At 47.9% G+C, this 67221-nt stretch overlaps 1 protein-coding gene across 1 annotated transcript; it reads left to right on the forward strand.

Moving 5' to 3' along the window:
* Positions 1-41117: 41117 nt before the first annotated feature.
* On the forward strand, positions 41118-42236 carry Foxl2 (forkhead box L2). The gene has a single exon (XM_059267079.1). The coding sequence runs from the start codon at positions 41118-41120 to the stop codon at positions 42234-42236; it is 1119 nt and encodes a 372-aa protein (XP_059123062.1).
* Positions 42237-67221: the final 24985 nt, after the last annotated feature.

Consider the following 67221-nt stretch of genomic DNA (forward strand, 5'->3'; position numbering starts at 1 on the left):
GTCCAGTCAATATATGAATGCTGTGGAAAAAAAAAAGTATGGATAGATATAAAAGGTGACATTTATGGTGTTTTGTGAACAAGGAAATTTCATAACTGATACCATATTCTTTGCTTGGCTTTTTTACTAAACTGTATTTTTAAAACATGACATAAATGTGTATTGTTTATTTCTAATAAAGATTTGAATTCTATATGAATATACTATAGTCTATTGATTAGTTCATTTATTTTACTTATTTACTTATTTACTTATTTACTTATTTACTTACTTATTTATTTATTTATTTATTTTTGAGACACAGTCTTCCTGTGTAAGCCAAGCTGGCCTCAAAGTCAGAGATCCTCCTGCCTCTTCCTTAAACGTGCTGGGATTCCTGGGAGGCCTGCTCTTTTCTGAAGGGAAAGAGAAGAGGGGGTGTGAATCTGGGGGAGAGGAGGAGTGGAGGGGGGTGGGGAAAGACAAAAGGACTGGGAGCAGTAGAGGGAGGAGAAACTTCAGTCAGAATCTATTATATGAAAAAATTTTTTTAAAAAGAAAGAAACAAATTAATGACTGCTGGGAGCAAGAGAGTCTACTTCAAAGACGATCCCCCAAACCAGTGCTTCTCAAGGGTCAAATATCAGATATCCTGCGTATCAGAGTTAGAATGGGTGTGGCCTTGTTGGGAGAAGTATGTCCCTGTGGGTGGGCTTTGAGGTTTCCAAAGCTCAAGCCAGGCCCATTGTCTCTCTCTTCTTGTTGCCTTCATATCCAGATGTAGAATTCTCAGCTGCTTCAGAACTGTTTGTCTGCATGCCACCATGCTCCCCACCATAATGACAATGGAGTACACTTCTGAAACTATAAGCCAGACCCAATTAAATGTTCTCCTTTATAAGAGTTGCCAAGCTCATGGTGTCTCTTCATAGAGATAGAACATCGACTAAGACAGATCTTAACAGTTTACTTCCTTTCTGCCATAATCTGAACATTTATAATCCCTATAAATTCATATGCTGAACACCTGGTAATTGATATGCTAGTAGCAAGAGGCAGGAGCTTCCAGGGGTAATTAGATCATGGAGATAGATCCCTCATGAATGAGATCAGTGACCAAAAGCTGTCTTGCCCCTCCACCATGTAACAATGCCTACAGAAGATACCCTGTGTTCTGACTATTCTGGATTGTCAAATTGACTACATCTAGAATTAACTGAAACCCAAGCTGCTGGGTGCACCTGTGAGGGGTTTTTCTTGATGGAGTCATTCGGAGTGGGAAGAACTACTCAACGTCTGGATCTTTGAAGATGAGGAGATTCATCGTGAATCTGGCCCACACCTTCTGGTGGCAGCCTACGTAAAGAACACCAAAGAAGGAAATGATTGCTTTCGGCCTGCTTGCCCTCAGTCTCACTGGCAAGTTCATTCCTTCACTGGCACTAGAGCCTACTTCTTCGGGATTTTAGCATACACAGAAGACCGGCTGAGACACTCAGCCTCTTGGGACTGAACAGCCATTTGATTCTTAGACCTCCCATCGGGAGACAGCCATTGTTGGAATAGTAGAAAACCCTGACTAACACCACTGTGGGGCGTTTACCCAACCACCACCACAGTTCCCCCAGAGTTTTCTTGAGTGCGAGCAGCAGGAAATATTAGATAGAAGGATTTATTGCGGAGAATATCGCGGAGATAAACAGATAGAAAATAAAGGATAGCCTCGAGAGGGCCTGGAACCTATTCCAACGGGCCCTGACTGTCTCTGCCCCAGGGTTTTTATAGAGACGCCAAGGGGTGGAGCAAAAGACCTCCTCCCCCAGCACAGCCAAGTGCAGACCATCTCAGACACCTGCACTCAGGCCCGTGGTCTAATCATCCTCTATGTGGACCTGCTGGGTAAAGCCACGAGGAACCCGAGAACGGGCTCCCACACACCACGTATGAAGCATGAAACTGGCCCTCATCAGATGTAGACTCTCATGGTGCCTTGATAGATTTCCCAGACTCCAGAACAGTAATAAATTCCTGTTGTTTATAAGCCAACCTGTCTCAGGAATTCTGTTGTAGCACCATGAGTGGACTAGCAGACACTGTCTCTAATGAGACCCAAAGGACAGCAGCACAGAGAGGTCCTTCTGAAGAGTTTCCTGAGGGTCCTCATATACAGTACATCCCAGCCAGGGAGGTGGAAAGACACTGAGGCTCCTTGCAAAGCTCTCTCTGGAGACCATCAGACAATGCTAAACGAATAGGCAGGAAAAGTGGAGTAGACCAGGGTATTGGCAGAGGCACAGGGCCTCACTCAGAGATATGTTAATGTTTGTCATAAGAAAGCATTTGCTTCTTCAGAAGGAGTCAGCCCTACGCACACAGATCTGAACAATGGAAGAAACTAACCATTATGTTTTCTTGAGTGCTGAGACTCTGTGAAAAAAAATCCCACCTCTACTCAGGACCTCTGTTACGTGGGCAGGTATCAGACTAGATCTCAAAGACCCTCCCATCTCTAGTTTTTGAAGCTGAATGTCAGAAACACCAATGGCAGACCAGAACAGAGGATAGCAAATGAATGGGAGTTGAGGGTGGAAATGGACAGAGAGGAATGAGCTTCCCCCAGAGTCACTGCTTCCTGAAAGACTTCCCTGGCTCCACCCCCATGGCTCTCTTTTAGCCTCCCTTTATCACTTACCCAGTGCCCAGAGCAAGCCCTAACCCCTGGGTAGGGGATCATGGATAAAGTGAAGGAGCAAACTTCTGAGGCTGACTGTTCATGGAGGATGTGAGCAGATTCTGGGTAAGCCCTATAGGACTGGGCTGCCATGGATGTGGATTAGTCTTGTGTGGACCTAGGAGAGGGCACTGATGAAAGAGGAATCAAGACTGGGAAACTACCTTCTCAAAGCTTGGGGAGAGCTGCCTGGTTCTGGAGGTGACGGCAAGGGCGAGGCCCAGAGGCAAGTTATTGAAGTGGAATCCTGAGTGTATGCCAAGTGTCCCTGAGGCCCAAGTCACAACTAAGGTTTAGAAGGAAGCATGGAGAATCTGGAAAGGATAGTGGAGGGGTCTGTGGTGACTCACTATCCCCACAGTTCTGCCCCATGCTCATTCACCCTCCCACAGTCAGTTGACTGTGCTCTGACTGCCAGCAGGAGCTTCTCTGACCTGTTAGGAGCTACCAGAGTCTTTTGGGGCCTCCCCTTCTGTGGTGGTTTGAATAAGAATGGTCCCCGTAGGCTCATATATTTGAATGTTTGGTCATTAAAGGGTGGCGCTGCTTGACAAGGATTGGGAAGTGTGGCCTTGTTGGAGGAAGTGTGTGACTGGAGGTAGGCTTTAGGGTTTCAAATGTTCAAGCCAGGCCCAGCCTCAGTCTCTCTCTTCCTGCAGATTTTAATGGCGAGCTCTCAGCTACTTCTCCAGCACCATGTCTGCCTGTGTGCCACCATGCTTCCTACCATGCCAATAATGAACTGAACCTCTGAAAGTAAGCAAGTCCCAGTTAAATGCCTTCTTTTATAAGAATTGCTGTGGTCATGGCATCTCTCCACAGCAATAGAGCAGTGACTAAAACACCTCCTTCCATCACAATTCTAGTTAAATGATTTTATTACTCCATATGACCTATGAGGGTCAGCTCTGGACCTGGCACATACACTTGGGAAATATTCATCAGTGCAGGCATGAGTGAATGATATTCTAGAAGTCAACCAGAGATCAAGTGTTCCTTTCAGGGCCCCTTGGGGTCAACTGGCTGAGACTGGGTGGGTAGGGAGAAAGGGCAGGCCTTCTCCTTCCCTGGCGCATGATAGGAAGAATCCTATCTTCCATGTGGATTCTGTAATTTAGATCCTGATCCACCAGAGAGTGAAACTTATACTCCAAGCAGCCATGACTTCCAGTGATCCTCTCTCTGGCTTTAGGGCCAAGCTGCCACTGAGAAAAGTCCATGAGATATTTCAGCCAGTCTGCCTTGGTTTGTGTCATACCAGGCCCATCCTCTGTGGCTAAGTGATCAGGGAGCTTGCCTATGGCTCATTACCCATCCCAGGCACCCAAATGAGCTGCATTCTTCCTCCAGCTCGCACAAGGAGACAAAACATCCCCAGCCTGGTTTTACTTTCTCTCCTAAGCCCTTACCCTTTCCCAACTGGGGGTCCTTCTGAAATCCTAGAGGTCTGCTCCCAAGTGGAATGTTCCATACAGCACCTGAACTGAGATTACAGTAGAGATAAATAAAAGATTAGCTTCTGAGTTTCAGGACTAAATAAAGGATCAGATTCTTGGTGATGGGAAGATAAAAGAAATGTGGGGGTTTGTTCGTGGATGAACCTGTTCAGAAGCAGTTTGGGGCAGTGGGTGGGATCAGAAGCTCAACTTTCCCTAGGTCCCTCTAAGCTACCCTCACTGCCTACCGCATCCATCTGGTTTCCCTTGTGAGAAAGAAAGCACCGGCTAGGACAGCAAGGAGTCCTAAAGGAGTCTGGGTCTAGTGTGCAGATGGCTGGGTACTGAGGGTGGGAGGCACTTCCATGTGTGACATCCAGGGAATACTTCTCTTCAGCAAGAGCGTTCTCCAGAACACTCCTAGCCACCTAAGACCAAGCAAAAGCAGGCATGTGGCTCAGGCTAGGCTTCCTTTAACCCAAGTTTGATGGTGTCTTGCTTATCCTAGGTCCTGGTGAACTTGTCATGAGTTAGCAAGGTTTGAAGACTCTCTGAGGCAGACACAGTGGGGTACCTGAATGGGGGGAGGGGGACCATAGAAGAACTCAGGGAGAGAAAGAAACCAAGATACTATCACAGGGATGGGGGCTGTATAGCAACCCGAGAACCACCAGCCAGTGTTCTGAATTCAGTGCTAAGAGACCAGAGGAATAGCAGGCTGTGCCCACCGAGCCCTGTTTCTGAAAGCAGAGAGTCGGTGTGGGTTCCTGTGATGGGAGTCATCTCCACACAGGCTACATTAGCACACACTGAAGCACCAGGTTAAGAGACTTTCATTTCTACCTAACACATGGGACTTTGCAAAGATCTCTGTTTGTTGAATGCAGAGAAGAAGAAAAAAAGCCCGGACATTACATTGCTTTTTACTTTCTACTTCTTGTTTTAGGAGCCATGTAGACAGCCAAATCAGCATGCGCGCGCGCGCGCGCGCGCGCGCACACACACACACACACACACACACACACACACACACACACACACCACACACCAGCCAGTCTATTCTTGATTGTTTCTTCACAAGGAACATGATTTGGACTTGTGGGTCAAGTTGGGGAGAGTTATGCAGGACCCTCACAAGACAGCTGAGAATGAGCCTAGATCCTGGCGCTCTCATTAGACTTGTGACCTTTCTGAAGAGTGTGCCTCTCGGGCCTGAGTATAAGAGCTAAGGGCCTCTGTCAGCTGAGGACCAGTGTTTCAGGTAGCCAGCAGAGTGGGAGAAGCAGGCATAACCATCCTTCCCTGTGTCTCCCTCCCTCCCTGGTGCAGAGGTACTCAGAACTCCAAATCACTGTCTGATCCAATTCCTAGAAAGCAATGGGCACAAAGAGAGGCTCCCTCAATAGTGTTAGCTTCCACTCTGAGCCCATGCTTCCAAAAGACTGCCTGCAGCAGGATTCCCAGGATGGCCTGTTAAAAATAGGATACCCAGGCCCCACCTCAGCCATACAGATGATCTCCTTGGAGGATTGGAATGCACATGCTGCAAGGGCTCCAGTCACTAGCCTGATATTCTAGAAAGACTGAGTACCACTTCATTAGATATTCTGCATGGGTCTGTAGTTCCGTCTCTTTCTGCAGATTTAAAATTCTGCTCTGTTCTAAACGCAGAGGGCGTAGCTGTCACGTGGAGGCCCCACCTACAAAAAGCTACAGTGATTTTGGTCTCACAGCAATGCTGAGGAGGAGAGCATGTGTGAAAACTCCCATTTTACAAACTAGAAAATAGAGCTCAGGGAATGTAAGCCACTTGCCCAAGATGACAAAGCTGTTATATACCCTTGTAGCTAGGGTCAGCCAGACTTACATCCCCTGCTCTTCTCTCAGAGCACCACCAGGTCCGGTCATAGAGCCACAGTGGCAGAGCTAAAAGGGTCCTTAGACAGCAAACAGCTCCAGAAATATCCAAGAGGATCTAACTGTCATTTCAACGCTAAGTGGTTGACAGTGATTGCCTCCATGTGTGAGGGAGGACTCTGTGCCACATTCAGGATCACGAACGAAGATGCTGCAATTGATTAATCATGGTCTACAGTGGATGTAGAATCAGGAAGCGGCTGCATGTGCACCACATATGCACACTAGCCCAGTGTGTGGACAACTCTCCTGTCTCACTGATGAGGAAACTGAGTCTCAGAGAGACTGGACTGGGGGCAAGACTTTTGAAATTCTAGTTCAAAGCTCTTTACATTAAACAGCACTACCTTTTCTGTGCAGCTCAGCTGATTAGATGAGGAAATGAACCATGGAGTCAAGGAGCTCCCGGAGTTAATACCAAAAGTTTTTTGGAATTGAAAGGAGGAAGAAGAGGCTTAAGAGGTAGAGGGGCCAACCAGGAAGGTGAGCCCTCCCGCTTCTGACCTCCCAAACCAAAGGGAAGACCCACCTTCCCAGCCCTCACCTGTCTCGGGCACTGTACTAAATATACGGACATGCTCATTTGATCCTTTCTACTCCCCTGTGAGGAAGCTCCACTTTGAGGTGAGGTGACTTGAGTGTAGCTAAGCCAGGACAGACTCCCAGGTCTGTAGCTTCAGGACCTATCCTCCAGGGCTGTGCAGGGGGCCAGGAGGGGGTGGTAGAACATGGGTTTTCAAGTTAGAAAAACCGTATTTTTGAATTCCAACTCTACCACAAATTTGCTTCAAAGTTTTGAGCTTTAATGTCTCCATGCCTTGGTTTCTTCATCTATAAATGGGGGAAACAGGCCAGGTAGTGGCACACACCTTTAATCCAAGCATTTGGGGGAGGGAGCAGAAGCAGGCGACCTCTGTGAGTTCAAGGCCAGCCTGACCTACATATCAAGTTCTAAGCTAAATAGGGCTACATGGTAAGAGCCTGTCAGGGGTGGGGGTGAAAAGCAGGGTGTAGCTGAGTAGGTTGTTGTTAGGAGTAAATAGACTCATATATGGGAAGTGCTCAGCCACATAAGTGGTAGCTCCCACTCCTGCGGGCACCCTGCTGCCCCGGACACATCACCTGGTCACCCTGCAACTACTGCTGGCCTGAATGACCTGCGTGGAGGAGCCCCATACTGGAGTCGTCTGGTCATTCTGCTTTTTCTCCAGAGGAGGTTAAGACTCGGAGCCCCCGGTGTCAAAACATGCTAGAGCTGTGTAAGTCACCAAGGAGGGGCGTCTTTGAAGACATTAGAACTGGCCGGCAGAACTGGATTAAGAGTAGCTGCCACAAGATGGCAGCCTAAGGAGTAGGCTGGGGCTCCTGAGCCAGCCCGTCCCTCTAGTCATGCTCACACCAGGCAGAGCGGGACACTGCCTCTGCTCTATTGACCTCGTTAGCGGTCATCTGGATGCGGTGGTTGGAGTTTTAGCCCAAGAATAAGGGGGTCTTCCTGCTCTGTACTCTCTAGGGGCCGTGAACAACCGATGAGCCTCTGTTACATGCCTCTGTCAGAAGAAGAGTCCCAAAGAAAGTAGGTATGGTGACACACAAAATCTCAGATACTCAGGAGACTGAGACGGAAAGAGCAGGAGTTCCAAGCTATCTTAATCAATTTAACAATTCCTTGCCTCGGGAGAAACAAAAATGGAGAGTTGGGATGTGGCACACACCTAGCATGTTTAAGGTTCTGGTTTTGACTGCTAGTTTAATAAAATATCTGCTTAAATAAACTTAAATAAAGAGTAAAGGAGACGAGAAATACATTAGGTGCTGCGATCTATAATATATACACAAATAAGGGGCTGCTGCCGGCTAGGGACGTTATGCTCTAGTTCACGTCTCCTGATGACATTTAGTCTGCCAAATATGTGAGTTCTAAACTGAGGCTTTGTTTCATAAGACAGCAGGAAAGGGAAGCAGTCTCTACTTTTCTTTCTTTTTTTTTCTTTTCTTTTTTTTTTTTTTTTTTTTTTTTTTTTTTTTTTTTTTTTTTTTTTTTTTTTTTTTTTCTCGAGACAGGGTTTCTCTGTGTAGTTTTGGTGCCTGTCCTGGATCTCGCTCTGTAGACCAGGCTGGCCTCAGACTCACAGAGATCTACCTGGCTCTGCCTCCCGAGTGCTGAGATTAAAGGCATGCACCACTGCTGCCTGGCCATTTTTCTTTTTTCTTTTTTCTTTTCTTTTTTTTTTTTTCTTTAATCCAAATGAGCAGTGAACTTGGAAGGCCTGAGAACTTACTTCTAGTGGATTCTACGCACAGGGATTCCTGGTACATCTCCTGTTGCTAGGTGCTGAGCCAGTGGCTCCAACTCACAAAACCTTATATAATAACATGACTACGATCATCACCCCGTCTCACAGGTGAGAAAACAGGCTGAATCTTATTAAGGATATTGCCCCCAAATTCTCACCCAGGAAGTAGCAGATCCAGGAAGTAAACTTAGTTTCTCTAATTCCCGACTTAATTCCTAACAACTCCTCTGCCCTCACTGTAACATGAATCTCAAAAGGTCTTATTAATAAAACACGCCTTATATACCTTTCTGCTTTCTGCCGTCACTTCCTGGGATTAAAGGCGTGTGTCACCATGCTTGGCTGTTTCCAGTGTGGCTTTGAACTCGCAGAGATCCAGATGGATCGCTGCCTCCTGAATGCTAGGATTAAAGGTGTGTGCTACCACTGCCTAAACCTATGTTTAATAAGTGGCTGCTCTGTTCTCTGACCCCCAGATAAGTTTATTAGGGTGCACAATAAATCAACCACACTTCACCAAGCAAGTCCTGAGCACCCTGGCAGGCCAGGCAGATAAGTGGAGTGGAACTCCTGTGATTTCTGCCTTAGGGAAACTTGGCTTCCCCTTGACAGCAAGAAAAGCAATCGGTTGCCATCCTAAAGTTGGAGAGTTTCCTTGGGGATGCACCTCAGGATAGGAAGATCTGAAAGAGGACCTGGCATCAACAGCCTTCCCCTTCAAGTCTTCTCCATCTCCCACTCTGCTAGAATTCCAAAGACTCCTTTTCATGACCTTTCTCTGGAAGAAGGGATATGCTAAGACTGGGCTGTTCTGGTGACAGAGGCAGCATGATGTAGTAATCTTGACTTGACCCATGAAGCCATGGTACAGAGTTAGCACAATCTGTCACCCTCAGCAGGAGCCAATATGGAGTAGGTTTGGAATCATCATGTTTCTCCCTATGAACTGCTCTGACCAAGAGAAGCACTTTCAAAGGGCAGTTGATGAAAACGCCAGAAAGCCAGGTGTCATCAAATTAGTTTTCCCTTTTTGTTAGCTCCATTATTGCAGAAATAATGCGAAACTGGTTTTATAATTCATTCCCCAAATAAAGATGCCTACCAAGTAAATAAACAAGAGCTTGCCAGGGACACACACAAGTGTGTGTGCACATGTGCATGCCCTGCTGTGTGGCTGGCTCTCATCTCAGAGCATTTGGTTCCCTCACATCCCCTCATTCAACCTTTATGGACAACTGCCTGCACCCCTAGTGTGGAACACACAGTCATCTGAGCACATTGCCACCAATTTCAGATTGAAAAGCAGCATATCGATAACCCTCAAATCAACTGAAAGTGGAAAATCAAGTTATTGATTCAGGCATTCAGCACATATTTACTGAATGTGAGGTAAGATACTGAGAATATGTAGCTTCTAGTCCCTGCCCTTACACAAGATATAAACTAATGGGGTGACAGACATAAGCCATCATGTAAGCATGAAGGAACTGCCAAATATATAAATCAATAAACAAAGATGGTGGCGGCTTAGCTAGAGGCGTGGCAATTCAGACGGGAGCGAAGAGGACAAGGATGGGCATGGTGGTTTGGTTTTGTTTTTTGGGGGGGTTTTTTTGGTTTTGTTGTTGTTGTTTTGTTTTGTTTTGCTTTGTTTTTTGTTTTTTTTCCCGAGATGGGGTTTCTCTGTGTAGTTTTGGTGCCTGTCCTGGATCTTGCTCTGTAGACCAGGCTGGTCTCAAATTCACAGAGATCCACCTGCCTCTGCCTCCTGGGTGCTGGGATTAAAGACGTGTGCTATCACCGCCCAGCCGGATGAACATGTGTTTGATGGGAGCCAAGAGAACAGGTACTGAGAGCCACTGGTGACAGACAGGACAGTGAGGAAGAAGGAAGGGTCCAGCATGAGTCCTGATGGTATTCACCAGGCCCTGGTTGGGCTGGAGATAGTCTGCAAAGACACTGGGTGCTTGGGTGCCATCCAAATAAAGATGTCAGATGAGTCACAGTATGAATAGATTGAGGTTCCAAGGAATTACATGAGCTAGAAATGGGAACCTGGAAGTCAGGTGATGATAGAAGTCCTTGCCGTGGGTGAGTCCAGTTGGTGAGAAGATGGAATAAGCCAGTGGTCCTCAACCTATGGGTTGTGACCCCTTTGGGGAGACCAAATGACCCTTTCACAGGGGTTGCACATCAGATATCTTGCATATCAGATATCTACATTATGATTCAAAACAGTAGCAAAATTACAGTTATGAAGTAGCAAAGAAATTATTTTATGGTTGGGGGGGTCACCACAGCATGAGCAACTATATTAAAGGGATACAGCATGAGAAAGGTTGGGAACTGTGGTTGATATATTCTGTACCCTAATAAACTTATCTGGGGGTCAGAGAACAGAACAGCCACTAGATTAGACATAGAGGTCAGACAGTGGTGGCACACACGCCTTTAAATCTATCACTCGGGAGGCAGAGATCCATTTGGATCTCTGTGAGTTCAAGGCCACACTGTGAACAGAGCCAGACGTGGTGGCACACACCTTTAATCCCAGCACTTGAGATCTCATGTCTTTGTTTGGGAAGGACACACACCTTTAATCCCAGGAAGTGATGGCAGGAAGCAAAAAAGTATATAAGGCGTGAGGACCAGGAACTAGGGCTTTTAGGCAGTCCAGCTGAGATCCCTTCACATGAGGACTCAGCGGCTTTTAGTCTGAGGATTTGTGGAAACAGGATCAGCTGAGGCGATAGCAAGGTGAGGTTGGCTGTGGCTTGTTCTGTTTCTCCGATCTTTCAGCTTTTACCCCAATATCTGGCCCCAGGTTTTTCAGTTTGTTTGTTTGTTTTTTTTTAAATAATAAGACCATTTAAGATTCATTGTAGCAGGAATCTTAGAGAGTCTTATTAATAAAATCAAACCCGAGGCCAGTTATTGGGGTGAAATGCTGGATGGTCAGAGAGACAGAACAAGCCACAGCTAACCTCACCTGGCCAACTTCTCAGCTGGTCTTGTTTCCTCAGACTGGAAGCTTCTGTGTCCTCATATCCCAATGGCTCTCAGCTGAACTGTGCTACTCAACACCTAAAAGCTTAACCAGCCAAATGCTTCTAGTTTCTGGTCCTCATGCCTTATGTACCTTTCTGCTTTCTACCACCACTCCCTGGGATTAAAGGCTCGCTTTCTGGGATTAAAGGCGTGTGTCACCATGCCTGGCCATTTCCAATGTGGCCTTGAACTCACAGAGATCCAAAGGGATTTCTGTCTCTGGAATGCTAGGATTAAAGGTGTGAGTGCCGCCATTTTCTGGCCTCTATGTCTATCTAGTGGCTGTTCTGTCTCTGACCCCAGATAAGTTTATTAGGGTGCACAATATTTGGGGGAACACATTACCACCATAATTCATGTTACAGGGAACTACTGGGTTAATCAAAGCATCGGGTACAGAATTGAGCCTTTGAACACTTCACCACTGAGATGCTAATGGCATCTCCCAGCAACCCCAGTCACTTGCCATCAGTCGTTGCTATGATTCCCAGCTCTGCTATTGCCTTGTGTGCATCATGACCTGGACACCTAGGCTGTCTGTGCCTTGGTCTCATACATCCCTCTGCAGTATTTGATCTCTCCCCTTTACCACCCTCCTACCCATGCATAATCCTTGCCTCAACATATCTCCACTTCCAACCTGCTCTGTGAATGGGAACAGAACAGAGTTTCAGTACCAGCTGGTTGTCTTATGAGGGGTTCTCAGGCCTGGGTGCTCTTTGAACCAGCCAAAGTGTTTAACAAGGTGCTGGTTCCCTGGCCTCACCTGGAGATGCTGATGGAATGAAACTGGGCGGCCTACACGGCAGGGGATTTCTCAAAGCTCTCCTGTAGCGTGCACAGGGCAACAGGGTACACAATCACAAGTTTACTGCCAGGAAAGCTGGAGTCACCAAAACTGGCCACAAGTTTCCCTGAGTTTGTCCACAGCTCTGTGACAGGAGGAACCTCTCCAACAGTGTCATCAGCAGCTCCCCCTGGACTCTTCCCAGAAAGAGATGCCTGTTCCAAAACCTTAGTGGAAGGGCATCCCTTGCCTCAGAACTAGAGATCTGAGAGGCTGAGAGCCAGGCTGTGGCATCAAGCAACCTGTCTCAATTCCTCCTTTCCACGCCTTGGGTTTGGACCACCACTGAAACTCATTTCCTTTCTTTGTGATGTGTAGTGTGGAACTGTCACAAAAGGTACTTTCTGCAGTCTCTACCTGCAATACCTATTCATAGGAAACTATCAATAAGTTGTTACAAGTAGAAGTCTTTTTAAGGTATATTTATTTTTATTTTATGTGTATGGATGTTTCGCCACATGCATGCAGTGCGCCACATGCATGCAGTGCCCACAGCAGCCAGAAGAGGGCATCAGATTACCTGGAATGGGAATTACAGATGATTGTTAGCCACTGCGTGAGTGCTGGGAACTGAACCCTGATCCTCTGCAAGAGCAACAAGTGTTCTTAACTGCTGAGCCATCTCCCTGGGCCTATAAATTGAATTTGTATCGGCGTCAAGGTTTCCCCTACATGCTATGGGCTCCTTCTTTCTTCTTCTAATCTTCCTTTCTTCTCTGGACACTCCTTGCCTCCCTAAAATGTTGAATAAACAAATGTAATAGACATGTTCAACAGTAAAAGTAGCAATAGGGTAAGCAGCAAGGCTTAGCAGGAAAAGGTGCTTGTCGCCAAACCTAACAAATTGAACTGCCTGGAGTTTGATCCCTCATTGGAGAGAGAGAATCAGTTCCTTCAAACTGCCTGTCCTCTGACCTCCACATATACACTGTGACATAGACCACCTTCACACACACACACACACACACACACACACACACACACACACACACACAAATATTTTAAGCAGGAGGGCATAATAATAACTATACTCAAGAGTTAGATCCACAGGGGAAAAAAAAACAATAACTATACTCATGTATCACAGTCTTTGCTAGCTGTTTAGATCCTGGTACAGATGCTCACACCAAAGGCCGGAGGCAGTGATTATGTCATCCTGTTCTTGGAGTGATGGTTTAGAAATAAAGATGCCCACAATAACACAAGAGGCAATGACAACCAAAGATCTTTGAGACAGAATCTTTTCTTCCCTTTCTTAACTTACCAGTCCTCTTGTGTACTCAGAAAAACAGAATCTTGCTTCACTTCACAGGAGAAAATTGTATAATGCCACAATTCCCACAGGATCCACAGGGGTACCTGTCTTAATTTGCATATGAAGTGTCTCTAGTTCCCATGATGACACCATTTTGGAAGGTTCTGGAAACTTTGGGAGTGGGACCCTGATGAAGAAAGCAAATTACTGGGGGAAGGCCCTTGGGGTTCCTGGCCACTTCTTGTCTTCCTTCCTGCTTCCTGGTTAGCCCAGTAGTAAAGAGCTCTCTTCAGGCACACCTTCCTGCCACCATGATGTTCTTCTCAAGTGCACATAGACAGGCAACCAAGGACTAAATTCTCTGAAACCATTAACTAAAATAAATTGTTCCTCCCCTAAGTTGAGAGAAATAAATAACACAATACCCAAAACATGCTTTGGGCCAACCTCTAAGAATCCCAAGTCCAACTCCAGCCAAAGAACTCTCGCTCCTACCTACTGAAAAAAAAAAAATCGCCAGTTTCACAGATGAAAAATTTCCAATTAGTTGGAGGTAAAACCCTCCCCTACTCTCAGAAACCACAAAGACCCATGGCCTTTCCAATTCAGGGCTTACTCCACTACAGCAAACCACCATTTCTACAGCCCCAGGGGTGCTTCCTCTGCCTGGTGGGCCACTGTTAGGGTACAAAGAGGAGGTTCAAACCCCACAGACTAAGAGGTCTCAATGCCCTGTGTGTCCTCCATTCCTGGGTCATTCTTATCGACCCGACTAGCCGCAGTGTCACAGAGTGCATGCTCGCACTGAGCGCCAGGTCACCTCAGGCTGTGTGTTTATTTTCCTTCCTAGACACATGGGTGATTTGGTGTTTGAAAAGCTCCAACGTGGCTGGAATGAGAGTACATAAGAGAATGGACAGTCACCTCGAGGAGGCCTGCTGGTGATTTGGAATGTCCTTTTAGGAGGCTTTTTAATAAACTTTGTTTGTATCTGCCTTGATGAGGAACACATTTGCCTGGGACCGTGCAGGGATGTTTGGCTTCGAGGCTTCCCTTTCTTGGCCTTAGAAGTTCTTGGTGGCAGTGGCTGCCTGCAGGCCCTTGGGACTCCCCTGTGGAGCACTGACCTGCCTACAGCTTTGTCCCAGTAACTTTAGTCCTGCTATATTCCTGGCCCTGGTGTCTCTGATAAACTCCAGAGTTAAAAAAAAAAAAAAAAAAAAAAAAAAAAAGCCCAGGGTGAGATGGTTTGAGAGGTCAACAGGAAAAAAGGTCCCGTTACCTTTTTTAGAAGCTTCCAGACCCAACACTGCGACTTGTTTTCTCAGTGTACCCAGCAATGCATTTGGCTCCTGTTCTTCCAGTATCCCTTGTCCAGACTCTTAGCAATTCTGGGAATTAATTTTAGTATCTTACACACATATACACAGCAGTTCCTGGCCAGGGACCCTCGTTATAAAGGAGAAGACAAGAATCAGATAAGTATGCATGTAATTTTAGCACACAGTAGACTGGGATGGAAGGACTCTGAGTGTGAGTCTAAGGCCAGCAAGATGGGGGGGGGGGGGGGAGAGAGAGAGAGAGAACAATAACTGACAGTCTTTTTCAGACTCTCCACTTGAGATAGTTGCCCCTCAATGTCTGCTGCTGTTCATAATATTCTGTTCAGAACAAAAGAAAAAAAAAAATAAGGATGAACACTCTGTCCCCAGCGCTCACAGTCTAGGGAATGAAAATAGCGACTGACTGTACTCTGGGGAAAGGGTGGCTACCCTCCTGTGCTGACTCATTCCCATCTGGCTCTGGGGTGCCCAAGGCAGAACGTAGTGTAAGTAAAACAGTTCAGCTGGCTGGGATTGTAGTCAGAGAAGGGCAGAAGCAGCCAGGCACAGCTCCAGCTCCTTTATTCACGGTGACATCCATTTGGTCCAAATGTACTGAGTGTCCATCTCGACTGACCCATTTGATATAAATATTTGCACCTGGAGAAGAGTGACTAGTGGGGACAGTTAGAAGCACACGACCTTGGTCTTGTTCACTAAGACCAAAGTCTGAACCTGGCTGGGGTCAGGAAAGTGCCAGGAAGACAGAGTCTGCCCCCTTCTGCCTGTCATACAGTCATACAGGCTTGTGTTTTACACTCAGCTCTGCTTCTTCCAGGATGTGTGACGGGGTTGGGGGGGGGGGTTGGGGGGGTGTTACCGAACCTCTCCTTCACCTCAGCTTCCTCATCTGGAAAATAGGAGTGCTTTCCTTGTTAATGCTTTTCCTTGGTTTTATGGTTAAAATAATATGTGATGGATGCATCAATGTCATGAAGAGAATCTGGGTAATTTGGTAAATGCTAAAGTTGGTGGGGTGAAGAGGAAAGGTTGTGAAGTAGGAGAGGCATGTTCACTGTCCCCAAGTATGGAAGGGTAACAGGCTAGGAAAAGACAGAGATAGAGAGGAGATAGAAAAGAATATAACTCACCGCATTGTAAGCAGTGAGCTGTTAGTAAATAGTGAATATCAATTCTTTCTAGAGACAGGGTCTTACTATGTAGCTCTGGCTGGTTTTAAAGTCATGATCCTCTTGCCTCAGTGCACACACACACACACACACACACACACACACAATGCTGGAATTACAGATGTGTGCCGCCACATCTGACTACCTTTTCCCTCTAATCACCTTTACTATCCATGGATGTATTAGATTGTCTCCTTAAATTCTGAGGAAGAAAGAGAGTAAAGAATTTTGGTCAGATGTCCATAATCCTTTCTTTCGATTCAAAAGCGCCAAGAGGAGAGAAAGCTGGGTATGTGAACCCTCTGTGGTCATTTTCATGTTATGAAATCCGAGAGCGTACTGCCATGCTGGTAGACATGGAGCCTTGCTTCCGGCTCTGCAGGAGCCCCCTCCCGGGCTATAGCCTACAGCACCTCCCTCCTGATGCCATCCTGGAGGGGCGGCCAGATATGTGGTATAAAAACACAGCAGTTGCCCATTTCATAACATCACGTGTCCAAATAAATGAAGCTGTTGACTCAGGCTGATTAGATGAGGAGCCTTTCCTAAAAAGCAATCCACGTGAGGCTAAGAAAAACAGGATTCTTGGAGGAATTAGGCCACTAATCCCCTGCTTCCCCAGCCGTGGTCCGGTGGAGCTGGGGTGGGGGAGCCTCCAGAGATGGTGTCAGGAGCTGGCTAAAGACTGCATTTCTCTCCCACTGCCTGCCTCCAGGCTGGTGAATCTTGCCTGAGCAGGAGGACTCTGATCTCTAAGAGGCTTCAATGAGGCCAGGAACCCTGAGCTGCAGCCAGGGTTAGTGAAGGAACCCCCAAAGCCTCTCATCACCCCAGTGAGCTTTTTATTAGATCTCAGAAGTTGCAAGCTGTAGCTGCTCGGCTTTATGCTCCTAGTGAAAACTAACAGACTGAGCTGGATTTACAGGATACATGTCTTCACTCACGGCTACACACACCCCACAGAGCATGCAAAAGAAAGAACAGAAAAAGCAGAAATGGGCATACAGTAAGGCGCCTTCAGAGTGGCTAGCCATATCACCAAGGCACAATGTCCTGCACTCACAGCTCCCATTGCAGGTACAATGTCCTGCACACACGGCTCTTACTCAGGGACCTGGCTCTGACCATGTGTATACCAGGGATAGTGTTGCTCTAATGCTTGCCCAAGCTTCACAGATGCTAAAGCCAAGGCAAGTGAGCAAAAAGCGTGATGGGCTCTGGAGGGAGACCTATTCGAAAGTGGAATCCTCTGGGCATGCTGCCCAGCCTCTCTGAGTCTCAAGATGCCTCTTCTTTACATGGGAAGAGTTATCTTGTTGTTGCTTCATCTAAGTTGCTTTGAAGACTGAATCAGGAACCACATGAACAGGACTTGACCCCTCGCTGTGTCCATTGCCCATGATGCTTGTAGGGCTAGCCAAGAGTAGGGAGGGCTGGGGCCCCACTTGAGCTAGGGAAACTTATCAACTACAGAAGTGAGGCAGTCTGTGGGAAGAGGCCTGGGGACTTTCAACTAAAAACACATGCAATTGCCGGGCGGTGGTGGCGCACACCTTTAATCCCAGCACTTAGGAGGCAGAGGCAGGCGGATCTCTGTGAGTTCGAGGCCAGCCTGGGCTACCAAGTGAGTTCCAGGAAAGGCGCAAAGCTACACAGAGAAACCCTGTATCGAAAAACCAAAAAAAAAAAAAAAAAAAAAAAAAATGTGTGCAATTATATTGTTCAAGGAAGACTTCCAGGAGGCACTAAAATTCCTGTGGATATGAAAAGGATCTGGACAATGGAGATAGAGGACAATAGGAAGCAGGGACAGCAAAAGCAAGGTGGGAGCCAGAAAAAAAACTTAGCGATGACAGAAAAAAAAGCCAGAGACCACAGAGTCTGAAGGCAGGGTCAGCCGGAGAAGAGTCTATCATGGTGGGGAAGACAGGCAGGACAAGTAGCTGCGTACCCATCGAGAGAACCAAACGGGGCCCCCAGTACCTAGGCTGAACAGGAAGTTGTGCATCAAACTCCCCCCTCATTGACTCCATTCATAGCCAACTTGGTCCAGTTCCTTCTCTTGTCTATTCAGTTCCTACTATTTCCAGGGCTGGCTCAGGGCTCCCTATCTTGTGTCCCCACACATACCCACCAACTCATCTTCCCCAAAGAACCCTCTCAGCAGGAAAATGACTTCAGAGCCAGAGAGGGCTTAAGCAAGCCACAGACTTCAATGCATCTGGATATGCGTATTGGCACCTGTGTAAAATGAGAAACTATCTGCTCCCGAGACTGTGGTGAGGATGAGGCAAGACAAGGCATCTGGGTACCTGATCCACAGCTCTCGGTGAATTTAAAGCCATTTTTCACGGAAGGGCCTCCTCTCCATCCTGTGAACCCCTACTGTCTTCCTTCTTTCTTACACTTGCAGGTATCCATGCCCCATTGGGATGACCTCCGGCTTCACCTAAGCGCTCATGGAGACCCTCAGACCTGACATCACATGGTTTGGTGGTGGTATTTCCAGCACCACGGGTTGCACTCTTGGAAGACATGTCTGGCCATCCACTCTTGGGGACAGAGAACACTCCATCTTCTCCCACACATCCTTTGCCCATAAGGTAAGCTGAGCACTCCGCCAGAAGTCACTGCTCAAATACCTTCCAGGGCCCAACAGGTCATACGAATGAGGCAGAAAGGCTTGCTCGTGCACTAGAGGATGGTAGCACCTAAGGCAGACTGGAGAACCAAGCTGTGTGTCACTCGGCTTGTTGAGTGACAAAGGGGAGAGGCTCTGCAGAGACAGAAGTCCCCGATCACTTTCTCAACAGGTCACCGCAGCCAACTAGCTCCCCTTCTCTGCACTGCAGGGGTACACTCGGCAAAGGCCAGCAAGCCCATCCAGGCGGCTGGCAAGCTCTGATGAAGATCAAACACATCAGCTCTTAGGAGAGCACTTTGAAAGCTCGAGGCTCCACAGAGGCCTGGGGGACTGTAGTCAGAAGTTCCGACGTTTTCCCAAACCAGCCCCCAAATCTCAGATGATCATGAACAGGTGTATGAGGAGGGGAGCTTAAAAGGCCCCTGCTGCCCCGCTGGGAGCTGCCTCCTAGCTCCTCAGGATCTCCCACGGCCCTGGCTCTGCAAAGGGATGGTAATTGGGTCCCTCTGGAAAACAGCAGAAGGGGCTTAGGGCAGCTGGAGGCGGCAGAAACCCTATCCCCTCCAGAGCCCTGACATTCTCACATCAGCGGAGCCTGTGCCTGCAGCCTCCTAAGACCGCCTGGCCTCTCTGTCCTCCCTGTTCCCATGGCTCCCTACAGCCTTCCCCCCACACAGTGGCTGCCAGAGGCCAGTGGCTAGCAGAGGCCAGTGGTTGGAGATGCCATCTTCTCCCCAAGGTCCTGGTGGCAGCTGCCACATGGCACAGTGACCTCTTCCAACCGAAGGTCCAGCCTCACGCTCACCTCCTGGGGCAGGGGGGCACTGTGCTCCCACCTGTGCTCCCGTCTGACCTCAGACAGTGAAGCCAGGTGTCCCGGTCAGCAGGACCACAGGCTGCTTGTGATCGAGTGTGATTGCTGGCTCCACATCAAAGACAATGTGGTTATTGCCAAGGCTCAGGCACCTGCTCCTCACCCAAGGCTTCCCAAGATCCCCCAGCAACTTCAGGAGACAGTGTTTTCATGCCTGCCTTTTAGATGGGGACGCTGAAGTGCAGAGAGGCCAAGGGACAGAGACAGAACCCACTCTTGATCTACTGCTGGCCGGGGGGGGGGGGGGGGGGTTATTTGCTAGAACTTACACATTTCTTTTAATTGTTTTAATTTTTTTTTAAAGCCTGCTTGAAAGCTCCAGGTCAGAGAGAGACCCTGTCTCAAAAAAGAAATGGTGGAGGGCAGCATTTAACTCTGCCATTCTGTGAGCTGAGCTGAGTGCATATTCTTAGTGGCTCAGCAGGTAAAAGCACTGGCTGCACAACCCTGCCGACTTCCAAAACCCACATAACGGTGGAAGAGAAGCAACTCCACAGGGTACATGTGACAACACACAACAACAACAATAATAAAACTAGACAGTCCTGAAGAACAGCATTCGAGGTTTTTCTCTGGCCTTCACACGCACGCACACACACCCAAAAACAGCCAAAGAAATACCTGAGTAAGACAAACAGCCTCAGGCCCTAGGGTCAGATCATTCCCATTGGGAATATGTATCATCCCTGATCACTAGCCATCTTTTCTCTCCTGACCGTTCACCTACTTATCATTTTAAATAAATGTGTTCTGTGTACCTCCTTATCCCACCCAATTAGCTGCAGGGTAGCCATTACACCTCTACCCTTAACCCCATGTCAAGAACAATAAAAATGTTCATATCAGCTCTAGGGTAATATGCACCCAAAGACTGAACATAGCTCAGGTGTTCAACAGCAGGAAATGGATAAACTAGGTGCTTTGTAGCCCAATAATGGAGTACTATTCAACAATAAAAACAACTACTGATTGGTATACACATAGCACGTATTAATGATTATTCTTCAAAATCCAGCTGAAGGGAAGAAACCTTGCCAGAGGGAGTGGACCTGGTGAGAGACTGTTTGTGTGATTTTCTATTGCAGAAAAAACTAATCTGTGGGCAAATATCAAGAGTGATTCTCTCCAGGATGGTACAGAGACTTGTCTACAAAAATAGTGGCATTTCCATTTCACACATCGATGGGGAGATACACTTCATAAGAATATGCATTCATCTCAGCTCACAGAATGGCAGAATTAAGATGGATTCATTTGTGCCTAGAGAACCATTAGACAGATATAACCAGTCACTAATATTCATGATGAACTATTTAGGAGTACAGTGCCTGAAGTTTACAATGGACTGTATCGTGAAAGGCAGAGAGGGACTGGCCTGGGAAGGTGAAGGTTCTCACTGCACAGGCCTGACAGCTTTAGTTTGGGGGACAGATTAACAGAAGGCTAGGCACAGAATACGTCTATAATAAAGCAAATTTAGCAAAATGATGATTGGAGGTTTGATGTGTGTTTGACATGTGATGGATTGTGTTTGGAGATGTCCATGACGAACATCTGGAGCTATCACTGTTTAAGGCCTCCCTAAGCGCTACATTCAGGGGAGTCAGGAAAGCCTGTGTTCAAATCCTGACAAGGCCGTTTCCTCCTTGTGTGATCTGGGATGAGATTTAAACTTGTGAAGCTGTGGTATCTGAATGCATGGAAGGAAGTTGATAAATGACATCTCTGTCCAGAGAGCTTGTGGGGATGAGAGACCAGCATACACAGAGGGCTTGCAAAAGTTCAATGTGACCTGAAACTGTAAAAGAAATAGTCTTCCATTATAGACTCACAGAATGACTAAATTGATCTCTCAGTGTCTCCCTTCCTTCCTCCCTCTTTTCCTTCCTTCCTCCTTCCCTCCCTTTCTCTGGGTGTGTGATGTGTATGTGTGTATGTGTGTGTGTGTGTGTGTGTGTGTGTGTGTGTGTGTGTGTGTGCATGGACAGGTACATTTCCCTGTGCATGAATATATGGAAGCCAGTGGTCAATGCCAGGTATTCTCCCCTATCTCTCTTCACTTTTTTTGAGACATCTTATTTCTCTCACTGACCCTGGAGCATGTTCAAATGGGCTGGCTGGCCAGCATGCCTCCCTGGGTGCCACACCCCAGCCCCAGTGCTGGGGTTACAGACCCCAGTTTTTACACGCATGCTAGGGATCTGAACTCACATGATCATGTTTGTGCAGCAAGCATTTTTACCCACTGAGACATCTCCTTAGTTTAAAAAAAAAAAAACAAGATTTCTAATATTCGATAATACAATAGGATAACATTTCACGAAAGAATGTTTCAAAATACCTAATAAACAGGATTTTGGCTGTGTCCAATACAAATGAACGGTAAATGTCTAACGTGATAAATATGCCAGTTACCCAGATACAGTTACCTTATATTCATGTGTTGCAGTGCCATGGTGTCCCATAAATGTGTCTAATTCCTATGTGTCAACCAAAACTAAAATACATTTGGGGAGCTTCGAGCATAGCATGCACAGTGCCATGGATTCAATCTGAATCATCAAAGTAATTAATTTACTTACTTTTCTAAAAACCAGGATGGGGTCTAGAGAGTTGGTTCAGTGGTTAAGAGCACATACTGCTCTTACAAAGTTCTGGTTTCTTGTTTGCTTTTTGTTTGTCTGTTTTTGTTTTGTCTTTCAAGACAGTGTTTCTTTTCTCTGTGTAACAGTCCTGGCTGTCCTGGAACTGGTGCTGTAGCCCAGGCTGGCCTCGAACTCAGAGATCTGCCTGCCTCTGCCTCCTGAGTGCTGGGATTAAAGGTGTGTGCCACCACCCGCCTGATTTCAGAGTTCTGTTTTCAACATACAGGTGTGGCAGTTCACAGCCACCTGTAACTCCCCCTCCAGGGAATCTGACACCCTCTTCTGGCCTCCACAGGCATTGCATGCAAATCCCAAACAACCCTCCCCCCACCCATCCATATATATATATATATATATATATATATATATATATATATATATATATATATATATATATATATATATATATATATATATATGTATGTATCCTTAGAAAATAACTTGAGGATGTTGATGTAGCTCAGTGATAGAGCACTTCCCTAGTAATTGCAAGATCCAATAACTCAGGAATTTTAGAGACCTGCACCCTCTGTAGAAAAGAGAGGTTTGGAATTACGGCTCCCACCCCACCCCGCCCCCTCATCAGACCAGAGATGTAGCTCAGAAGCTGTCTCTTCCAAGTCCCCCAGGAGAAATCAAAGCACTAAGCAGCGGGAGGGGGTTTCAGAGTTGGACTTACAACATCCTGTGCACTGATCCAACACCAAAATATCAGCAAAGAAATGAAAAAGACACCTCACAAAACCAGAATAAAGCTCTGTGAGCCTAACCCTACAATCCGGGCAATGCAGCATTCTTTCAGGTAAAGAAATCACCAATGAGAGTCTAGAGAGATGGCTCAGCGGAATAGAGCACTTGCTGCTCTTCCAGAGGACCAGAGTTTGAGTCCCACATCCCATATGGTGGTGCACAACTGTCTGTAACTCCAGTCCCAGGGGATCCAACACTCTCTTCTGACCTCTGTGGGCACCAGGCACACATGTGGTACACAGACATATATGAAGACAAAACACCCATACACATAAATAAATAAAAGCCAGGAATTTCTTTAAAGAACCAAATAAAGCTTCTGGAAATTAAAAATCCATGGTCATCATGCTCGTTGTCAGCACATAAACTGAAACTGAGATGACACAGAGATTTGCACAACCCATGCAGAAGGACAATACAAATCCTTGAGCACCCTAGACTTCTGTCTTTGAGGTGGGATTACAGTGACTATTTAGAAATCTCTTGTTCAGAGTCCCCATTTTATGCTTATACTAGCCTTATTAATTACTTTTAACAGTGAGATTAAAACATTGTACATAGATCACACACACACACACACATACACAACACACACACACACACACACACACACACACACACAAGAGAAGTCAGTCATCAATGGATGTGGTGGCAAACACCTATGATCCCAGCACTTGGGAGGCTGTGGCAGGAGGATCACAAATTTAAGACCAGTCTGGACTATATAGCAAAAGCTTTGTTTCAAAAAAAAATTAATATTAAAATTTGTGAAAGTAGGTAAATTTGTAGGTCAAGTGAAGCTGAAGAGCTGTGTAAACTAGGAAACGACTGTGGGAATTATCCAGAGGGTTGGGCAGCATGGTGCAACAACGGGAAGCGAGGAAGACAGTTAAGAGGGGAGACACTGGGGATGAAAAGATCCAGTGAATCTGGAGTAAGAAAACATGAGAGAGACCATCGTAAAAGATCCAGTCATCGTGAGCTTTCAGTAGCAATGAAAAAATGAATCTTCATAAGGACGAAGCATTTCAACCTCCAAGCAAATTAAATGCAAACAACCTCATGCCTGGACGCATCATAGCAAACATAAAAAAAAAAACAACCCTAAAAGCGTTAGAGAAGAAACATGTCTCCTACAAAGGAATGATTAGACTTCTTGACAGCAACCACAGATGCCAGATGCCAGAAAATAATGCAACACTGTGCATCTTCTACATGCCGAGGAGAAATAACTCTTCTTCCTGTGTTCTGTGTTCAGCAGCTATACTCCCATTTGAGTTGTCGCACACACACGCCGCGAGTAGACCAGATTGGACTCAGAAGAGAGGAAGGGAGGTACAAAGAGCACGCAGTCCTCACAGGGCTAGCTCGAGGGAGCGGTAACTGTGAAAACGCGCATGTAGTAGTTATGCGGGCTCAGCACATACATGCTGGACAGACACTCATTGTTCGGTCACTTTGGACTGTACGTGCCTCCTCTGAGACACAGTTCTCCATGTGTTTGGGGCATGCAGCTCAGAAGCTCTTCTGCTTACTATGGCTGTCACATCATATTGACTTCTTCATTTCTGGAATATTTCACTATTTCTGGTCTAATGAGAATATCCCTTCCTAGTTTAAGCACAGTTCCACACTATCTTTTTTTCGTTTTTACCATCTTTAGTTGGTAAGGGAGGAGAATCCTAGTTCTGCGTACTGTTTAGAAACTCCACGGAATAATATTTTATTCACCTGGGAAAGTGTATTTGCATTCCTTTGACGGTGCTTCAGGGATAATGAGTGCTGGTGAGAAGACTCAGCAGGTAAAAGTGACTGCCACCAAGCCTGACTGCAGTGTGAACTGGATGCCCAGGACCTACTTACTTGGTGGAAGGAAAGAACCAACTCCCAAAAGTTGCCCTCTGACCTCCACACATGTGCACATGAACATATGCATACACCATACACACAGACACAGTACACACACACATACATGTGCACACATATACACATGCACACGCATGCACATGAGCACACAAAACAAATAAATGTTATCTTTTCAGAAAGAACCATTCTTGTCTGCCAGATCCTAGAGGGGACGCTTGCGTGGTGACTGCGGTTGAAGGTTAAGGGTCTGGCAACACAAAGCCTGGGAAGCTACCCAGGATGATTTCCACTGTAACACATTGCTCCAGGCAGTCACAAGCCCACTGAGATTCAAGGAAGGGGACAGAGACCCCACCTCAAAGAGAAGAGAACACAGAATTTGGAAGCCACAGTTTCACCTATGGCTGACATCAGGTACACTTCACAGTGGGAGAGGAGGTATAAGACCTATAATTGATGCAGACACACTGTGTTCTGATCACCTTCCATATTCTGTCTATCTCGATGTCACAGAGAAGGAATGTGTACTCAAACTGCTGTCAATGTCCACGGTCCGACAGCTAATGAGTGGCCACATTCAGATCAAGGGTAACGAGGCTGGAAAATGTGTGACACTCTGCTGTTGTTTGGAAACCAGTTCTCTTTGTAACGCTGGCTGGCCTTAAACTCATGTTCCTCGTGCATCAGCCTCTGGTGTGCTGGGGTTATGGGTTTGTGCCATCATACCAGGTAAGGTTACCCTTTCACTCTGCTATCAAACAAAAATAACTGACTTTAGTCACATTCACTGAAGCAGCCTATGAGGAGTACAAGTTTAGAGGCAGCCATCAAGAGAGGGAGGTGGTATCCAGGAGTGAGGAGCAGGCTTCCTGTGTAAACAGGAGGTGCATGGGAAGCAGCACTGTGGTGCTGGGACAATGGGCAGTGAGCAGGCAGGGCTTCCAGTCTCCGGTGGGTGATGAGGACTGTAAGGGACTGGGCAGGAACAGCTGGGGCCCAGTTCTCTGCTGCCTGGCCCTGGAGAGGAACTGGCCTGCTCCTGGCTTTCCCAGGAGGAAGTTCCCCACTGCTTCTCGGGAAGCCCTTCCCATCCCAGGCCTCCCTGTGCCTCAGCTTTCTTCTTCAGGAGCCTGTTGTCTTTGGGGCTAATCTGGGAGACAGGCCTCTTGTGAAGTCCCTGTGGCCTGGGGGTGGGGGGGTGGGCACGGCAGGCCAGGCCCAGATGCCAATGCAGGAGGCAGCCCCTGCTGAATGTTCACTAAAGAAACACACACACACACACACACACACACACACACACACACACACACACACCCTGAGGCAGAGAGAGAGAGAGAGAGAGAGAGAGAGAGAGAGAGAGAGAGAGAGAGAGAGAGAACATGCAAAAAAGACCCAACTGTAATCCCAGTCCAATTGTGAATAGCTTTGTGATCAAGGCTAGATGCTTACCTTTCCAGAGTCACAATTTCCTCATTTGCGAAGTCAGGAAAATCTTGTCTATCTGAAAAGCCTTGCTTGAAGATAAAACAAAAGCAACAGGCACCCAGCATCGTCTGAATGGTAACGTGAGTACAAAGTACATAAGAACCTGAACTCTGAACCACATCTAATAAGTGTTCTGGGAAGGTAGTTTTCCTGAGACCCAAGGGAGGAGGAATATGCTTATGTGCATAACTATCTGTGCATTCTTAGTGCGTGCATGGGCACTTAAGGGTGCCGCACACAACTGCAAACATGTTGCAGGACATACAACATCCTCAACATGTTTCTGGGTTGATACATACTTTTGTGATCACCGATGCTGAGAATGCTACATCACGTAGACACTTAGTGCATAATGGAGGAAGCGTGTTCAGGATCATTTCAGGAGGTCATTCCAGTTTCAGAAGTGGAAATTCTGTCCTGATCTCAAGCCAAAGGTTGTGGGAGAATATGTGCTTTAATGTGTACGGGTGTTTCGCCTGAATATTTGCCTGTGCACCACCACATGTGTGCCTAGCACCTTTGGAGTCCAGAAGAGGACGGACAAAGGAACCCTTGAAACTGGAGTTGAAGACAGTTGTAAGCCACCAAGTAGGTGCTGTGGTCCTCCAGAAGAGCAGCCAGTGCTCTCAACCACGGAGCCATCTCTCCAGTCATAACCCTCCCCTCTTTCAAACAGGGTCTCTCTGTGTACTTCTGGCTGACCCGCTACTCTCTTATGTGGACCAGACTGGCCTCAAATTCACAAAGATCCAACTGCTGAGATTAAAGGAGTGTGCCACCGTGGCTGGCTCATGGAATAATTTCTTATGTAACTGGAATCAGCAACTCAAAAAGAAATTTTTTTTTTTAATTTTAAAGACCAAATATTCTAACAAAATACTGTCCAAGGACAGGCTAATTTGATGCTTTACATGGTGAGGACTGACAATAAGGAAACAGTCTAAAATTATCTCTATGGGGTGTGTAGGGGTTGCTTTGCCTGCATGGATGTCTGTGCCTGTTGCCTGCAGAGACCAGAAGAAGCCATTAGCTCCCCTGGAACTGGAGTTAGACTGTTGTGAGTCACCGTGAGGGTGCTGGAAGTCCAACCCAGTCCGATGGAAGAGCAACAAGTGCTCTTAATCACTGAGCCATCCCTCCAGCCCTGGGAAAACATCCATGAAGTCTTTATTTTCCATAGTTAAGTCGTGGTATTTCTTTAAGAGTGGAAAACTCCCCTTATACAGTAAAAGCACTACTTCATAATTCGGTAGTCTCCAATCTGAATTCATGGATTCCAGCAAGCATACCTGTGTGCTCAGAATTGAGGCAACCTGTGGACTCTCCCCACATGCTTCAGGCAAGCTCTGTCAAAAACACCTGAGTTATGCATTTGATTTTTTAACTCCTTGGGTTTTTTTTGTTTTTTTTTTTTTTGTTTGTTTGTTTTTTTAAATCCTTGCCTGTCAGAAAGCTTTTGGTGTTGCCCATTTTTTCCTAGGCCTGGGGGTCTGTTATGGTGACCCACAGTTGAAGAAGCAGCATTTTAAAGCCCAGTTCCATAACAAGTTACAACCAGGCAGTCCCATCTGTCCTTAATGACTGTGCACACGCCTCCATGGGGACTTCAGCTGGTCCTTAAAATTGTCCCTGCCTGGGCAAGAGCTGCCCTGAGCCTTCCTGGCCTGTAGGCCTACCTGCACTCCTGTGCTGCATCCTGGGTGTCTAAATGCTGAAGCTCACACTCCGGGAGCCCTACTGCTGACCAAGAGAGATGTCCGAATGCATCACTGCACCAGCAGGATTGGCACACGGGGAGGTGGTGCCCTCCTCCTCAGTCCTCCACCCAAGAGCCTAGCATCCTGTCTCAGAACGCCCTCCCCATTTCCATTCTGCTGCTCCTTCCTGTGAACACCACTGTTTCCATAGGACACTAATGAGAGCCACAAACACTGTGCCAGATTCCCTCCGTTTCTACCTCTCACCTACCTGTCTTTAAAATGAGACTGGTTAGGACCACAGAGATGACTGCGCTTAAGAGCACTGACTTCTCTTTCAGAGAACCCAGGTTCAATTACCAGCACCCACATGGTAGCTCACAACTGTCTGTTATTCCAGACCCAGGGGATCTGAAGCCCTCTTCTGGGCTCTTTAGGAACCAAGCAGGTACCCTGTGCACAGATTTGCATTCAGGCAAAACACACATACACATAAAAAAATAACTTATTTTTTTAATGGGACTGGTTCATACTAAAGAGTCAATGACCAGTTGAATATCTAATCCCTTCCCAGATTAACATTCTCTGTCAGATATTGTACAAGCACTTAAAAATATAAGTAGCTGGGTGGTGGTGGCTCATGCCTTTAATCCCAGCACTCCAGAGGCAGAGGCAGGCAGATCTCTGTGAGTTCGAGGCCAGCCTGGCCTACAGAGCTAGTTCCAAGACAGCCAGGGCTATACAAAGAACCTCCATTTCTAAAAAGCAAAAATCAAACAAACAAACAAAGAATATAAGGACGGGACTGGGGAGATGGCTCGCCCGCTGAGAGCACTGGATGTTCTTGCAGAGGATTCTGGTTTGGTTCCTAGTATCCTAAAGGTGGCTCACAACCATTTATAGGCACACGGGAGCTACACATACATACACACACGCAGGCAAAACTCATGCATGTAAATGAATCTTATAAAAAAAATAAAAGAATATAAAGGTGAGTAAGAGGCCGGTGTGGCAGGAGTCTTATTGAATACCTAGGGTCCCAAAGGTTTAGCTGCGTCCAGCATGGGATATCTGAGGGAAAAAAAAATATCTACGTACACTATGCTCTTAATGTTTGTTAACTTTATTCCTCAATTCAGCTACAGCTCCGTCAGGAATAACTCTTAGATACACCAAGCTCTATATCCATCTTATTTCTCTGTGATGAAATCCTGTCTCCATAGCTTCAGTTCAGTCCAGTTCCCTAGCTCATAGTCCTGCTAACGATTCAACTCTTATTTTCGTCCTCTGTATCCCCTTTCTCCATCTCTGCTACTCCTGGCACTCAGAAAACTCTACCTGAGATCTGCTTACCCTCTATGGAACGCCTCTCTTCTCTCTCACCATGCCATTCTGTCCTTCTACAGAAGAATGCCCTTTTTTTTTTTTTTATCTATTATGCCTTTTTTTTATCTATTATGTATACAGTATTCTGCCTGCATGTGTCCTTGCAGGCCAGAAGAGGGCACCAGATCTCACTACAGGAAGCTGTGAGCCACCATGTGGTTGCTGGGAATTGAACTCAGGACCTCTGGAAGAGCAGTCAGTGCTCTTAACCATTGAGCCATCTCTCCCACCCCATGTGCTTGGCTTTTCTTTTCCCTGGTTCTCTGCCTCCTCAGGAATGTTCCTCCACCCTACCTTCCACCTTGATATGTAAAAACCTCCCCTCAAGGCGAGGAGATGGTCTGAGCTTCATTTACATAAGAAGTAAAGCTATGTGTCTCTAACCTTCTTGTCTCCTAGGCTCAGCGAGGGAGTTAGTAACCTAGAAGTTCAGAGGCTCTGAAAATATTTGGGCACGTAAGAATTTCATAGGAGAAGACAGCTGAAATATTAAAGGCTGGATAACACCAAATATTCATAATAAATGGCTTGCCTCTTGACAGACCCTTGGCCCGCAAGAGAGTCTGTAATCCCAGCTACTGTAAAATGAGGCAGGAAGGTCACTAGAGTGCAAAAGTTTCAGGACAGTATGGGCAACACAGCAAGAAAAGGTGGAAATGGGGATGCTGAGATGGGAGAGAGCTAGCCATCCTTGAACTCTGGGAGTCCACAGTCTAGTGGAAGGAGACAGACAAATTAACAAGTAAACGGTACCGTAGAATAGCAACTGCTCAGGTAAGGTGCCTAGGAGCCCAAAGAGGGCTTAGCCTACTGCCATTCAAGAATGGGCCAATGAGGCCCAAGAGGTGCTGTGAGACTGAGCATGGGTAGGAAGGTGGATAGCCAGATGGAGCAGCAGGGGAAGGGGCTTGCCAGGCAGGCAAGCCTGGCAACCTGTATGATCCCTGGAACCCACATAAGAGTGAAAGGAGAAAACCAACTCCACAAGGTTATCATCTGACCTCCACACATGCTCAGTGGTGCATGTGCCCACACACATCATGCATATACACATGCTAAAAATACTTTTTTTTTTTTTTTGGTTTTTCGAGAGAGGGTTTGTACCTTTGGTGCCTGTCCAGGATCTCACTCTGTAGACAAGGCTGACCTTGAACTCACAGAGATCCTCCTGGCTCTGCCTCCCAAGTGCTGGGATTAAAGGCGTGTGCCACCACCGCCCAGCTAAAAATACTTTTTAAAAAATGAGCTTGTGGGAAGATCCTGAGATCAATTCAACTCTGTCATGTCCATGGAATGCAACCAGAAGAATGCACCCCTATTTCAAGGTGACAAGAGGGATGTAGACAAGAAGGATATATAAACGCAGAACACCTAGAATGTGGATATCCTGAAACAGCCAAGAGGCCATACCCACTCATCCTCCTGACACATGGACACCTTGTTAAACCATACCGAACAAGTTGGTAGCATAGGCACGATTAGACTTTTGCTTACACCTTTCAGAGCACACAGTACCTACTTTGGCACCTGCCAGGGTGTGGTTGATAGTCTCCCTGGACTTGGGCACTAGCACCTGCAAGACACTGGGGGTGACTGAAGCCCCACTGCGTTCTCCCCTTGAGTCCTGACCCATACCTGTGAGGCCATCTCAGATTGCCCAATCTCAGGTGCTCCTTTTTTTTTTTTCATCTTCCTGCCTACAGCACTAGACCATGAGGTGCTCCTTTTTTTTTTTTTCATCTTCCTGCCTACAGCACTAGACCATGAGCTTGGGGAGCTGCAGGTGGTGGGGCCCTCTCACCTGGAGCTCTGCTGGGCAAACATCCCATATCCTCCCACAGGCAAAACGGCCAGGCAGCACGTGTCAGGAAAAAAAAAAAAAAAAAAAAAAAAAAACAGTAATGTGATGAGAAGTTGGCATGGTTGATAGTCATTCTTTTTCTTTCCCTTTCTTCTCGGGTGTAAAACTGTGCCGAACCTTTTAGAACCCATGACATCAGTGATTTCCCAAGTGACTACTTGGAATCTCATTGTCATTGTTATAAACAAGAAAAATCCCCCATTTGCCTGCCTATCATCCACAGCCCCAAATAGTAGTTATTGGTTTTCTTTTTCTTTTCTTTTTTTTTTTTTTTAAGTTTCTCTCTGTGAAACAGTTTAGTTAATTCCTGGAGAATGATAGAATTAAATTACCACTGTTTTTGCAATCCCTAATGAATAATGTCTCTAGGCAGTGATCATCAGTGATTGTTAAAATATAAAAGAAAAGCAGTTCAGACACTAGGGCTGTCTGCCATCCCTGCCCCCGTGGAACTGCACACTATGAGGAAGTATTCTCAATCTCTAGATTAATCTGAGTGAGCCTCTGGCCCTGCTATAATAGCCTTCCATCACTATGCACTCAGGTATTCCAGTGAATACCATAAACAAACCATCTTTAAAGGAGGCGGGGTTTATTTGGCTCCCGGTTTTGAGGGTTTTCATCGACAGTCTTTAGTCCTGTTGCTGCGAGACTGTGGTAGCCCTGCATCATGGCAGGGACTTATGGCAGAGAAGGTCTCAACCTCTAGACAGCAGAAATAGAAAGGGACCAGGTCTGACATCCCCTTCACCGGCACGCTCCTTGTATTATTTACTTGTTTTCTGTTGCTGTGATAAAATGCCATGACTAAAAGCAATTTAAGGAAGAAAGAGTTCATTTTGGCTTTCAGCTCATGGCTCCCGAGGGATAGAATCCATGGCAGCAAGATCAGAAAGCTTCTACACACAGGAAGGAGGGGAAAGGAGAGGGAGGGAGGGAGGCTGGGAGGAAGACAGAGAGGGAGGGAGGGAGGGAGGGAGGAAGGGAGGGAGGGAGGGAGGGAGAGAGAAGGGGGGAAGGAGGAAGTAAAAGAAGAGAGGGAGAGAAAGGGAGAGAGAGGGAGAGAGAGGGAGGGAGAGGAAGAGAGAGGGAGAGATAGAGAGAGAGCAGGAAGTGTGGCAAGACTATAAACCATCTAAAGCCTAGCCCCCAGATGAGGTACTTCCTCCAGCAAGACTCTCCTAAAGGTTCCATAACCTCTCGAAAAGGGGGAGTTACTTGAACCAAGTGTTTAAATACATGAGCTTATGGAAGACGTATCTCAGGCAACCCCTACCCTTCCCCACCATGACCTAGCTTTCCTCCATTAAGGCTGTGCCTACTAAAAGTTCTACCATCACCCAAACTATAACCCAAACTATAGCATCTACCAATGTACAGGAACTACAAAGGTCAGAGGAGATGCCATGGGGTACAACCAGCAAGAGCCAATTGTGCTGAACTATAGAGCAACTGGCTACTACCTTTAACAGATACGTTATAAGAAGAAAGAGGGGCTATAGCAATGGTTCACTTGATGAAACGCTTAATATCCAAGCATGAGGACCTTAGTTTGACTGCCAGAATCTATATTTTAAAAGCTGGGCACAGTGGGACATGCTTGTAATCCCAATGGAGGGAGGCAGAGACAAGTGGATCTCTGGGACTCACTGACTGGCCAGCCCAGACTAATTGGTATGTCCCAGGTCCTGGTGAGAGACCATGTCTCTAAACACAAGGTAGATAGTTCCTGAAGACCACCACCCAAGGCTGACCTCCAGCCTACAGAGTTGCTAAAAAAAAAAAAAGGAAGAGATGAGTATTTTCAATAGCTAAAACAAGACAAGTTTGAACTCACTGACTCAAACAAATCAACTATAAAATTACCCAACTGAATGGAGCAAATATGAATATTGAATGGGCATGCATTATACCAAAATACTCAGCTTTTGCACTCTCAGCTTTTAGGTGAAATCGTGGTGTGATAACTATGTTTTCTTAAGTGCTTATATTTTAGGGCTATTACTTGAAATTCTTGCAAATGAAGCGATGGATGTGTCTGTGGCTGGATCCAAGTAGTCTCCTGCAAAGTGACAGAGGATGGTGGCACACAACCAGAATCCCAGCATTCCAGAGGCTGAGACAGGAGGGTCAAGAGTTTAAGGCAAGTCTGCACTATGTAATGAGTCCCAGGCCAGCTGCTACATAGGGAGACCCCGGAGAAACAGAGAGAAACACAGGCAGAACATAACCATGCTAATGATAATCATTATTTGTACTAGGCTTTCTTTTGGTCCCAAATCATGACACAGAGACTTCTTATTAGTTATGAATGATTGGCTTTAGCTTATGCTCATTTGGGGCTAACTTTTTTTCTTTAACTTAAACCAACCTGTTTCTCTTCATCTACATTTTGCCTCAGGGCTTTTTACCTTTTCTTTCTGTATGTCCTAATCCGTGTCGGTTGGCTGGAAGCTGCCTGCCTGGCTGGCCCCAGGTGTCTCCCTCTCTTTCTTCCCCTTCTCTCCTCTTTTCTTCCCCCTATTCTCTCCTGAACCTAGATTTCTCCTCCTATGTATTCTCTCTGCCTGCCAGCCCCACCTATCCCTCTCCTGCCTAGCTATTGGCCGTTCAGCTTTTTATTAGACCAATCAGGAGCCTTAGGCAGGCAAGGTGAAGCAGCAACACATCTTTACATAATTAAACAAATGCAGCATAAACAAATGTAACACATCTTTACATAGTTAAATATTCCACAACAATTATTGATGCTATTGGTATATTCATAATATATTCATATTACGAATAATAACTGCTGAGATCTTTCTGTGCTTTCTCCATGCCAGACTCTATTCTAAATATTTACATACAGTACCTCAATTTGTCTACTTAGGAACCCCACTGGATGCTGGCATCACCTTTTGCATTTGAGAGAACCAAGTCACAGAGAGGCTGAGTAACCATTCCAAAGCCACGCAGCAAATACATCGCAGAGCCAGGATGTCACTGATATCGCTGAAACCCAAGCTCACACCTTCACCCACTGCTCCATCTTGTCTTGCTGGCTCAGGCAAGATGGAGGCTCCACTCACAGCAGCTGAGACTCTGCTTGCTGATAACTGGGCAGCTTACAGATGCCTGTGCCCTCTGACCCAGCACTCCTACCCTTGGCACACTGCAGCCCATGAACAGTAGCAGCCACGTATAAGAAAACCCAAAGCAGGGCTGTGGGTAACAGTGAAGACTAGGAAATGATCCAATGCCTCTCAACAGGAGCATGGATAAATAAACCACAGCGTGTTCGTACAATGGAATAGTGCCACATAGGGGTAATGAACAGCGCTTGTCTTTGTGTATCGACCAGGAACTTTTTCCCAAACATATGGTTGAATAAAAAAAGCAAGCACGTGTCTTTTAGAGCAACCAGATGCCAGTTATATAAAGCTACAAAATTCCAGAACTTAATGTATCGCCTAGGAGTACATACATGTGTCACACACAGGGCACAACAGGTACAGGGATATTAAACATCAAATTTACCATGATGTTCACTCCAGGAGAGAAACAGGTGGAAAGGAACCAGAGAAAGATGCAGGTGAGTCCTCTACTAATCTGTAAGATTTCTATCTTGAAAAGGAATAATGTAGTGGGTTGTGGGGGCCCACACCTGCCATCCCACCACTTGGGAGGTAGAGGCGGAAGAATCACATGCTTGAGATCAGCCTGGGCTACCTGGTGAGCCCCACTCTGTTCCCTAAAGCATGCCCTGAAATGGGGGAGAAACAGGAATCTAATTCGTTGTTGGTGGGAGCCCATACTGGTTCTTCCTAGGAAGACTGCTTTGCATTGTCTATCAAACTTACAAATGGACATGCCATTTGACCCCAACTGCTAGAAACTTTACTTTCAAATATATGGATCGTACACTAAAGTATTGCTTTCGATAACAAAGGCTTGGAAACAACCTAGACACCACTCTATCCATTAAATTTTCTTTTGCTGTGATAAAATATCTGAGAGAAAAGGCTGGAAAGACAGCTTAGCAAGTAAGAGAATTGAGTGTTCTTACAGGGCACCCAAGTTTAGTCCCAGCACCCACATGGGGCAGTTCACAGCTGCCTGTAACTCCAGCTCCAGGGAATCTAACACCCTCTTCTGGAATCCTCAGGTACCCTCACACACTCGGCATACACCACACACACACACACACACACACACACACACACACACACACACACACAAAGAGAGGGGCCACACGTACATGCAAGAATAAACAATAAAAACAATTCTTAAAAGAACTTTTTTTGTGTCTGACAAAAGCCGCTTTGGGTTCACAGGCCATGAAGGTGGGAGGGCAGGACAGTAAAAGCTTGAGGCAGATGGTCACATTGTATCCACAGTCAGGAAGCTATGAGCTAAACGCTGCTGCTCAGCTCATTTTCTTCTTACTCACTCCAGGGCTCCAGTCCCTGGGATGGAAACTCCTGCACAGACTTGCGCGCAGGTGTGTTTCCTAGGTGATTCCAAATCCAATCACGGTGACAGGCGACAGTGAAGATGAACCAGCTCAGCCGCTCAGCTCTATAAAGAAAATGCATGAAGATGGGGTGTCATGGTGCAGATTTGAAATCCGAGAGATGAGCCCCTAAAGGAGGAGTATCTCAAGTTCCAGGGCAGCCTGAGCTAAGAGAGATACCACAGGGTGGGGGATGAGGGGGGACTGATACAGAGGGATTTCTAAGGTGCTGAATGTGGCATACTAGTTGCTACCATATACAGAAAGTGGCAGTATGCAGGAGAAAATGGGTGTTCATGTTTGTATATGCATAAAATATTTGATAAAACCAGGGTTCTGGCTGCGTGTGAGATGGGTAACTCGGGAACAGATTTCGTACTGCAAGCCTTCTGAATTTTATTTTGGTTCAGGTGAATATACTGCTATTCACAAACGTATATAAAAACGTAAAACTCTGAAGCAAGACAAGGTCCCTTAATTAATTTCCCAGGCTGATATCACTGAGAATTAAGAGGAGCCCTTGTCCTCTGCTCCACTATAGTGACTCCCAGCCTGTCGGTGGTATGTACGGGTAACAGAAGTTGGCATGCCCAGTGTGGTGGCACACACCTTTAGTCCCAGCACTCAACAGGCAGAGGCAGGTAGGTCTCAGCCAAGGCCAGCCTGGTCTATAAAGAGAATTACAGGCCTGCCAGGACTATGCAGTGAGACCCTGTCTTAAAACAAAAAGCTAGGCATCAGTACCCCAGTTCTGTCTGCACCAGGTACCTCTGTGGGCTAACAGAGACCCTGTATGTTTCTGGACTTCAGTTTCCATCATCCATACAACAGTACCTTTTCTGTTCAGACCTGTTACTGATCCTTCACTTAACCGAGCAAAATGCCAAAGCCAAAAAGTACCGGGAACAGGGCACACCAGGATCTTCAATTATCCACTCCCAAAGATCCTAAATTCAGACTATTACCTCCCCCAACAAAAGCCTGCTTGTACCACCACAGCAGTCTGCCAGTAATTATGCCCAATCACAAACCCAGAGCCCAGCAAGGCCTCAATTAGTCCACAAAGGGGCCTAAGGAAGGGTGGGATCCGCGGAGTGTGAAGCCCACACATGACCTCTGCAGAGTCCTGATACCAAGTGGTCCTGAGCAGAAGGCTGTTGGCTGTCTGCCCCCCCCCCTGCCACTCCCAAGACCCTCTCCAGAAACCCACTTTCTGTTCTCTTACTGTCCGCAAATTCTCCCCAGCTCCCCACTTTCCAGGTCAAGGTGCACCATCTTCAAGCCTTACCATCTTCAAGCCTTTGCCTCGTTCTAGAACACGTGACCATCCCGGGACAAACGCTGGAGAGACAAGCTCAGGCCAGGCCTAGAGAGGGCATCTTCTTTGTGGTATCCAGAAACAAAGGGGCCCCTGGCCTATTCTGCAAATGTCCCGAAAACACCACTAAGTTTCCAAACCCACGGTCTGGCAGGTTTTTACGAAGTGGAATCCCCCTCGCACCGACTAGGAAGCCATGAGATGGGAGGGCTTGCTGAGAATGTAAGGAAGGGCTTGGTGTCCAAAGCTGATTTAATACACTTCTACCAAAAAGTGCAGAATCTGAACTAGTATGTGCAACAGGTGAGTTTGGGGGGAGTAGTGGGGCAGAGAGGATTTGGAGTTGATGGAGAGAGGTGGACGGGGTCAGTGTGAGTGTATCGGAGTTATGTAGATGCCTCAGATGTGGGTGTGAGGCTGGAGGTCAGTTGTTATGTATGGAGTTGGGTAGGGAGGGGTAAGCCCCACCGAAGCCCTCTTTCCAATGAGCTGCAGAGGCAGCTTGTGTCTAAGAGAGCTTCAGCCTCCTGGGTTCTTCTCTCCTGGTGCAGGAACGGGAAGCCGGGACTGTTCGGACTGATAAGAAAGGGGACCCGAGGAGCCGGCCGGGTGGCTGTGTGCCCGACCTGAATGGTGCTGGGAAAACGCAGCCTGCCTCGCATGGCCGGCCGCAGTACTTCTGCGGCAGCTGCCGGAAGCCCAGCCCGGGAGAGAAACGTCTTCATGGGGGACCAGTGACTTGCTCACGCCTGCGGTCTAGACGTCGGAGCGCCAAGCCGGCTTGCTGAGAGGCTGCTGCGTCCGCGGCTTCCTAGCACGGCGGCGTTTGCAGGCATTTCTCTAGCGGCACAAGGAGCTGGATGGAGGTGTTGAAGGCTCCTATAAACCTCGGCCAGAGAAACATGGAGCTCCGGCTGGCTAAAGACCATGGCCGCTGGAGGTGGGCGCAGGCCGGAGGTCACTAAGTGGACGCCCAGCTTTGTCAGAATTAACCAGCGAAACGCGGTGGCCCACACAACCTCTGCAAACAGGCCTAGAGGAACAGAATTCCACTCTTGCCAGGACGTAGGGCCCTATCCAGCCTGCCTAAAGGGGTGGGGTAGGAGTGGGAAGTAAATCAAAGTTCCCCCCACAGCTTCTGGGCGCTCCTGCTGCATCCACATCCCGCTGAACCGCGGTGCAAACAAGCTCCTTCTCCCGAGTCTCCTCCAACCCTTATAGCTCTGGCGGCTTACCGCCGGCCAGACGCGGCCCGGGAGGTGATCCCCGCGGCGCCTGAAGTTCTGTTTCCCAGCCTTGTACACGCACGAGGTACCCTTTCTCCACCTGGGATTAGGGTGCTGATCCTGCAAAAGACAGCAAGAAATTAATTCCCAGGGATGCGTGACTCCTATTTCCACTCAAAAACTCCCATAGAGACTTCCTACACCCCCAACACACACACACACACACACACACACACACACACACACACACACACACACACGGGCTCCTTAAAGACTGAAAAGGGAGCCGACAGAGGAATTTGGGGAAGTGATGACATACACAACAATGCTGTCACACCTGGCTGCTGAGGAGCTGAGCAGCGGAAATGGAGTCGTTTGGGAGGTGGGGGGAGAAGGACCCAGGGTCAGCTTGGGTGGTCAAAAAAAAAAAAAAAAGAAAAGAAAAGAAAGAAAGAAAGAAAGAAAGAAAGAAAGAAAGAAAGAAAGAAAGAAAGACAAGAAAAGAAAAGAATTAACAGAAAAAAAGGGAGTAGAGCGACCCCCACCAGAATGAGACCATAGCCAGATGTTTTGCCCCTGCCCAGACCAACCAGACTCATCACTCCTACCCATAGCTGGGCATGCCTGACATTGAGGAAGAAGACAAGCACCTGTAGGCCTGCTCAGAAAGCAGTCAGATTTTGAAGAAGTGCTATTTGTCCCACATGTGCTCAGGGCAGCAATAGATAGCCTAGAAAAACACCCAAGCCATTTGGGAATATTTAAGGGCTGGAAGTAGGTATCTCCCAGGGAAATTAGGAGGATTCCAGCTCCCACTCACCCTGGTGGTTAGACCAGGTTTGCCCTGTTGACCTCTCTGGAGTCATCTTCAAGATACTGGATTCCAGACAGACACACACACACACACACACACACACACACACACACACACACACTGTCCTTTCCCTTCATCTCAAAGTGGGGAGCATGCAATGTAGATAGGTGGTCTTCGGATTCTGGAGCCACAGGCCACTGCGGGCTCTCGGGGTTCTGGAGAACTCTTGCAGATCAAACAGCCTGAGAGAAAGAAGTAAAAGCAGGCACTGAGCTAGCCACCTAGACATGCAATCACTGATACACCTTCAGGGCGTGCTTGCAGACTGCCACTGTTTACAAAGTGTACGCGCCGCACCCAGGAGCCTGGAGATTTGAAACACTAGCTTCTCTGACACTTGAAGACTGCGGACTTGCGTTAAGGCTGAGTTAAAAGACACACCTGATTTTGTGCTGGCGCATATTTCCTCTGATTCTGCTTCTGTTCTTGCGGGTGTAACTGGATATCCACCAGACTTCTGTTATCATCTCAAAACCTTTCGAGAAAGAAGATCAGAACCACTGTCCATCATGACAGAGATGTGAGCAGCTTCCCCGGCCTGCTGCTTTTCTTTGAGTCAGTAACAGAATGACCGACGCTGGGAGGGGAGGAGGCAGGTAAAGATTGTGGGGGTGGGGAAGGAAAAAGAAGAGGCTATATCCACGAACCATGTTTAATCAGATGCTCGATCCACACACCTCACTAATGAGCAAATACAACTCCCAGACCTTGTACATGAGCATACCTGTGTTTCTGAACAGCACATTTTGCACTTACGCAGTATTCCACTTATATCACAGATCGTCCCCCATGGGACACCTGTGCACACAACAGTCCTCAAAGTCCCTCAGGGACATCCTCGGCGGTATCCAAGCCGGAGTACAGGGCACACGACTTGGTCTTTAAAACACACACCCAATTCGTGGGATTGCAAGGCGAATTCCGAGGAGAAACCTGGTCCCTACATCCACCCCGCAGCACAGAGAAGCGAAGCGTCGATGCAAGCAGTACTCCCGGGTGCCTCTTCCTAGCGATCCTTTCCCCGGTCCCAATCTGGCCCAGAGAGCTTGAGGGACAAAGCAGGCCGAAGCTTCTGCTTTCCGTGACACGAGCTCTGGGCTGGTTTACCTCCAGCTGCCGCAAAGTTCTGCCACTCCACCCCGGTCCGGCCCCCTCGCCATCTCGCCCCTCCCTAAGCCTCAAGCTAGAAGTCTAGCCGCAGCACAGCCCCAAGCAGAAGCAAAGGAGTCGTTTTCTGTCACCTGAAAGCTGCCAGGAGGCTTGGATCACCCTTCCTCGCTGGAGACTGCTCCCGGGACACTGGCTGGGTGCAGCTAGCCCCCCATCCAGGCCTTCTGCGAAGCAAGCACCGGCAGATTTCAGGGACTCTGAGAACGTGAGCCCGGGGCTGTCGGCGGGCCCCCTAGACTCCCGAGGCCGGGGCAGGCCGGTCCAAGCTGTGCCGGCCGTTTAAAAAAAGAGACTTAGAGATGAACTCGCCCGTGCGCTGCTGGCTGCCCCGCTATAGGGGCGAAGGCCCCTGACGCAAGCGGAACTCGGCGGAGCCCATACGAATCAGAACGGAGCAAGGCTCCTGGCGCACTAGGGACTCCAGGAGGCAGCTGCGCCAGAGACGCGGGTCGCGCCTCGGGAAACCGGGCGGTGGGGGGAGGGGAAAGCTCAACCAAGAAAACCTACCGAGGCGGGGACTGGCCTGGGCGGGGAGGGGCGGCGGGGCCGGAGCCCCTCGCTGTTGGGCAGACTCCCGATGGCCAGAGGCTGACTTCCACTCCCGCCGACCGCTCCCCGGGGGGAAAGAGAAGAGAGCGAGAGCGGCGCGAGGCCTCCGGCCCCCGCAGCCTGCAGAAGTTGGAGGCTCGGCCGCAAGCGCACGCTCCTGCGTCCGCCTGCAAGGCGAGCCTGTGCCCGGAGAGCACAGCCCCGGGGCGGCCCGGCCAAGGAGCTCCGGGTTTTGGTTTTTTTTTTTTTTTTGTCATGATGGCCAGCTACCCCGAGCCGGAGGACTCCGCGGGGGCCCTGCTGACCCCGGAGAGCGGGCGGGCAGTCAAAGAGCCCGAGGCGCCTCCGGCGAGTCCCGGCAAGGGCGGCGGGACAGCACCCGAGAAGCCGGACCCCGCGCAGAAGCCCCCGTACTCGTACGTGGCGCTCATCGCCATGGCGATCCGCGAGAGCGCCGAGAAGAGGCTCACCCTGTCGGGCATCTACCAGTACATCATCGCCAAGTTCCCGTTCTACGAGAAGAACAAGAAGGGTTGGCAGAATAGCATCCGCCACAACCTCAGCCTCAACGAGTGCTTCATCAAGGTGCCGCGCGAGGGCGGCGGCGAGCGCAAGGGCAACTACTGGACGCTCGACCCGGCCTGCGAGGACATGTTCGAGAAGGGCAACTACCGGCGCCGCCGCCGCATGAAGCGGCCCTTCCGGCCGCCGCCGGCTCACTTCCAGCCGGGCAAGGGGCTCTTCGGGTCCGGAGGAGCGGCGGGTGGCTGCGGCGTGGCGGGCGCGGGGGCCGACGGCTACGGCTACCTGGCGCCGCCCAAGTACCTGCAGTCGGGTTTCCTCAACAACTCCTGGCCCCTGCCGCAGCCGCCCTCGCCCATGCCCTACGCCTCCTGCCAGATGGCGGCGGCCGCTGCAGCAGCTGCGGCGGCCGCGGCAGCCGCCGGCCCGGGCAGCCCCGGTGCAGCCGCGGTAGTCAAGGGGCTGGCGGGCCCCGCCGCCTCCTACGGGCCGTACTCGCGCGTGCAGAGCATGGCGCTGCCGCCGGGCGTCGTGAACTCCTACAACGGCCTGGGGGGCCCTCCCGCCGCGCCCCCGCCGCCGCCGCACCCCCACCCGCACCCTCACGCACATCATCTGCACGCGGCCGCCGCACCCCCGCCAGCTCCGCCACACCACGGGGCTGCCGCGCCGCCCCCGGGTCAGCTCAGCCCAGCTAGCCCGGCCACCGCCGCGCCCCCGGCACCCGCGCCCACGAGCGCGCCCGGCCTGCAGTTCGCCTGCGCCCGGCAACCCGAGCTCGCCATGATGCATTGCTCTTACTGGGACCACGACAGCAAGACGGGCGCGCTGCACTCGCGCCTGGATCTCTGAGAGCCACGGTATGCGGGCGCGGCCCCCCGGGGTGCAGGAGCGGAGCTCGGGTCGCAGCCGCAGGGTCGCAGCCTCAGCAGCCGGCCGGGACAGCGCACACTCTGGGACAGCCTCTTGAGCCAGAGCCCTCGAGCCTTCTGCGCCTCCTCGTTCGGCTGGGCTCCTGCGGCTCCGCTTTGTCGCCTCCGCTGCTCCTCCGGTGCTCTTCCCCACCGCGGCCTCTGACTTCGCGCGCTCCGGGCCCGAGGCCGCCCCCTCCGCGCTTTCCGCAGGCCTCTTCTCCTCCCGGCGTCCCAGAGTCACCGCAGGGAGTGTGTCCCCGGCCGAGGTGCGGCCGAAGTGTCTGGCGGCGCTGACTTCTTGACCTTCTCTTGCAGGTCGGTGGACTCCCGCTTGACTTTCTCCCCCTACACCCTGACTGCCGGGCTGTCTGCGCTAGAAGCGCTGGGCTGCTGGGGTCGCGGGACCCACGCTGCCGGAGGAAGGGAAGAACATGTCTGGTCGCTCCGCGATCCCGCCTGGAACTGATCAGAAGCCGCTCGCAAAGGGGCCCACTGGGCGGGGCGGGGGTTGAGCCCCAGGCTGGAGCAGGGACAGCCTCGTTCCGCGGCCTGTAATCGGGTTCACATCCCCGCGCCTAGCGAGGCCGCCGTGCCTCCGCTCTTCAGCGCACGGCTTCGAGCACCTCCAGGTCAGGGGGGCTGGCTAACGTCTTGCTAAAAAGATCGGTGAGGTTTTTAAAGATATTAAAAAATACTTTTCAAGGGGAAAAAAAGAGAGAGGGGGAGAAAAAACTTTCATCGAGAAAAAACGGTGAAGTGTTATGGCCTTCGAGTTTGCTGAAACCAAACAACAAAATCAAAAGCTTTTCTTTCTTCATCGTCCCTGCTGGGAGATTTGTGTAGAATTCCCGTAGTGATTTCAGAAGGCTGTGTTCAGAGCCGAGAGAAAATAACTAGCTAAAAGAAGGTTTTCACTACAAACCGGGAGTTTTCCTCTCTATTTTAAAAAATAAATTCAAAACAAATTTTCCCGGATCTTCCGATTCTAGCCTGGGATGCCAAGAGATCACTGCCTGGCAGGGCCACACTTCGGGGATGACACTCCCCTCCCTGATTTTTGTTTTTCAAATGTCTTACTTCTTCCACCTTCGGAAGGAGAAATGTGAAACCGGCCAAGGCCGGCCCACACGGGCTTGTGGCCCCAGCCGGCTGGCCTGAAATTTCCGCGACCTGGTGGTTGAATAATGTCGTTCGGGGACCAAATTTTCTAGAGGGAACTAGAGCACTTTTGTTGTATTTGTATGTGTGCGCGCGCGTCCCTTGTCAATTCCCAAATAAATTCTTTGTTTTTTTCTTTTAACACGGACTTACATTGTTTCTTTTACGTGGTAGTTCAACAGCTAGCTAGCTAAAAGAGCGAGCCCTTCGGCAAAATTGTGTCCATTTAAAAAAGTGACACAAACAAGGGCTGAGAGCAACCAGGGTGGCAGTCGCTTTGGGCTGTCGCTACTGCTTTGTTTTTCTGGAGATTGTTTGTTTTTCCTGTGTCATCGCTCGTCTGTGGCGGCTGTTTAACAGCGGCAAAGATACCGGTCCTTCGCTGGAGGCTACTGGAGGCATGGCTTGTTCTACTCTTGGGCCCGTGTAAGTTTGTATTTTGCCTCTTACATAATTGTACTAGGTGTATGCACGGTGTTCTCATTATTATCCTCATACTTCTAAGGGTTCTTTCGAGTCAAATATATCACATTATGTGAGGGGTTTTTTTCCATATAAAATCCCGATTTCAGAAACACACTGCAAGCTGCAAGCTTTTCTACAATGTACTAGTTGATTTGTTGTGCTGTTGTTTTTAACAATCGGCATTCATTGATTTTGAGATAAGGGTAGAAAACTTGGTGCTTTTCCTGAAGTTGAGTGCACTATATGCTACAGTGATGAACTTTGTTTTTTTTTTTCTTTACTGAGCTCATCAAATAACGAATTAAGATCCATGCTTTCATTAAGATACAAAAGGTGTTTGAGCTGGTTGCAGTCTAAATCTCTCCGACGCATTAGAGGAGGCTGGCTTTCAGTTTTCAGATGGAGTGACAGATACTGGATCTCTTACAGTTGTTGGGAGCTGATACAACAAGGACTAGATCCCATGCCCAGCCATACATCTTATGCCTCCCTTTCTCCCTCCTTTGCTAAGAGACAGGTCCAGAGAAGTAAGTTGGGAGCAGCAGTGAGCTTGAGGAATAAACTTAATAGGTCCTCATTTCCGCCAACCGAACATCTAATGTTGGGAATGTCAGGGTGGTATTTAGATTGTTATGTTGCTGGGACCAAGGGGAAGTCATTCCCACTCAAAATGCCCTGTCCTCCCACAAGTATCTCAGAAGGAGGATACAGGGTGGAAGAGGAGGTTCTGTGGATTCTCAAAGTTAGGGAATAAAGCCTGTCCAACCACCGGGGGCAGGCTGAAAGGAGAATCTCAGTGGCAGTGGGAAACAGGAGAATCCCATCAGGCCGAGGGTGCTTCTGTAGCCCGACGTCTCAACTGTCTGATTAAGGAGGGTTCCAGAAAAGACAGCAGCATGCTGTGTGTGCTCCTCCATGATTTCTGTTTCAAATATGTATCCTACGGATAGTGGTGTAGTCTGTGGCTGATAGAAATGTGCCTCTGGTGTCTGTTATTTAACAGTGGTAGGGTAGGAGGTGTGTCTATCATTCACCTGCAGAGAGGATGAATGACACATTCAGGACACTGTAATAACCATATGACTAACACTAGAGAGTACTTACTGTTGCATTCATACCTCATGCTGATGTAAGCAGTTGTGTTCTGGGTGTGTATTTCTGTCTCACTGAACGATAACAAAGTACGTACACCCTTCGCTTCGTCTGGCAGAGGCTCCCTGTTCTGGGACTAGTTGTCAGCACCCCTTCAAACTGCTATCCAGAGCAGAAAACAGGGGGACAGCTTCGGAGACAGGGCTCTTGGTGGCCAGGTCGTCGTTGCCCATGTCCAGAGCCTGCACCGCAGAATCTCTCACTGCCCCCAAGAACTAACCAGCAAGAGGCCCGCAGCTGGAAAGCCTTTGCCAAGTAAGGAAAACTAGATGAAGGAATTACTGAGGGTTTCCCAAGAGTTTACACCGTGGTTGGAGGAGGTAAGAGAAGGGAGCCACTTCCCCAGGGATGCCTCCAGAAAGACATCTGTCTCTAATTCCAGCCCTAAGGGGTTCTCCAAAGCGCTGAAAGTTGGTCGTTTTCCCTAGTTGGGGACAATAACAAACCTTGTTCATCTCAAATTTCCTTTCTCTCCTCTCTTTGCACTTTTGAATTTGTTAGAGAATCTGATTCAGATAACTTCCTAAGTGAGAGCAAAGGTATTTAAGAGAGTTCCTGACACAGAATGATTATTCCTTCACATACACAGTCTGACTTGGATAGCTAGCAGCTCATGTAGGTATGTACATATATGTTTGTAGTGTGCTCTATAACGTGACATAGAGTCTGATGCTAATATCCTACCAATTTCTGAAGGTTCTGGGTAATGAGTTGTTAAACATGGTGAATGATGTGGTGTGTGTGTGTGTGTGTGTGTGTGTGTGTGTGTGTGTGTGGCGGCGGTGCACGTGGTAGGGGTGTTGTGTGTCTAAACATTCCCAAATACTGACAGAATACAGCATTTTCTCACCTTTACATCCAGTCTCTTACAATTACCTTTCCTTTCCCTAAAAGCCTAAAGTGGGTTGGTGGAGGGATATCCAGTTCTCTTACGGGACTAAGTCATCATCAGCATAGTTTCACATTCCATTCCAGTGTGTGGAGGGGTATTTGCTCTTGGGTATCAGTAGAGAGTTTTCAGCTCTATACTCTGCTTGGAGGCATCCAGACGTTGTATTGTCTTTTGCAAGCCAAGATTGAAAAATCAGTCATGTAGAGCCCCCTGGTGGTGGGTAGAAACTGGGGGCAAATCCAGGCTTCATTGGAAAGCACTTTGGTGAAGACTTGGAGCTTGCCAACTGCTGACTAAAAATCTTGCCCTCCCCACAAAGGGGTCCCAAGACCAGAAAGTGATTTGGTCAAGCTCAAGATTCCCAAAGTGTCCCCACTTTATTTAAATAGCAATTAACTATACCCTGTGGGCTGTGGCACCACTGTATGGCAGCCCGCTCAGAGTAGCCCATGGAACCTGAAGGAAGGGCTAAAATCAGGAGCCAGAACCTCTCTGTCATAGGATAGGATGTCCCTACCACGGGCAAGCAGCTGACCGGGGCAGTATTTATGCCCCACCTTCTCCCCCTGATGATTCTTTAAACCAAGTGGGTCAGTGACTATGTGCTTTCTGGACAAAGAGGGCTCCAAGGTGTACCAGAGGAGTGTCTGGGTCCCAGGAACCAAGCTCATACTATTGAGTACTTGAAGATCTGACCACAGAAGTGATCAGCTGCAGGTCACTAGCCCCAGAAATCCTCAGGGGAGACCCGAGAGCAGGTGACATGAGCTGCCACCTGGCTCTGTGGGTCACTCAGCTCTGAGACAAAGCGCAGCCCTGAGCGTGAGCTTGGGCAGGGTGTTCAGCAGGAACTGGTTTGTGGCCCAGGTTCTGGCTTGAAATGAAGTCATGACAGTTTGTTCTGAGTCCGTGTTACCCCAGAGAGGTGGTTTATGCAGGATGAGACACGGACAGGAGCCTGTACACTGGGAAGAACTGGCATGGGAACCAGGTGTCTTGCTTTAATGACTATACCCTTGGCAAAATGTTGATTTCAGATTTCAAAATGATTACAATAGTCAAATATTCTGATTCAAAATCCCTAGTTTATTGTTGAGTAAGTTTCCAGTTCATGGAAGAAGGGAGAAAGAGAAGGGTCAAGCCTTTAGTAATAACTCCAGAGGGGACCACCAGCTGTCATTGCCTGGGCACCCCAGGAACCCAGACAAGCCAGCACCCACCAGGGTCCAGGCACAGCTAATGGTATCTGTCTTGCCCAGTCCATTGACATCAGGAATGAGGCACCAATGGCACTGAACACTTGACCCCTAAGGGCACAGGTGATGACGTCTTGGACTTACCTGGAAACCTCCCTATTGCTTCTTTCAAGGCCATTTTCTCTGATATTCGAGGTTTTTCTCTGAGAAAGATGCCTTTCCCATAGGTCACCCTCCTCACTGATGCAGGAATGTTTGGGTTTTTCTTTACCCTTTTCAGTAGAGCAGAAGGTGGCCACCCTCTGTGGGAGATGGGGGGAGGGCATGTTAGCCTGTGGGTGACCTTCCCTGGGCCTTTGGGTAGAAATAGGGAAGGAGGGGCAAACTCCGGATGCGGGCTGTGGAAGACGCGGGACTGCGGGGGGGGGGGGGGCGAGAGGTAGTGCGGGACCAGCTTCTGGGAAAAAAAAAAAGGGGGGGGGTCCTAGGCCTCCAGGGACGAGGGCACCCTCTTGTGGGCAGCCTGCAAGCTGAGACCCTTCGGCTTGGGCTGAAACTCTCCAGCTAGTCCTAGTCAGACTTTGGGGATCGGGGAATGAAACTGTTCAGTAGGCAGGTCTGAGCCTAATGTAGTCTGCACTGCAAGGCAAGGGTAGGAATCCTCAGAGAGCGGGAAAGATCGCAGCGGGACTGCAGCAAACTGAGACCACAGCCTGATTAGCTGTCTTTGGTAATACTGCTAGCACATCAAACAACGCAAGCCTTTCCCTGGATTCTCATCTGTATAAAAGGAACATTGGGCAGACAAACAAAAGGAAAAAGCAGGGTCCCAGGAAACGTTCATCCCTGTGGACTAGGGGGAAGAAGCACTGGCCATTTACCTTTTTGTTGTTTGCTTCTAGAAGAGAAAAAAAGGAAATTCTCCACGTATTTTTGAAAAATCTTTCCCAACTACCACTAAAGGCAGTTAGAGTGAACAGAGAGTCAGGAAACGGCCCCCGCCCGTGGTGACACGGGGCCTTTGTCCTCTTTCCTGAAGCCCCCGCGACTACTGACCGCTGAGATAAAGGCCGGGTCAGGGCCCTGTGGAATCCCGGGGGAGGGGGCAGCGGGTCGTCCCGATGGCCCCTTTCAACTCCGTGTGGAGAGTTGACAATTCCAACTCCGCTGACCTCGTGGGCCTACCAAACAGGGGCCACAGCCTGCCTCGGTTCCCAAACCCGTTTGCCCAGAGAGATTTCTGCCGGTCCGCATTCTCACCAGCACTTTTATTTTCTATTTAGAGACTTGGACGGAAGGGCTGCGCTCCCTGTGGACCTGCTTCTCATAGGAGGAATAGTGTGCAGCCTTTGCAGCCTTTGCTAGGCTTGGCTGTCCCTATCCGATTCTGTCTGGTGTCTGCACTGCCTTAACTATGTGCCTGCTGTTCTTTGTCCCCTCCTGCTGAATTTCAAATTGTCTGGACCGTGTCTTCTGTTCCCCAAGACCCTCTGCAGAGAAGGCACTAGAGAAGCTATGAGCCTAGGCTATCTACTGCTGTGCTTTAGAAAGCTGGGTCTCTGCAGAACTTAAATCTGCTTGAGTAACTTTTGTGACAATGGCCTTGGGCTCCCCATGGCACCCTAGACACTCCTGAGTGCCCTGCTGCTCCGAACCCCCTTGAAGGAACAGAGGAGCAGAGGCAAGCTACGGGCTGGTATTGAAATGGAGAGTTATCCAGCGGCCACCCCGAGCATTGTTCATTCAAGCCTTGTAGTGAGTGCCCTGAGATTCCTCAGCTCCAAAGGACCCTAGAGCCACGTATTCTCCCAAGTTACCAAGTTAGCTCTACTTCCTCCAAGGAGACTTGTGGGGTGGAGGCTCCATGCAATCATCCCTAAGCTGAAACACTGTATCCCCGGGATGGTTATACAAGAAGTAAAGCCCAGGGCACCCACCAGCTCTGGGGTCTCTGTCCCCAGTGAAACTGGAGCTGCCCACCAACCCGCCGGCAGATGAGAGATAAAGGAACCCAGTGGCGCCAAGTCGCGCTGACCTGCAGACCCGGATCCAGCCTTTTCCGCACCCCAGAGCAGTACAGAAGACCCTACTTCCCCGGAGCCATTGACCTAGCTAGGGAGAAATAGGCCGGCTGAACAATGTGTGCACCCTGCCTCCAAACATAGACCTTCTTCGGTTGGCCCGCTAAGTGCAGTGTGTATGCTCTCGCCTGTAGGAGGATGTCCTGTATGTGTGTCCTTGGTCAAGCATCCTTGTCCATGTGTTTGTCCTGTTTGCACAGAGACAAACATGCCCATTGAAAGCAGGACCGATGCAGATGCGTGTGCACATGAGTGAATGATTCTAGCATCTAACCTGTTGTCCAGCGGGCACAACACAGGTAGTAAAACACTGGCTACTCTTGAGTCACAATGATGACTTACACTTAGGCTTTTACAGTTTTCAAACATGATTTTCACAACAACCCCGGGAAATGCTCTCCTTTCCAATTTTTCAGAAGGAGAAAGGAGCCAAGAGCAATCAAATAGGGCCCGTTTTACAACCAATCTGTGAGAGACAGAAACTAGCCAAAGCTCTTGGGATCCTGGCTGCTGCCCAAAGCTCTCCAAAGTGGGTTTATTTAGTGTTTGTAAGGGATCCCAGCTAGGTGGGACCTTTGGGCCTTTTGACAGGCTTCCTTGGAGACCCACCACAGCAAGCAACAGATTTTTTTTTCCCCCATTCCTTTGCAAACGATCCTTTCCAGATCTGGGTGACCCAAATACTCATTACGGAAGAGTTCCAGGCTGGTCCGAAAGCTGATAGGGCGCTCCCTGGTGCATTTAGGCAGTGGCCTGACCTTGTGCAAAGGGATTCCAAATTCCACCTGGGTTCTGAGGCAGCAACTCAGGCACGGAGAAAAGATCGTGTCCCTCCGCCCCCCCCCCCCCCCCCGAGTCAAACCTAGCAGCTCTGCGTTGAGCCAAACCAGAGCAGCAAAAGAAACCTGAGTTCACTTAGCTCCTGCTGTCTGGAATCCCTAACTTAAGACCCAGGGCTGACCATGCCAATTTCACAGTAGTGGTTACTAGGAGAATAGAGCAGAGCAGTGAGTAGTTCCTTCAGCTCAACACCCGGAAAATGGCCAGGGAAAGGCTGGAATCCCCAGTTAGGTTTGTCTGGCTCCCAGAGCGGATCACCTGGTTACTGATAACTCCGTGTCTCCACGTTGGAACTATCCCACTGTTAGCCTCTGGCTTCCCTTGCCAAGGACGCGAAGTTTTCCCTAGTTCACTAACATCACTAGGTTTCCAGATGCTTGGACTCTCTACTGAGGGGTAGAACCTTCCTGGGTGCAGAACCTTTGCTTTCTTTCCTCAGGCTTAGTCCCCTTCCCTGCAAGCCCTCATTGTCGCAGAGTGAGGTTGTCCGAGGATTATAGATGAACCCCATCTCACAGGGTGCCCTTGAGTCTCCGCGTCTGGCTCCTCCGACAGACGTGGCTGCTCTCAGAGCTCCAAGGCCACCTCTACTCTCTGCAGGGTCGGGTCGTTGGAACTCAGCCCGAGGTTCGGCAAGGTCGTTGTTCAACCTCACAGCCTACAGGCTGCCCTCTGCTGGCACCAAACGACATCACCGCCAACTCCTTTGCCACTCAGGAGCTGCAGCCTCAAAAGAGTGCAGAAAAAGACGTCCCCACTGTCGCTCGATCTCCAAAGTGAATGTCGCACCTTCAACTACCGAACCTTCCCATATTCAGCAGCCACCTATACTAGCTCCCCAAGGTTGCTCGAGACTCTAGGTAGTCAAACTAGAAGCTTTGAAGTCAACTGCAGCTCTGCGCAGGCAACTGCTGCATTGCGGTTTCCGCGGGACCCGGGAACAATCATCCCTCCCCGAGGCAAGCCTTCGGCGACGCGGCTGGAAAGCAGCAACCCAGCAGCGCCCGCCAGACCCTTAGCTGCAGGCCACCGGCGGACTCAAGGGACCCCAGGGAGAGCCCCAGGCTGTGCTCAGGCCTTTGAGTCACCGGAGCACCGATCTGATGAGGCTTAGGCATCCAGACCCGCGCCCCCCAAAACCTGCCTCTGGCGTACTCTTAACGCCCCTTGGACATTGCCTCGGCTCTGGGCGCCTCCTAATTCCTGCAATGCATTTGTCTCCCCCCAACAAATGGGCAGCGCCGCATGACAGGAAGGGCTTCTCTCTCTGCCCGCACACCACAGGCCCTCCTCCGGGCTTGCTGACAGAACCGATTTCAGATGTCTCACCCTGGCTCTGGAAGGACTTTGGCAGTGAGGCGGAGAATGTTCCACCGACTGCAATCCACTCTGCGGCAGAAATCAGTAACCACACCTGTGCGTTTCCAGCAGGACTCCGCACATTTTCACTTTTTCCTCTAGTTACAAAAATAACTCAAACTGAAAATAGAGAAAGTAAAGTATTAAGATTCTCTCTCCCCCCTCTCAGTCTCTCAACCCACCCCCCCCCCACACACCACCAAAATTACAGTAATTCCAGCCATTCTCTGACAAAGGTAACCACAGCTAAAACCTTGTTAACATTTCTCTTGTCATTTATTCGTATGTTGTAATAAAAACAAGTCCAATTCCCTAGTTAACGCACTGTAATGTCCATAGAATTTACAGGGTCTTGGTATATATGTAGCACAGGTGGCTTCCTCCTGCCTCAGCTCCCAAGTGAGACTTTTCAGTTTTGTGTCCTACTTGTCTTAAACTTTGTCTATATGGATTTCTCCAGATCTTGTTGAAAAAAAATATGCAATGACTGTTTAATAACCCATCCAATGGATGAACTACCAGTTCTATTTCCCGACTAAGAATATTTCCTTAGCCACACTCCATGGCTACACAATTAGTAGTTAATCAGTAAATATTAATTCTTTTAATAATCAAATAAGGAGAGCTAGGGTCCCATTCTCAGGACACAAAGAATCCAACCAAAAATGTATGGCTGCCTTGCTCTAGATTAGAAGAGGACCTTCTAGACCCTTCTGACAGCTACCTCCCTCTGCTGGAGACCCAGGGAGCAGGACTGATGGGAAGGATGGTTTGAAAACCACCAGCCATCAGTATTGCAGCAGAACAACCATCCTCTGCTCCCTCTAGGACCAAAGCCAGGCAAACTGAAAATGAAACAGTATTAGTGACCTGAATCTGTGCAATTCCTTGTAAGGGTAGGGGTCAAATATGCATTCACTTGACCCTCAGGAAAGCTGCTTATGTTCTCTGAACTGCTGCCTACAAACTTCAAGAATAATGCCTTCTACATCGAGTGAATAATTATATCCTCAGCCCGGTCCCCATACAAAGAAAGCTCCACCATGTGGTAGTTACCACTTCTCCCGCCTGTCTCCATATCAGCTATGGCTGCTGCTTCTGGCAGTAGCTATGGGCTTTGGGATCACTGTGATTGCCCTCTCCCTCAACTCCTGACCTCATGACTACTGTTAAATACAAGCCCAAATTCTGGCACGAAGCTGGGCACAGGTTCTCAGGGCTCAGGCAGTTGTTTCCAACACGCTGGTTGGGCTGCTCATGACCTACTGACAATCAGGCCTGGGCTTGGGTTGTTAAAACAGGAAAATATGCAAACCCTTCATTCACAGGGATCCGGCTATTGTTGGGTCAGAAATGATATTTTTGTTTCTAAAATAAAAGTTACCTTTGCGGCCACACACACACACACACACACACACACTTACTTTCGTCTCTAGAGCTCAGAAGGCAACTGATCTGATTCATTTCACCAGCTCAAGTAGCCTGGCTGGAAAGGCCCATTTGGCTTGAATTTATGTCCTATGAACTCCAACAAGACTGAGCTCCACTGGGTTCTGTTTTTATGTCCACAATAAAAGTGGACCTTTTTTGGTCTGCCATACAAAATACCTTCCAAAATCTGTCTTCCATAAGGGATAGGACGATTAGAACACCACTTCCCTCTGAAAGGAAACTCAAAAAGAATTTAATCGTTGTGTTTTTGTTTTTGTTTTTGTTTTTGTTTTGAGACAGGGTTTCACTATGTAGCCTTGGATGGCCTGGAATCCACTGTGTAGATGAGGCCAGTCTCAAACTCAAGAGGTCTGCCTTTGTCCCCCCAAGAGCTTGGAATAAAGGCATGTGCCTAATTTTAAAAACTTTAATTTAGACCCAAGTTTGGTGATCTAATCTCAGCATGCAACAACTTAGGTGTGAGGATACATGTGTTTGAGACCAGCCTGGGCTACATCAAGGCAGAGCAAGCTCCCTTGGCAAGACCTTGTCTTCAAAACAAAACAGCAAAACCCATTTTAACCCAACCAGTCTAATCCTGTAATCTCAAATCACACATACACACACACACACACACACACACACACACACACACACACACACCCCTCACAGAGAAAAGTTTTTAAGCAGATAGACAGGCAGATAGATAGATAGATAGATAGATAGATAGATAGATAGATAGATAGATTGGAGAAAAAGTCTCACTTTGTAACCCAGGCTGTCCTGAAACTTCCTATGTGGCCATTCTAGGCATCTTTGTAACTTAGTCTCCTGAGTATTGTTATAAAAGGCATGAGCCACCCTACCTGATTGGCTGAGGAGGGTAAAGTGCTATCCTGGTCCTGTCAACTGGAACTGCTGTTGAGGAAAAGGGTCTGACTATGAGCCTTTCCAGAAGGTAGAGATCAGTTAGCATTCATTAGGGAGCAGGTAAGCAGACATCCCCTAACCTCTTATTATTGTTAGTCTGAAACTAATCCACTTGCTGTGGTGGTTTGAATGAGAATGGCCCTCATAAACTTATATGTTGGTGGAACTGTTGAGGAAGGATTAGGGGGTGTGGCCTTGTTGAGGAGGTGTGTCACTGGGGATGAGTTTGGAGGTTTTAAAAGTCCATGCCCTTCCCAGTGTCTCTTCTCTGCCTCCTGCTTGTAGATCAGCTGCTGTCCCAGCCACCACGCCTCCACTCCACCATCACAGGCTCTAACCCTCTGGAACCAGAAGCCCAATTAAACACTTTCATTTTGGAAGTTGCCTTGATCATGGAGTCTTATCACAGCAATAAGAAAGAAACCAACACACTTGCTCAAGAGTTTCTGATCCTAACTAGTATCTGAAAGTATCTAGGTAGCTTTAAAAAATGACTCTTCCCAGGCTCCACATGGAGGGTGGGCCAGGACACTTGGGTTTTTTTTAATAACCATGCTGGTTCTAATATAGAACTGAGGTTGAGTTCTGTGGCAAAAACCAGATACAGAACAATAAGCCAATGTAGCCACTCCCGAATAACATGAACTCAAAGTAACCAAAATTAAGAGGAAAATTATTAAAAGGTGGTATTTGGTGGCTGGAGAGATGGCTCAGAAGTTAAGAGCACTGACTGCTCTTCCAGAGGACTCAGGTTTGAGTCTCAGGACCCACGTGGCAGCTCACAACTATCTGGAACTCCAGTTTCAGGGGATCTGACGCCCTCTTCTGGCCTCCTCAGGCACCAGGCACACACATAGTGCACAGACATAGAAGCAGGCAAAACATCCATACACATATGTATTTTCAAAATGGTTTTTACATAGCTTATTTCCATCTAGAGACTAGCATATTAATCTAAATTTCAAATGCCATGATTATTCACATTTGATAGTTTCTAAATCTCTTAAATGTGTTAAATGTCCGAAGATACTTGCTTTTCTGGAGATCTCAGACATTATATTCCCTGTCCTTTTCTGGGATCTTTTGTCAGGGCAGTCTCAAAACTCTCCAAATTGGACAGTATTGACCATGCTTGCCTCCATCCACAGTCCCAAACTTCAGGATGTTCATGAAAGTCTCTAGCCCATCTCCTTGCCTTCAGGTCATAGAAGAGACTAGTCCCCATTGAAGCTGGCAACACTGATCCAAACCTGCCCCCAGTCCGTGGCATGCTGAAGGAATGTTTTCATTCTGCTTTGTTGTGTTCCCTCCCTGGTAGTTTTTCCCTAAGAAGTCAATCAACCAGCAGATAGGTCAAAGATGTCTGGCTGCACGGGTCCAATATAAAAAGAGAAGTATCACCTCAGAGGCTTGTCCCTGGCAGAAACGCCTGATCTACCACTCTAGGCTCAGCTTTGCATGGACCCTAAGGTGCATATGAAAGGGATCATCCTTTTCTCAGCCATCAGCTCTTTCCCCTACTCAAGGAAGGAGAGGGTAAAGGAGAGCAGGAAGGAGAAGAGTTATTGGGAAAGCAGAAAGGGGAGCTATCCCAGAGACCCTACATCTCAGGCTTTGCCAAGCTTTTAGAAACCTGAGCGGGTTCTAAGGAGCCAGGCATAGCTCCAATTGGTCACCTCAGCAAGAATTGCTACTCTTCACATCGCTGCCAGCCCCCTACTTCCACCCTTGTCCCCACACTGTTCCTACCTGGAGTTACTTGTGGCCCAGGTAGGGTAACACAGGGCCAGGCACCTTCTCTAGCCACAGCGCAGCTGGAGCAAAACCCCTCATTGGGAGGGGTTGCCTGGAAGTCTTAGGCAGTTTGTTTGTTTTCAAAGGGTTTTGGCAGCTGCTCACACAGCAGCACAGGCTGCAGGGACAAGTCTCACTGGGTTCAATCTTTATCAGGGACCCATGATACAAGGTGGGTTTATTTGTCCGCTGGTGGGCCGTTGTTGAACAAATAGCCTATTGTAGATCCCCCTACAACTCATCCATCTGAATATGGGGTGTGTGTGTGGGGGGGGGGACGGACTCAAAGGCCGAGTTGCTCACCTGTTTCCATCTGTCAAATGGTTCTCAAACACATACCACAGCCCCAATTACCTGGAAAATTACCTGGAAAATCCACCCTTACCGCACCTATAGAACCAGAAACTCTAGGGGTGGCGCCCAGCATTTCCAACTTCATCCGGCCCCTCTGAGGAGCCTTTGCCCAAGCTTCCAGACCGCTGATCTGAAGGCAACTTGGGGTCACCCTGGTCTGCTCCAGCTCTGAGAGCAGCGTGCCTGCCCAGAATCGCGGGTCGTCAGGCCCCTGGGCCGCCGGCAGAGGCTGGCGGGGAGGAATGACGGCCGTGAGATTCCGCCCTGACTGATTTTGTTCCATTCCGGGAGGAATAATTTGTTTCGTATTGGAATCAAAGCTCCTCTCGCGGTTCGTGCGTTTTATCTCGGCCGCTCTCTGGCCCCGTGGGAAGGGTCTTGGCCGCGGCGCGGCGGCTGCTTCCCATTAGGCCCAGCATGGTCCCCATTACGCGCTGACTCCGTGCGCCGAGCCTGTCCCCGCTAACTGGACGCAGCTGACCCGCCTCTGCGCGGCGACACCCAGGACCCGCCCCTCCCCGCGAGGCTACAGATGGCCCCACAGGGAAGAGGAAATGGGTGGCTGGAGCGCTGTGGCTGGAGGCCACAGAGCCCACTGTCGCCTGCCAGGACAGTTCGAAGGGGCTCCCTTCCGACCAGACGCTGTTCCCAAAAGGGCATCATAGCACCTGCCCTTTAGGTGAAAGAGTGTTCACAGGCCTCTTGGCTTTAGTTCTGGGCCTGCCCAGCGTGGTACTTAAGGAAGAAGGGATAGCAGGCGTCCCTAAACCGAGAGAAAAAAGCGAAGCTCTTTCACTTGTACGCAAAGTCGGGGCCCCCCACACAGACTCTGTAGACCATTTACCCTCCTTGAGTGGCATCCGTTTAATAAATACTGTCGAATATCAGTGAAAAGAGAGAAAAACCACACCCAGTCCACTGCCTTATCATCCCTAGCAGACATGGGGACAGCCCCAGAGCACACTGTGAAGCGAGTGAGTTGCCACTTGGTTTGGGCAAACGAAAGAGCTGTCTGTGACTTCCACAGTCTGGCTGCTACAGAGTCAATGGATCTGCCTTGGGGACCTGCCTGGATGGGAGAGACAGTTCCTTCTATAGCTACAACCACAAGAGAAAAGACTGGATCCCCAAAGTCACACATGTTCTGATCAAATTTTACACTTATTTTCTTTGATTTCATTAGCTTTTTATTACAAAACAATATTGTAGTAAATCATGGCAACTTATAAATAGGATGGGGATCTAACAATCTTCTAAAGTCTGACCACTAATAAAACCATTGATGTAGCCATTTTTCCATGTTGCTACACAGTTCTTAACCATTTAATAACTTCAGACTGTTCAACCATGTAGATGCAACCTAATTTACCCACTAAGGAGGCTACCAAGTTTTCTGCTATTGTAAAAAGAAAACGTGGCAGTGGGATTTTTAATTTAACTTATTTTCTTTAAATTATTTAAGAACTTCATAGTGTATTTTTTATGAGTTTTATGTGATTGTGCAGACAGTATATTTTGGTAGGGAATTTGAAAAATTCAGAACATTATAAAAATGTAAAAATTAGCCAGGATTCCAATTCCTCTTTTGCTCATTAAGATTTTCTTGCCTCGACTCTGACAACATATGTTCCCATTACTCCTGTAGTTTGGCTGTTTTATAAATCTTGCTTTGCTTTGTATTTTACAGCTGGCTTTTTTGTGCACCATAATTGTAATATGACTAAAGCAGAGTCCATGTTTCTTTCAAGTGGGTAATAATTTTCATAGATAGTTTGTATTGTGTCCCTGGCGTGTTCCAGCCACAATACTTTATCTCACTTAATTCCTAAAAACTACATTTTCATTTCTTTCAACTTATAAAGAAAGTAAGATTGATCAAAATGAAACAACTTATCAGGGTCTTCAGCTTGGAAATAACAACCTCGGAGCAGAAACTGATTCCACATCCATGTACTTTCCACTACATAATTCAGGGTAGAATTACACTGTACAGAGGACCTCTAAGTTTCTTTCAATTCTGGATACACTGATTGAGTTGTTATTAATAGCCTGCCATATCTTTGCATCTGTTACTTAAATGATGAAGGCAATTTTGTCTCACAAAAAAAAAACAAAAAAAAAAAACAAAACCAAAGAAAAACCCAAAACAAACAAGCCCACAACCAAAAAAAAAAAAGACTCAGAGATCAGTGGTTCTAGCTCACAGGTGCAGGAGCTAAGAGACCTGCTAATCAGCCACGCTACTTGACCACCTTTTACCTCCTGAAACAGCAGCAAACATCACGATCATATTTAAAATACCCAGTGGCAGGGCAAGAGGAACCGGCTATCCCAGTATTTCTTTCAGGTGTTGGAACTATGTTCCCAGAAGCCTTGGGTGACCGCTACATTCATCTCATATGCTAAGTGAACAGTATACTTGTTCTTAAACCAACCATGGGGGCTGGAGAGATGGCTCAGAGGTTAAGAGCACTAGCTGTTCTTCCAGAGGTCCCGAGTTCAATTCCCAGCACCCACATGGTGGCTCACAACCATCTGTAATGAGATCTTGTGCCCTCTTCTGGTGTGCAGACATAATGCAGGCAAAATACTGTATACATAATAAATAATCTTTAAAAAAAAAAAAAAACCAACCATGGGGGGGGGCATGCTGGCTCAGGCTCAATGAGGTGTGTTGGAGTGGATACCAGATTGCTATAGCATTTGAGTTATATAGTCAATTATATAGTTATATAACTATAATCCCTTAACAAAATCAAGGACCTCCAAAGAAGGAGGCAGATAACACTCTAATCTTGAAGGGAAGTGTATCCCCCAAAATTAATGAGCTAAGCATGCCTAGCACTTGGAAGGCTGAGGCAGGAGGATTACAGTCCAGAATGGTCTACAGAGTAAGTTCCAGGCTAGTCTGGACTTTGAGACTTTTAGACAAATAACTAATATATATGAGCTATAAGTCAAGCAAGTTGAAATTTTCCTTCCTCCACTTCGATTATTTATATGTATCTTTAAATACTCTTTAATATGTTCATTGTTGGAAGTAAATCAATTAAATGCAAATTTTCAAATTAGTATGGTTTGGACCATGAAGTTTCTCTGAGCAAAGAAAAAGGGATTTCATTGTGTGGTCTTGAGTCTGGATACCAATGGTACCGGGGTTTCTCTGTGGTCTGGTTGGCCCTCCCTCCTCGGCAGTTTGCTGCTTCTCTTATACTCACCATGGTCTGCTGGATCAACTTCTTGCTCCCTCTTGGAGCTGGTGCACAAGTGGCCTCCAATGACCCTCCAGTCTCCACTCACTCTGCAAATTGACAGCCTCTCTGGGAATTAGGGGTGGGTATGTTCTTGCTTTGTTGCCCAGGCTGGCCTTGAATGCCTGGACAAGCAATCTCCTGCCTCAGCATCCCAACTAGCTGACTTGCACCACCACATTATGCTCAACTTGTTTTTTCTTCCTTCCTTCCTTCCTTCCTTCCTTCCTTCCTTCCTTCCTTCCTTCCTCCCTCCCTCCCTCTCTCCCTCCCTCTCTCTCTCTTTCTTTCTTTCTTTCTTCCTTCCTTCCTTTTTTCCTTCCTTTCTTCCTTCCTTTCTTTCTTTTTTTCTTTCTTTCTTTCTTGTTTGCTGTTGCAGCAGGGGTTGGGGATGCAGGTGAGATCATTTCTCACTAAGTAGAACTAGTTACATATAAATCAAACTGAATGGAACTCAAGATTCTCCTGCCTCTGCTTTCTGAGTGCTTGGATTACAGACATGATTTACTACACCCAGCTGGTCTGGCTTTATCTTTTAGTATCAGACTCAGGACCTGGAGCATGCTAGACAAGTAGTCTACCACTGAGTAACATTCCATAACTCATCTCAAAAAAGATCTTAGGTCCAAACTCCAGGAAAAGAACTCTCTTTGGGGCTGTATCTTTTGCTTATCTAACAAGCCCATTGGTGGTACTGTCCAGCTTCTTGGCTCACACAATTCCTGTGCAATGGTTGAGGATAGTCTTGTTTGGGCCTTTGAGTTTCTTTCCAGCCTGGAGCATCTGGGATTCTGTGACTCTGTGGTTGTATACTCTCACCTCTAGCCAGGATGCCTGTGAGTATGTAGCCACACACTCCATCCTTCAGTAGTTGTGCTTGGGCAGTGCTGCATGAGTGTGCCCCATGACTCTATGCTCTCCAGACTGCTATGGACATCCCGGTTGTGAAGAGCTGTCCTCTGTGATGTAGCAGCATCTCCAGCCTTTGCCACTAGATGCCAGTGCCCCTCTCCTCACTCCCCACTCAATCTTAGCAACCAACACTGCAGACAGTGGCAAAAGTCGTGTGTGTGTGTGTGTGTGTGTGTGTGTGTGTGTACAAATTTCTCCAGGCTGAGTAGGATAGCACAGCTAAATGGATAGAAACCTCTCCATCACAGCTAGGATTGGAGCTAGAAGCTGAGATGATAGGACAGTAGATAGTTACAGTGAGATCCGACCCCAAACAACTAAAAACAAAGCTAGGACTGTCCCTCGCTTGAATGAGAGCTTGCTTACCATGTGTGAAGACCGTGGTTAAGCCACTAGCACCACATAAGTCAGGTGTGTTCACACATGTCTATAATCCCAGAATTCAGGAGTCTGAGACTGGAGGATCAATAGTTTGAGGTCATTCTGGTGACATAGTGAGTTTCAGACCAGCCTGGATTAGAGGAGAAACGGTCTCAGAAAACAAAACAAAAAAGCCCTGGTCCTCTATCAGAAGCACACACTTTGTGCCAGGCACACCAATAATCTCAAAAACCACTGTGTGTGGTAGCCATCATGCTCTCCATTTTATAGAAGACAAAAACCAAGGACTTGAGTCTACAGGATGTTGTAGACAAGGTCTGGGATCCCAGCCTCCCCCGCCCCACCCACAGCTTCCTCTGCCTCACAACGGCCTCCTGCTTTACTAGAGTACAAAAGATGCTTCTAGACCCAATGTCTCAGCCACTGACACACATTAGAATCACCAGGAACATCAATAAGACACACCCTGGTGCCCAGACTCCACCTTTGGAGATTCTGACTGAATTGATCGATGGTAGTTCCCCCGAGCACCATCAGTTTTATCTCAAGTAGGTGGGTTCTAAACGCAGCAAGCTGGCTGAGAAACTGGGACCGTGAAAGGCACGGGCACCTTCCCTCTGCAGAGTGTAGACTGCCAAGTCAAAGACACAAGGCCTGGAGGAAATCAAGCTGCTATAAAACAGCCTTTAGGGGAAACTATTTCCTTTCCCAGCATGAGATTAGTCATTTCCCCTCTCTTTGAAGCAGTATACAGCAAGTATTTCCTTAGTTACTTAATGGGAGATACAAAAAAAAGAGATTGGATCTAATTTATTGGCGAATTCCCTATTGAGTGCTGGGCAGATAGCAGCCAGGTCTGAGGAGACTTCCGTGTTTAGTCAGCTAGTTATTGAGTGAGGCAGTGAGACTCATGTACCAGCACAGGGAGTGTGATGGCACAAAGCATCCTGGAGATCCTGGAGTCCACACACTGTACACTGAAACACCACGTTTGGTTCTCTGAAATCTATCTCCAGAAACTTGCTCCCTGAAAGGATGGCCCTCTTAACTGTTGAGTCCCTGAGAACTCAAGGCAGCCATCTCTGTGAAGGGAACCAGTAGGGACCCAGATGCCCATGGGGGTTCCTGCTGGTCTTTGCCGATTCCACCTAGTGTTGGTATATGGGGGGCGGATCCCATTTGGAAATTCTTGGTGTTAAAATGTCCCTTCTTAGCTGGGTATAATGGCACACACCTTCAATCAGCACTCAGAAGGTGAAGGCAGGAGATAGATCAGAAGTTCAGTGTCATCCTTGGCCACATAATCAAATCAAGGCCAACTTGTGGAATGTGAGTCCCTGCCTAAAAACAAACAAATAAATAAAACCCCCTGTTTTCTGAACTGCCAATAATCTGTCTTTGCTAATGTCCTGATCAGCTGCACCAGCTGGCATGTCTATATTGTCTACCCAATACTTCAAGGGTTCATAAAATCCCCAAACCGAGAACCGCCACACCAAACAATGGCTTGGCACTCATGGGAGTGGGAGAACCTTGGCTTGGCCACTGAGATTTGCCCTCCCTCTTTATTCAGAGTGCCTGAATGAGCCCCGTGACATGGAGTGCCAGCTCCACACTGTGGAGCCTTTTATCAGAAGAATTGTTGAACTGACGGGCAGTCTCTAAATGATTAGGGACAAATAAACACAGTTTTGTACTATGGGATAAGAAAATAAAGAGTGCATAATTATTTTATTACTGAACCATTAGCTGCTGGGACTAGACATAAATGACTAAACACAGGAAATGAACCCCAACTTTGACTTCTACCACAGCACACCTAGGATCTTGGTCCATCATGAATGTGGCCCATTATAAGTCAGAGTAACTGAGAAAGGGAATTAAAACAAAACAAAAAATAAAAACAAACAAAAAGGAGGAAGGGGACTGAGAAGGTAAACCTGGAACCAAAAGACAAAACAAAACAAAACAAAACAAAACAAAAAACATGAAACTGAGTGGACAAGAACCTGAAAAGTACAACATTAAATTTTAGAGCAAAAATTGGAATCAAGCAATACAAAAAGAGTCCTTGTCCCTGCCAGGAAGCCTCCCCCAGTCCCTGCTCTGCCACCAGCCTGGTTCTCACCCTGGAGGGAGATGCGACAGTCCTGTCAACACTCAGAAGGTGAACCTGGCTCTGCTAGGATCAACCCATTGCCTGCAGGAAGCCAGATCCTTCTTGGATGAGAAGGGGAGCCCTTCCAATGGGAACTTCCCACATTTGCTTAGAGTCACTACTCATTCCCTTTACAACCACACTCCCGTGTTTTATCAAAACAAGATCTAAATAAAAGTTGATGAGTAGGAGGTAGACAGGGAAAGACAGAGACATGAGCAAAGAAGCCGGCCCTTTTGAGTCCTCACGTTACCTCTGAAGGCAACAGAAACTACCTGAGAAGTGGATGGTTCATTCCTCAACTCTTCAAACCCAAATCCCACTTCAGTATTGCACACAAGCCAGCGATCCAGGCCCCAATCTCTAGCTGACAAGGACTGGGAATCTTGGGGCACCGCGGGCAGATCTGGAGCCAGCTCCGTACACCAGGACGCGTCCTTGGAGCTGCTAGCCAAGAACCGGTGACTCCCTGGCATCCATTACCACGGGCTTGCCACTCACCGCGGGAGAGCATAGAAGATATGCTCGACCCGGGTCTTAGCTGCTCTATGTGGCCTCAAAGCACATCAGGCCGGGAACACCGGGTCACAGAGAGCCTGAGAAGAGGAGGGGAGGAAGATGTCACTGAAATGGCGTCTGAGGAAAACTAAAACCCTCCAAAAATGAGTGGTCTTCGCCCTTGAAAAAATAAAGTCTTCCAAGTGACGCTGAGGGAGAAGGCCCAGGAACCCCACCTCCTTCTCTGGTCCCCACTTGTCTTGCCTTGCATCTCCCAGAACGCAAAAACCTCTGAAAATCCCTACGAAACAGCAGGAATTCCCACGCTGTCCAGCGCATGCACAAAGGAACCACTCGTGCGGCTCAGGTCGGTGTCCGCCAGGGGGCGCTGCCAGGCGACAGGCAGGTACCAGTGGAGCAGCTGTAAAATGCCAGGCTGTCTGTCCCAGGCAGGGCATGTCAGCGAACTACAAAATAAAGCATAGTCCCCTGCCTTTGTGAAGCGTCTATTCAACTTCAGAGGAGGCGGTAATAAACAGATATAGTAAACGCGTGTCAGAAGTGCCCGGATGCCACGAAGAACAACGAAGTGGGGCGGGGGTGAGGGCCACCGGGAGAGCTCTGTGCATGGAGAGCCTTGCTCTGTACCTGCTGGTCAGGAGGTCCTCTCTGATGACACAGGGGTATGATAGCAGATCCCCAAAGGAAGGGAGAGGTCAGCCAAGCAGCTGTTGGAGGTAAGGGCCGGGGGTGGGGGGATTGTATGTATGTTAAATTTAGTAAGCTTTAAAAATTACTACATTTTATTTATTTATTTGTCAGGGCAAGGGTTGGGGGCACACATATCTGTCACAGTGAGGGTTCAGAGGGCAGCTCGTGGAGATGGGTGTTTCCCTACCACTACGTGGATCCCAGGGAACAAGCTCATGTCCTTATGCTTGGCAACAAGAGTCTTTTCTACTGAGCCGTTTCATCAGCCCTCAAATGAATGAGCTTTTGTTTTCGTTTTTGTTTTTCAAGACAGGGTTTCTTTGTGTAGCTCTGGCTGTCCTGGAACTATGTAGACCAGGCTGGCCTCGAACTCAGAGATCCACCTGCCTCTGCCTCCCAAGTGCTGGGATTAAAGGCCCGTGCCACCACCGCCCAGCTTATGTGAGCTTTTAAAAGATGCTTTTATCCAGAGGGCCTGAGGAGGGAGGACAGGGGAATCTGTGGTTGATATGTAAAATGAACAGAAAAATCTCTTAATAAAAAAAAAAGGAGAAATAAAAAACAAACAAAAAGATGTTTTTATTAGGTTATGTTAATATATATAATGGGTTTCTTTATGACATTTTCATACACAAAAAGTCTATTTTTATCATATTTAACTCTTATTACTCACTCTGTCTCCTTGCCATTTCCAATGATCCCCTTCCTTTTCTAGGTTTAGTCCCCTTCGACTTTCATGTCTTTATGTGTGTGTGTGTGTGTGTGTGTGTGTGTGTGTGCGTGCATGCATATGTGTGTGCGTGCTCACATGTATGCGTTTGCACACATACCTGTGTCCGTTTGTGTGTGTGTGTGTGTGTGTGTGTGTGTGTGTGTGTGTGGTGTATATGTGTGTCCCAGTGAATTTCACTGGAGTTCCGTACAGAAACATGAGGGAGATGTTAATTACAGAAGCCAGGGCAACTTACCAATAGCTACATTACTGAAGAAATCTCCCTCCCCCAGTAACCAATAGCTGCCTATAAATTCTCATGGTAGTTGGAAGGCTTCTGACCCCTCCCCTACCCCCATAGCAGGATATTGATAGGCAGAATCTTGTACAGATCTTATGTAAGTAATGATAGCTGTGAGCTCAGGAGGGCTGTGGCGTGGCATGTGTGGAAGCCAGTTCCACATCATCCTCAGCTCTTGTATTCCTTCTGCACTCTCTTCTGTGATGTTCCTGTAATGTTTCTATATGGGGGGGGTCTATAGACGCCCCGCTTATGGCTGATCATTTAACTGTCACTTACTAGGCATTTTGACCGTTTATGAGTCAATGAGTGAGTTTCAAAGTCCAGATAGCAAACTTTAGATGCCTTTCTGATCCATCTTTTCTACCCTCCACATCTGTCTACTCCCCTTCATCCAGCTGTTCACCCATGACACCGTCCCTTTAGTCAGCACTTGTTGTGCTAGGCAGGATTTTGAGAAGAGGTTTATTCACTGTGGTCTCACTGGGAGGAGGGACAAATATTTGGCTTTGGGGCACTAACATGAGGTTTAGGCTTAAGTGTGTATAAGTGGTCTTGGCCACCATGTGACCCCATCCAGGCAGGTCTTTATACTGGGTATATTTCAGCTCTATATCCCCTACACAGAGACACAGAAATGAAAAGATTCTATGTGCACTTAGAAAGGGAGCCTCAGTGTGAGGTATTTATGCATGTAATCCTAGCCCTGGGGAGAATGAGCAGGAGGATTGGAAGTTCTAGACCTGTAGTAGGGTTTCTCTTTGGGCCAACATCAGCCCCCAAATCAAGACACAGAGACTTATTAGTTATGAATGCTCAGCCTTCTCTTATGCTTGTCCCACTAGCTCTTTTAACTTAATTTAACCTGTTTCTCTTCGTCTATATTTTGCCTCAGGGCTTATTACCTTTCTTTCATTCTATATGTTCTACTCTGTGTCTGTCTGTCTGTCTGGCGGCTGGCTGGCTGGCCCTGGGTGTCCTCCTCTCTTTCTCCCTCCTTTTCTCTGTTCTCTCTCAAGCCTAGATTCTTCCCCCTACTTATTCTCTCTGCCCACCAGCCCCATCTATCCCTCTACTGCCCAGCTATTGGCCATTCAGCTTTTTATTAGAGCAATCAGGTGCCTTAGGAAGGCAAGGTGAAACAGCAGCACATCTTTAGCAGCATATCTTTACATAATTAAACAAATGCAGCATAAACAAAATGTAATGCATCTTTGCTTAGTTATATAAATGCAGCATAAACAAATGTAACACACCTTTACATAATTAAAGTAATATTCCACAACTGAAACACTTGTAACACATCTTTACATAGTTAAAGTAATATTCTGGAAAATAAACAAATGTAACATATCATTTACATAGCTAAAGTATATTCCACAACATAAACTGGCTTGGGTTACCTAGTAAAATCATGTTTGAAATAACTATTTAAAAAAAAAGTAAAAGTAAAATAGCCTCATTCCTACTACAGAGAAACGTCTTTCTGCCGTTGCAGCAGTTAATGCTGGGACTCCTAACTGGTCACGGTGCTGAATAAGTGATTTCTGAGTGCTCACCTCTACATGAGACAGCATGTCAACCCCCTCAAGACTCAAGAAGCATTGGGGAATGTTGCAGGTCCAGAGTCAAATCATCTTGAGCTACCTCAGCTCCCTAAATAGCTGTGTATTGACTACCTCAGTGTGACTTAACATCCTTGTGAGTAGTTAGATAAATTCTTTTTTGGAAAGCATGAGCACCATCACCTATCCTCCTCCAACACAAAGGCCAAGAATGCCATCATCAAGCACCTAAGGCCTACGGTGGTTTCCCAGCTCTGCTATAACCTACCTTCCTGATGTCGCCACCAAAGTAACTGAAAACTGTGTGAATTTATGACTTCCTTTGTTATACCACTATAAAAATTTCATGGAGCTGGTATCACATTGGAATTTGGGGATATCTAAATTTCTGTTCTAGGGCCTCGGTCACTTTGGCTCTATAATAAACTATCTCCTATTCCCTTTAGGGTGATGGATGGGTTTTTGTGTGTCACATTTTAAAATTAAGGAGTAGACACAAGTTACTCTCTTTCATGCCAAATAATATACCAATAGCAGCCATCCTCCTTGTAAAATAGGGTATAGTCATGTAGCACAGGCTAGCTGACGTGGCTTCCAACTTGAGGTCTTCCTGCCTCTGCTTTCCATGTGCTGGAATAACAGTTGGGCACCACCATTTTTGTAAGTGTGTGCCACCACACCTTGTCAATAAATTTATTGTCAAAATATTCTCAAATAAAAATCTTATAAACCAAGTGTGGTGGTGCAGACTTGTTATCTATACTCAGGAAGCTGAACAGGAG

The sequence above is a fragment of the Peromyscus eremicus genome, chromosome 7, assembly GCF_949786415.1.
Source record: "Peromyscus eremicus chromosome 7, PerEre_H2_v1, whole genome shotgun sequence".
In the NCBI taxonomy this organism is placed as follows: domain Eukaryota; kingdom Metazoa; phylum Chordata; class Mammalia; order Rodentia; family Cricetidae; genus Peromyscus; species Peromyscus eremicus.

Excerpts from the sequence above, each read along its gene's own strand:
- Foxl2 (XM_059267079.1), top strand. The coding sequence starts at position 41,118 with ATGATGGCCAGCTACCCCGAGCCGGAGGACTCCGCGGGGGCCCTGCTG.